The sequence below is a fragment of the Nothoprocta perdicaria genome, unplaced genomic scaffold (assembly GCF_003342845.1).
Source record: "Nothoprocta perdicaria isolate Ctin4 unplaced genomic scaffold, notPer1 scaffold_1, whole genome shotgun sequence".
NCBI classification, from domain to species: domain Eukaryota; kingdom Metazoa; phylum Chordata; class Aves; order Tinamiformes; family Tinamidae; genus Nothoprocta; species Nothoprocta perdicaria.
In genome coordinates, this window is record NW_020454093.1 from 5,534,530 (window position 1) to 5,606,618 (window position 72,089).

Below are 72,089 nucleotides of genomic sequence, written 5' to 3' on the forward strand. Positions count from 1 at the left end.
GACTCACTTTTCTGAAATGAAAGAGCACTGTTGGCTAAAGACCAAACTATTTTGGGGAGGACTATGAAATTGTTTAGCCATTTTTTCCCCTTTGTTTGATGGTACTCCATGCTTTCATACCATTAAAGATACTGAGCTATTTCCACTATTTACTGAATTTAGTGCTCCCCAAATCTTGAGAAAAGCCTCCAAACTAGCAGATTTGCTGGTTTACATTGGTATCAGATATTTGGCATTTTTCTTCAGAACTACAACTTAAATACCTGCAAGAAAGAAAAAGCAGTAACAAGCCCATGAAAGACTTGCTTTTTCCTGCTTCCTTTGCAGACCTTAGGCCTGCTCCGACCTACAGGCACATGCAACAGGTCTAAAGGCTTATTTTACAGAACAAACAAAGGCTGACTGATGCAGAAAGTCTGCCTAAGCAACGTGCTAACACTTGCATCAGTTCTGCATTAGTGCTTAATGCCACCAATTATAAACAGCATTGTGCTCTACAATCAGCCTAACACACAGCTGGGAACTTCCCAAGAGCTTAGAGTTAAGAACTGGAAGAAAAAATAATATTACCTCTTTAGTGAGCTAGGAAAAGTGCTATGGCAAAACCCCCTGACCAGCTTCTCCTAATCTTCATTTACAGCACAAAGTTGCTCTTAGCACATCAGCCTTACAGGGGAGAGAGGAATTGATTGAGGCTCTACAGCCGTTTCAGCGCTGACTCCTTACAAATCCCAGCTCGAGGCATTGTGTCCCTCTTTCCTGTTCTCAGTAAAATGTGTGTCTTCTGCTCCATTTTTAAAAATATATATTTTTTTAATGATTAGAAATCAAGTTGGAGTACTGTTTTTGTTGGGGTGCATGGTAACTAGTTTCCTAGTTAGAGAGCTTTAAGTGCCTGATGCACTTTTAACTTAGTCTTCTCATCTTCCTCTTTCACCTATGGCAGAAGATCACTCTTCAGGGAGTGTTGCAGAACCGGCACACAAGGTAGGTCCCCTTCAGCTGGGAAATGTTGCTCTTTTCCCAGTCTGAAATAAGCCCTAAGGTAAAGGGAAGGGAATGCTTTCCTCAGTATATAACCTGTATTGGTGAATATATTTGAAAAATTACAGTCCTCTGTGTTATCCCTACCAGATAATGCCTTCTCCAGGATAGATATTGCCCTGTAATGAGAGTATGTTACCTTTGCTTGTGCTTCTCCTTTGCATAGGTACAGGAAACTCTCTGGAAATAATGCAGTTAATAAAGACTACCTATCCAGGAACTGGAGGGGAATCAATCTCCTCTAGCATCATGTGCCCCATACTATAGCCTGGCTTGGGGCTGTTGCTGGAGATGGTCTGAACAGGGCTCCTCTGTTTTGCAGGGAAGTGTGTATGCTGACCAAAGGACAACCGGTTTTATTTGTTAATGACCAGGAAAGCTTCATAAATGCGTTTTGAAATATGCTGCATAGAGGGAGAAGAAAGAAGGTATGTTGTCTGAGAAAAATAGAATTTATGTAGACAAAAAGGGAGGTTTTGTAAACTATAGATCTTTTTATGCTGTGGAATAAAGCGGTAGGCAAACCTCATTTCTGCAGTTTTGGGAACAAGAAGAGTGGCGTGGCTGGACTATCTGGAGGAGGCGGCATGGAATTTTCCTAAGATTCAGGCAGCATAACATGCAAAGGGCTCAGAATGACTGGAGGCAAATGATTCATTGTATTAAGTACCATACAGTCAAGAAAACAGATGTCCTAGCTGGACTGGGGACAGAACAACACATTGTGTTTAGTAGATTTATCAATAGGATAATGAATATTTTGTTCAAATTGTTGTAAGGCTTTTTTATATCTTAAAACATAAGTAGATAAAGCATGAAGCCATCCACTAATAGTTACCAAGTTCTTTCTGAAACAGAGCCACTAGCATCTCGAAAAATAAGACTTTAAATCTGAGTATACTGAGATTATTACCCAGCCCTGTGCAACTGATGCATGCCCATACATTGACATTCATATCAGTGGGATTGGATGGATCTGAGTAAATTGTATATATGACCTGATGATTCTGGTAATGATGTAGAAAGCAAGGGGCTATATTTAAAGCTAATAGTGACCAGAGCAAAAACCTCTTTTTTGGTGACATATGTATAAAAGTGCCACTCGAATATGGGAAGACTGTAACATTTGTGCTAATATTTTTACTTCAAACTCTTGTAGTGCTGCCTATGTACATGAATCTAACCTCGTCCATTAAGTTTATAGCCTTACAAAAAGCTATGAGGTGGGTGGCTGCCCTCTGCTAAGCAGACTGTCACACAAATTTCACTTACTTTATGAAGAGGTAGCTGATGGTTTCTTCCTGACTGCAAGGCTGTAGGCTGTAGAGGCAAACAAAGGCATATGGACCTAGCCTGGGACAAGTGCAGGTGACTAGCAAGGACATCTGATTCCCAGTGTGGGCAAGGACAGGGAGAGAAGTCCTTCTTTCCAAAAACCTGTAACCTGTATTACTGCAGGGGCATTTCCTCATTAGAGGTACAAACCTCTCCCGGAGGCTTTTGAAACTGCTAGATATCCCACAGGACAGGGATCAGAGAATTTGATCTTACATGTGAAGTGCTTTTGGAAGGTACTTAACAAAGGGCCCTTTGAAGTAAAAGAATGAGACACAGTGAGTCAAAAACCATCGACCATCATGAGATGGCCAGTGAGATGTGCTCAGGTATGTGTCTACTATTGGTATGCTCACTTCTTCATGACAAAACAAACAAACAAAAAAAACCAAAAAAAAATTCCTCTAGCTTTTTCATAAGAGAAGAAATATCTTTTTTTAATAACAAGCAACCATGAACCTTCCCATTTTGTGAGCATTACTGCTGTCACATGCTCTAATGAGCGCATCTAGTGCAAAAAGTGTGAGCCCGAGGAGCTGCTTTTGGTCTTGAGTAGATAGTTGCTCTAATTGCTTGGCACATTGTGACTCCAGTCCTCTCTGCTCTGCTCACACTGATCCATTACTGTGTAACTGGCAGGTCAGTCTGAACATGGAGATGATGGCTGTGCTCTTTCTCTAGTCAGAAATTGGAGTCAGATCAGTATACTGTTAGCAATCTTAAAATAATGAAAATATAAAAAAAAAAAAAGCAAGTAACCATGGTCTTCTTTTTTTTTTTTTTGTGGACGAGTGAGGTACTGAAGGCTAAAGGAGACACTGCTTTAATCATTCTTTGTAATATCTTACTAGGCCCTTAATTTTAATCATTATGAGCTGAACAATTGCTGCAGGGCGCATTTAACTTTTCACCTCCTATAGAGCAACCTATTCCTGGAGTTAAGGATCTTCCTGTTTATCCTTTCAATGGAAACTAGCTTTGCAGTGAATTGAGCAGAGTTAGCTCTGCTAGAAAAAAAAAAAAAAGGCTCTATTAGTAGCATGAGTTGTTTTTTCCACTTGAAAGGGGATCTTTGCCCCTTTCATGACTCAATGTGTCTTATGAAACCCACTCTCCTGACAGCACTGAGGCTTTCGGCAAAGAGCTGGAACTATTTCATGCTCACCAAACAAGGGCGACTCGTGTAAATGCCTTCTGTCTCGAAGAAGCTTGTTGCTTGTGAGTGCCCAAAGACATGTCAAACTGGGTTAACTCTTGGCTCGTTATTATTCTAAACTGTACTGTCTGATAATCAGACTGGTTGAGATAAACCCGTCTGCTGAACAGGCGAAACACTGGGAAATCCCACTGCAGGACAGATTATAGCAAAGCAGGGCATTGTTTCAAATCAAAGTCTCCAGATGGGACCTTGGCAATGGTGGTGGATCTGACTGACAATACCCAAGATGATGTGATTGTCAGCATCGTGCAGTGTTATTTTTTGCCTGTCACAAGGGTTCCTGAATGTGACACAGAATCCTGCTCCTGACAGACAAGTGGTTGTGATGAGTATTTGAAAGATTAGGAGCTGCCAATGGCAAGCCATGTTAAATCTCTTGCAGACAGAATCAAACCATATAGACTATGCAAAAGCCCAAGTTGTGGGTGCCCAAAATAGCACACAGATTTGAGGGTTGAGTTTATCATCAATCAGACTGTTTGTTCTAGCTAATGTGTTTCGGGGACTGAACATGTATTTATTCTTTTCTATCTCATCTGTATCTGAATTTTCAGAACTGCTTTGCTCCCTTTTGAGACATTTTGATATGACACCAGATTTCTAGGAGAGATCAATCAGGGATAGTATATTGGCTCCTATGTTCCTCTGAAAATGTTTCTGGAAAATGTAGGCCACAAAAAGCAGGCAAGCATGTGTGGAGACTGGCTACTTGAGGTGATTCAGAGTGAAGGACATTGCCAGGACCTAGACCTACTTCTGTCATTCCTGTTTTTAAAAGAAGTTTTTGACAAGATAGGTCATTTCTTCTAAATCAAACAAACTTTCCTCCAGTAGGACCCACCGTATAATTGTGAAAGTACTTTTGTCAGCTGACTGGAGCTCTTTTTCTTCTGGAGCTCTTCTGTTTTCTACACTGAATGGTGAAAAGATGAAAACAGCAGTAGATTCTCTGTGCCAGCTCCTTGCTTGGCTTTGCCCATGCACACATCCTCATATACTGTAGATTAGGCTTAAGGAGATGAAAGAAATTCAAGAAATTCTTCTGCGGAAGATATCTTCCTCCTAGGTGTTTTTTGAGGCCTACCTGAATATGGACTTACAGACCCTTTTATGAAACCCAAATCAAATGCTTAATAATTTTACCAGAGCTCAATAAACTGGCTAGTCCTGAAGCAATGTCTACCATGTCACACCTACTATATGGAGATGGTACACCTGAATTCTGCATGTATAGTGAGTTTCTTACTCATATGCCCTATCCTATACATGATGTGCCTGGAGTAGGTTGTGCAGATGACGGAGAACTGTTCTGTACACCCTCATTGGCCCTGTTCTTCACAGCCACTCAGAAATCCAGGATGTTTGAAACATCTGAGTTGGCCAATCTATGCTATCATCCCCATCATTACAGGGCTTGGTTTTCTGAGGTGGCTGTTGCTCTCAGTGTCCTGTGAGGCCCCACCCAGCCTGGCATCCCTGTATCTCAGTTACACAGAGTGGTTATCCTGCTGTTGGTCACGAAGACTCAAACTTGCCTCCTGTGGTCCATCAAACTTTGGTTGCTAAATGACCTCGGAACTGACTATCAACAATAAAATCTTCTGTAAGTAGGCAAGGCCATCTTGCCATGTCAGACATTTCTATAGAAGATTAAATTCCTACTTACTCTGTTAAGCTAGAGGATTCCAGCTCTGTATAATTCTGGAGCATTTCAGGGCACGAAATCCGCTGGACTGGAATGTTAGTGCTACTCACTGGCACTAGTGTTTTGACATGGAATGAGTTCAGATCTAAGCCTCCAGGGAAGAGGGGATTTTCCTTCAGTGTCTTTATTTAGAAAGAAGTACAGAAAAAAAAAATGAAAAAGATACATACGGTGATAAACCACGCAGTAAAAAAAAGAGGAAGGACGGGAGAAGGGCCTGCTTGGCTAGAAAGTTAAAACACTCAGAAGCAAGTAAGCTGGTAGTGTGGTTCTTTGTGTACGTGCTGTTTGTGCATGTGTAATTCTCCACTTTCTCCCCATGCTATCATCATAAATCAGAGTTTTCACTTGTGGAGCTTGAAGACATTGTGCCAGCTGTTTCATTGCCATCTATCTGGTCTGAGCTGCTGTGCTGTAATGTAATTTAATTTGGTTTATCTAGGTTTGTTTTCCTTAGAGTGTATGGCCAATATTCTGTGCCATAAGGTACCCCTGCTGCCAGTGTGGTACAGGATAGGCAGCTGCTGTGCCTGAAATTGGAAGAATTATTTGTCTCCATAGTATAAAAACATAAAGGTGTTAAAAACACTAAGAAAAGTTTAAGGCTGGGTCTTTTGTGATTGGGTCATATAATAGAGCTGCCTTTGGACAGTGTAGACACTTCTTATAGAAGTGACTTGGACCATTCATCACCAGACTGCAGATCTGGGAAGATCTGCAGTGTTCCCAGTAACATCCCAGCGTAGGAATGCACCAGAGCAAAATTCAGACAACACCTCGCAAGCATGAAAAAGGTCCACATTAAATGGAGCAACTCTTGTCTGCTAGAAGGACCCCAAGAATATGCTTCTCAGGAAATCCCAAACGGCCCTAAAAGTTTTCACTATGTCACTGCTGTAACTTCCATATGTCCAATAGTACCTCAAAGCTCAGAAAATTTTTATACTTAAATATGCTTCAAATCTGAAAACCAGGACTATGTGAAGGGCTAAAGATTCAGAATTTGGGATTGCTTTGCTCAGTGTGATGCTTGAGTGCGCTTGGCCCAATACAATGGGCTCAAAGCTCACATCTCTGAGAGAAGGTTTTGGACTGTGGTCTCCTCTGCTTCTCGGTCCATCTGTAATAGCTCATTGGAACAACTTTGAAATATTATGAAAGCTTCAGCCCTCCAAAGGAGTGAATTCAACAAGCAATTGTCCAGAGGCTGTGGAAATGCCATATCATTTAGTTAGAAAAATAGAAATGTTTCTAGAATGGGATCATCCATAACCAATTTGTTCCTGGGGAAAAAAAAAAGGCCATTCAAAGGAGGAAACCAAAAAGAAGAGAACATCAGATAATGGGAAGCCATCTCCATGCTCCAGCCAATATGTATTAGTCTGCAAGAGCTGCTGTTCCCTAGCCATGGGAGAGTATGAGTTCCCTAACTAGGATAAACAGTAGTAAATATGTGAGGCTTTTTTCCTCTCCCTCTTCTTCCAATCCTTCTCTCTACTCCTGAAGTAAGGCTGATAAATAAGCCTCAGGACCTACAGCAGAGGAAGAGAGGAAACCCTTCACTTCTTCCTACTGAATATTGTGCTGGCAAAGGTAATCGAAAACCACAGTCAAACAGAAAAAAAAACAAATAAGTTCATGGTTAGGCATTTTGCTCCCAGGTAGGCTATTCATGTGCTTAGAAATACATAGGTGTGAGGTAATCAGAGGCAGCAAAATTGAACCACTGAGCAGAAGGCAAATACAAGCAGATGAGAACGATAAAGTGCAAAGGGGTGATTGTTCCTGATGTTGCATAAAGAGAGAGAGATAATTTTCAAACTGTTTTAGACAATCTCTGTTCTCTCTCCAGATCCCAGCTGCTGGGTTTCAAACAACTTGCTCTATTGTACCCGGTGCTACGTGCACAGCACGAGATATGTGATGTGACGTGTCTTCCCCATTTAGATCAGGCCATGTTTGAAGTGTTTTTCTTTTTCCGAAAGGCTCCCGGGGTATGCAATGAAGGAGATTCCCAAATTTGTTAAGGAAACTTTTGTTGACTTGAAAGTGCCTGCAAAAAGAGCAAACTACAAAGACTCAAAATCTGTAAGGCAAAAATCCTAATTTGTTACAAGAATTTCCACATCAGTCTCACGATTCTGACTCATGAGGTCTAGATACTTGGGGCTAGCGCTGTGGAAGCTTTTTGCTAGACCCTCTACCTTTAGCTTTATATTCCATCTCTGGCCTCAGCACAGCAGCTGCATCAGGAATCTACCACCTACCAATCTACCACTTGGGCTCTCTGTTGTTACTGTAATCACAAAGAGCTGATTTTGAGGGGGTGTAATGGTCTGGGTACGCATTTCCACGGCTATTTTTAAGCTATATGAATTGCCAATAAGCTAATAGCTGCTAATTTCTGAGTTGCTGATTTGTCTGCATGTTCATAAACAGGAATGCGAAGTGGCTCCATCTTTCCAATTGAATTTTGCATGCTCTTATCCTCTGATGTGGACTAGGGGCCCTACTATAATTCAGTTTAATTTGAAACAGCCAGTCTCTCAGGGGTGGAAAGCTGAGTACTGAGTCACTTATTTTCAGAACATTTTAAAATGCTGCTCCATCCTGGTACTAACCTCAGGATGGCTTCATGCCACTCGCTGGCAAGATGCAGCAGGCAGTGCGAGTAAATACAATGAGCTTTTTTTCAACATGAGATGTGTTCCTTTGGGGAATATAGGTCAATTTCTGACATTAGCAGAATCTGGTCTACCTCCCTAGATTTTAACGGTGTCATTCTAAAATTGTATGTGTCCGGTGGAACAAGAAATGGATTTTTGGAGGGAGAGTTAAGGCTTTAAAAGGGATGAGACTCCACAGAAGATGAGGCTCACTCCAGTGCAGGAAGCCTGTGCTATGGTTCTGTGAGGTATTGCTCAGGAGGAACACGAGCCAGGAACACAAGGCAAATTCAACGAAAGATGAGTTGTAAAAATAACTACGAAAATATTTCTTAAGCTGTCAAAACTTCAAGCCATGTTATGTGACCATATTTTAACTTAGTTAGCCAAGTCTTTGATGCTTCTAAGAATGATCTGTAATGCATATTTCTAGTTTAAATTTTTGTACCTCATGAAAAGATTAAAAAAAAAAAATGAAACCACCATAAAACACCTAAATTCAACAGTAGAGAAGTTCTTTTTCATGAAGCCCATAACTAAAGTGCAGAACTCATTGCCACGGGATGTTTTATAGCCTAGATATATCAAAGTCAAAAGAAGACAACTAAATAAGGCAGAAGAAAGTTCTGTGAAGAACTATTGCACATGATGGTGTGGACATGACCTCTGACTCTGAAAATCACCAGGCCTCTCCTGGCTGGACTGCATACCAAACCCAGCAAGGAACCCCTTTTCCTTGGCAGGTGCCAATAGTGACTGTCAGAGGCAGGTGGGAAGATGGACTTCTCTTATATGTAGGGATGCTTCATATTCTTATAGGAATAAAGTGAAGACTCTGATGTAAGTATAATCTTCCTCTGCTTATAGTGGACTTTAACAGCACCAGATGAAGTTCATTAGTCTTTATATTGTTACACTTATTTTTGTATATTTTAATGACATTTCAGACACCAAATTTTCTGCATTTTAAAAAATTATATAAAACTTCATCTTGCTGTGTGGCTTGAAAATGTAGGAGCACATTCATGGAGACATTTTTAAGTAGTTTGGATCCCTTTTTTTTTTCCTGTGGAAGGATACATGTTAAATTGGGGGGGGAGGGGGGAGGAAGAGGAAAACTTTTCCTGCTCTCTTCTTTTCTTTTTTTTTTCCCTTTTCCACAGAATTTTCAGCCTGGGGTTACATTTACTGAGATGAAGAAAGGTTATCAAAGTGTCTTTGGCATAAGTTATTGTTAGGAATCAAAGAGGAGAATGGAAGAATAATGGAAATAAGTTTCAGTACAGCAAAAAGAAGGTTAAATATTAGTGGGAGATAGTGATGAGGGATGAGAGACAACATCATTCAAAGGTCTGGGAAGAGGGAGGACAGCCAGAAAATCTAGCTACTGGAGCCAGTCTGTCACTAGCAGCCTCACACCAGTCACCTTGGGCACATCAGTCCTATAGACAACAAGGCTGTGAGACCCATCAAAAATATGACATGTGCTTTGGTAGCACAAACATCCTTAGATATATAGAACATGCTCAAGCCTGTATCACGGACAGAAAAGCCACTAAGTACTCAAACAATCTCACTCCATAGTTAGGCCATGACAGCTTTGGAAACTGCTCTTGCAGGTGAATGTCGAGATAGGTGTTAGCTTGTGTCACCCTGAGTAGTGTCGTAAGTAGCAATGTTCCTTCTCCATGTCTCTAATGTGCGATCTAGGTAAATTTTCCATGGACCAAAAATGATTCTATTCAATTTGTTTTTTATGGGAGTTAGACTCTGTAAATACTTTAAGTTTTAGCTCTTAGGTCTAGGCTCTTTAAACGGCAGAAACGATTTTCCTTACTGGTTTTCTGGACTGTTTTCTGGTCTGATACAATTCCTTCCAAGGGATAGGGAGGATCCCTTTAGGTTTTGGCTTAGTTAAAGCTCCCTTTAGTGCAAATATACAAGAGAGATTTCCAAAGCTAAATGGTAAATTATACCATAGTTTCATTGGCAGATGAATAAAAGAGAGTTAGGTTGGCATCCTTTTGTGTTTTTCAGTAATCTTTGCTGAACTTAATTACCTGTAAATTATACAGCCCCAGGGCAGATTGGACAATAGAGAGGAAACCAAGTTAATATACATATACTTCTCTGTTAGCGATCACAATGGCGATCAAGGTACCTGATTAATTTGGACTTGGCATCAGGCAGCAGCTGGCATTTTAAATTCTCCAGCTTGTTTTCATCATGTCTTTATGACTCAGAGCTGCTGCCTAGCCTTTCCATTCAGCCTTCCACAATAAGGACGGGATAATAGTTCTTGAGAGCCAGAGAGAGCAGAGGACGGGCAACGCTGGGCGCGCTCGAGCCCAGGGCAGGCAGGCGCTGGGGGAAGGACCCTATGGAAACGATGCCGGGACGAGGGCTGTGGTGCCAGTTTCACTGCCGAGGTGGGAAGCAGGGTGCTGCATTGGCCACTAGCTAAAGCTCCAGCTCGTTCTTACTGCCAAAACAGCAGCGGATCCTCCTCATTGCACATGGCACCCCAGACTCCAACACAGGAGTATATCCCCCTGCTTAAGCACTTGCATTTCTCCCTGCATCCATCTCCTGCTGACTCAGCACTTTGGGATTGGCTACAGTATTTCTGCTTGCCCATAAAATGCAAACAAAGTATATTGATCTGATATCCAGGCTTGAAAAAGTCATATACAAGGGAGCATTAAACAGATACAGAAACCCTGAGGTCTGAAAAAACGAGCCCTTTCCCACTGGAGAGCTGGCTGTACATTACTCTCCCCTGATTAATGTAAAGTGTTTAAGTCCTGGATGGGTGTGGGCCCTGGAGTCTCTACACGAATTTACAGGAAACCTGGCTTCTATCACTTTTAGAGATTTTGAATTTCCAAAAGTTCCTCCTCCTTTATGCCTCTGTGTAGAACCCTTTGGTACTGAAGTAGTTTAAATTTGGGGGAACATAAGGGCATACAGGGAATATCCAAGCTGACATATAGCTCTTCTTGGAGGTGTGGCATCAGCACCAGCCATGGTGGTTTGTGATGGCCTGACTGTACTTCTGGTTTTTGTCTGGCCAGAGCAAAGTCACCCAGCTAGTACACACCAATGACTCTTAACGCTCCTGTCTTTCGCTTTCCTCCATGCAGTCTCCCCTACCCAGGGCAAATATCTGGCAGGGTTTGCCAGCCTCAGGACTGTGTTCCTCTAAAAAGTACTTTCAAGACATTTCTGAGTCATGAGTCTTGTTTCATTACAGATAGAAGGCAATGGGGATGGGAGGAGTTGGGAGGGAGAGAGAGACAGAAAAAAAGTCTACTTCTGAGAAAACACTAAGCAGTGGGTGCACGCTTCTGTCACTCAGGAAGTAGATCAGTCCATCTCTTTGCATCTCGAATACTAGGTCCTGCCTCTCCCCTGTGCTCTGTGCCAGTGAAGAAAATGTTGTTAGTCATTTTCTTGGAATTAGCAGGTACTTGAGTGAGTTACCTCCCATTTGTGCCTCTGTGCTCAGCATAGGATATCTCTGTTTTTTAACATCACAAAGCACCCCAGTACTAGTATTAACCTCCTGCCTTTCTGCAAGTTTCTCTCCAAATCTGTCGTCCAGGTACTTCAGTAGAGTTTGTGCAGGTAAAAGCAGAGGCAAGAGGCAACCGCTTGAGTTGCTCTTGGCCGTGCAGCACGGTCTGAACCCGTGCAGCCTGTAGACAGAAGTGGGATGGTGGGGAGCTAACTGGTAGCAGCTCCACTGACCCCCAGCGACACATCCGACAGCTGCATCGGATTCCAGCATGTTCATCTGCTGTCCACCCACCTCGCTCTGCCTCTCCTCTTTCTGGGGGTGTCACGTACACCAGCAACAAGCTGGCACTGTCCTTGCTCGCAGAGGTAGCCAGGCCTGAGTGCAGTGCGAGCCTCAGTGGGCTCCCCCTGCACCTGCAGCGCAGCAGGCAGGTGGCTGCCCTTGGCTGGGAGAAGTGGCATTCTCAAATATCTGGTTTCCTCTCGGGGTGGGCCCCTTTCCATTGACATGAGGGCACTGTGCCCTTGACAAACATTTATTCTAAAATGCATTTAAACAAACCGGCCCTGCAAAGTTCTCCATGGCTGGCTAGCACCTGGCTTGCTGCCAGCAGTACGAGGGGACGAAAGCGGTGTTGACGGCCTTCTTCCTTTGTGTCCTTAAAGATCTTGTCCCTTTGACAAATGAACTCCTTGCAGCAGATGGCAGGGAAAGGGACTGCGATATGCTGCAGGGAAGGGTGGAGTGAATAGCCAGAGATGGAAACACAAGTCTCAGAGAAGAATACATGTGCACTATCGAAATAGAGATCAGACTGTTTATGGAAAAGAGCTATGGAAACCCAGCATGAATGTAGAGAACCAGATGCTCAGCCTGCCGTTACTTCACGCCAGTCTGGGAATATATGACAGCTGGAGAGCCAGTGTTGCTGGGAAGCCCCTTCTGATCCTAGGGCTGATGCATGCACACGCTGCACAAAGCATCTCCATTCTCTGGTTTCATTGATCATGGTTGGTCTGAGCCGAAGATCGAATGTCCTGTACTACTGCAGAGAGCACCGCCTTGCCACTTATGTCTTTATCCTTACGGTTTACAGTGGATGACACCTCCCCATCCTAGTAAGTTTAGGCCAAGTGGAATTCAGGGGTCTAATCTTTTGCAGGAACATAGGTGTTGGCGTGGGCAGAATTGCTTCTAATTGGGAAGTGATGTTAGTGAAGTTGGTGATGTTAGTGAAGTTAGTCTGTTGTCTTTGATGAATGAGCTATTTCAAGATATGAGAGGCAAACAGTTTGTCTTATTTTTCAGCATGTTTCTGTTTTACCGGGATTTCTTTTCTTCAGTTCTACCTCATCTATAAGCATGACTGTCCTAAGCAGTCATAAACATGATTAAGAGATGACAAAATCGTGCAGTTTACTTTAAAATTACTAGAGTAAAAAAAAAATTGGTATTCTTTTTTTTGCTTTTAAAAACTGTGTGTTTTTAAGATTTCGGGAATATTGATGGCACATTTGAAAGCTTTTTATTTTTCTCTTTTCCCATGTTTCTTTTTGAGGAAAAATAGAGATATGCAGGTATCTTTATTTTTAACTCCAGATTCTGATGCTTTTCTTGGTATATCAAAACACCATAGCAATTTGTGGTAGGATTGTGAGACACAGCAACCCTGAATTTATCTTTATCTGCAATACTTAGAGGACTATCTCAAGATAAGGATGCCTTGTCCATCCAGAACTCAAGTGGAAAGCATGACCTTATGTACAGCTAGAGGCCAATATCTGAAGCATGCTGAAACCTACTCTGAGGAAGAGTGCATGTCAGAGAGCATCTCAGGTATTATTCCACCTCAGCATGCCATTAGGGAGGCTTGTACCCTCACTGCCGAGATGGGATCTACAAACCACGCATGAGGTTGTCAGGTGAGCAAGAGGAAGGCTGGCTAGGGCAGACTGTTTCCCTTTGGGTATTAGGAAGAGTGTGGATATACTCATTTGATCTCATTAGAGCAGTATCTCAAAGCCATGAAGGTCAGTTAGGTTGAAAAATCCAATAGAGAGGTGATGGGGTGGGAGATTAGGTGCTGTGTCTGGAATAAGATTTATTTCTACAGCAAATATTTTCTACTCTCTCTCTCAGATGGATGTGAGAGAATATGCCATAAGAGGGCTTTGCAGTGAGTGTATCTGGCTTTCCAGTGATTCCAGTACAGGAAAAATAACAGGTAAGATGGGCTCTTTCAAAATATGCTTTTTCCTTGCTTGAGTTTAGGCACAACGACCTTAACAGACACTCTGGAGAAATGGTGGTGGTGTGGGATGACATGGTAAGAATCCTTTCCTGGAAGTGGGTTTGAGGACAGCTATAAACTATATGCTGTAATATGTCGATTTAAAATAAACTCAGACAGTGTGTGTAAAGTTACAGGGAGGTGTTGAAAAGCAATAACCAACATCTGTGGCCTAAAGAAACTGTTGCCTGGCGGTAGGGACCTTGCAAACTATCCTCTTGTGTCTGACTGCTGAGCCCGGACCTGTGGTGCGATGCAAGATGATACACATGTGTAAAATAAAAGAAGTCATCTCTCAGTGCCTCTGTTATCCTAGAGCCCTGCAGCTGACAGGCTGTGTTCCCAGGCAGAGTAGTCACTCTAAAAAGGAGCTGTTGTGACTGTGCACCACTTAAATATCCCCCTTTCCGCAAGCAGTACAGCAGGGACCCTCAGTGCTGGCCTGTGCCAGCCAGGAGCCTTGCATCTGAGCATGCCAAGTCCCGGCTTCCCCCTCGCAAAGCTCAGAGCTTGCTGTAGCCACCAGCACTTGAAGCCTCGGGACAAAAGCAGCTAGGATGAGTGGGCCTGTGAAGGCTCATCCTCAAAGTGTAGTGGTCCTGCCTGCTTCAGGCTTAATGCCATTGTTTCCTCTCCTCCACACTGAGCCCTTCTTGAGCAAATTTTGCAGCTTCAGCACTTTCATTTTTCTTTTTCGCTTTCTGATGACAATTTCATCTAAACTAGTCCCATTTTTTTTTTGCATGGAAGAATGGTGGATCCCATATTAGCAACAAAAAAGCCGTAGTGAAGAACCTAAGGCAGCAATTTAACATGAAGTGCATGTTTGTATAGTCCTACTGAAATCAAGTAAAATTTTATTATTAAATGCATTTCTGAAGCACAGCCAGCTGATTGCCTAGGAATACTGTGCAGAGACCATGGCAATTATTCACATGCTTAGAATTATCAATGTTCTTTGTCCTTTGATGGATTAGGGCCTATGGGCTGTATTTACAAAAATGTAGTTTCAAAAAATAGTTTTTACAAATGTTCTCTGCCAGGTGCTTTTACTTATGTGCACCGTCTGGATAACTGCATAGGCGGATGTTTGGGCCTTGCACATACATCACAGATAAGAGGAATTTTATCTGAGTACCAGCTTAAGATGGGTCTTTAGATGGATTTATTTCCAATGTCCTAAAACCTGTTTTACTCATGTGGTTAGCCTAGGTCCTTATTTTTAAAACAACAGTTAATGCCACAGCATGATGCATAATGCACAGTAGCACACTGAAAAACACTTAGTACTGAGTTTAAAAGTGTAGTTATGAAACAGGTGAGATATGCCTGAATAGCAGTGAATGCATACGTGGATTATTTTCTTTTTTTCCTAGCACATATACAAAAATGAATATATATTTTTCATGATTTCTTTCTTTCAATCAATTTTGCCAGTCCCTTGCAAATCCCATAGGGCGCAGAGGTCCTCACAAGGTGTTTTCTGACCAAGGACCATCCTTGGCTGCCTGAATGTCAGCTCAGACCTTCCTGGGTAGCTGCACTCCTGATGATAAATAAGTCTTGAAACACCGTTAAATATCATAAGCCATTGACAGATATTTGGCAAATCAGAGAAAATGGAGTGAATATGATTTGAACTCCCATTTAGTACATATTCTGGAAAAAAAAAAAGGGATGTCTGGAGGAGTTGTAAGGCAGAAAGCAGCCTGGCCATGAGTTAACGCTTTCTGAAAGGTTCGGTAAGGGCACAGGGAGTAGTGGTAAGAGGCAAAACCTCCTGATAAGGGACCCACAAGGAGAGAAATAGAGGCATGCTACATTATGAGAAAAAGGTATTTCTATCCTGCCTTTCTTTTGATATTCTTGCAGCGCATGTTATGAGGGGCCTTTTCCTTTTTCTTTTCCACTTTTTTTTATGTAAAATGCAGGCCTGACTGCAACTCACACAACACAGCAATGTGAGTGATAGCTGCGCGTGGTGCTGCGGCCTTCAGGGCCGGCCATGTTGCCTGAGGCCCTCGGCAGCTCCCGCCTCTGTGCAAGGGGGACTCCTGGCCGCGGCAGCCCGGCCCCTCTGCGCATCTGTCTGGTGGGGATTTCTGAAGCTGCGGCTTCTTTGGCTGTTTGCGGGGAAAGGGCTGTTGTCTCCTCAGACGACAGGAGGGGATGGGGTTAACTTGTGAGAGGTTTCACCCGCAGCCTAAGCTCACGTGTGTGGTGGCGGATGCCGGGCGTCTGCCGCGCGTTCCGCTCCGTGGTCTGAGCCGGGGACCGGGTCCTTCCTCCACAGAGACGCAGCTGGAAAGGAGGCAAAAATAAATAAAAGACAAAAAAGAAGTGGCGACATGGCCATATCCAAACAGCGAGTTTGAATCTCACATCCCTCTCTGCTTTCTTCTTCCATTGATGTGAGAGCAAAGCACCACTAGCACTATGGCTGCATCAAATCTTTTTCTTTTAAAAACAGAAATGTAAATAGTGAGCTCTTCTTTCTCTTGGAGCAGTAGACTACGTTATAGGAGTTTTCATTGCAAATATTTGTTATCCCTGGCTAATGGGTCTTGGGTCAGCAAAGGGAATGTGGAAGGTGGTGTGCAGTGAACAGGGAGGACTTCACACAGAGGAGGAAGACACTAGAAATGAACACGCTTTTGATGCCTAGGTCTTGACGAGGGCTCAGGGCAACAAAGACTGCTAAAACAAATCATCTTAGTGCCCTGGCACTGAGTTCAGTTGTAATACTTTCGGGATTTTCAGCCTGATAGTTATCCTAAGGGTCTACCTATATTCTTCTTGCTTCACAGCTGACCTCTGCTCTTTATAAAAACGAGCAAAAGGGGATGTTTCAATGCCTTACAGAGCAAGAGAAAACTAGACTGCTGGTCTGTTTCTATAGAGCTGTGAAATGCTCCAGATGCCACCCCATGATAGTCGGGAGTTACTGAAAGGAGGACCTTCTATGCTGAGAGGGAGATCTTATAATCCACAAGGATTCCTTTTTATAGGAAGAGAGAGAAGTTCTCTGGTTGTTCTCTTATCATCTAGACAGTGAAATGAGCTGTTCCATGTAGCAGTTTCTTAGCCATCACCCACTGTCCTCCTCACTTTTTCTGACCCCAGGAAAGTCCAAGTCATCTTCTTTGCAAAGTACTTTTTGTTGTTGTTGCTGTTGTTTTTCCACAGCTTCCTCAGTTTTGTGGACTGCAACTAGTCCAGAAGTAAAGCTTCTATTACAGGAGAAATTTCAGAACCATAATCCTACCATGTTCAACATCAAAACCTAAAATATTGATGTTTAGGACAAAACAAAGTTTTAGAGGTATTTAGTTTTAGAAATGTCAAGAATATGTTTAAATAAAATGTTGTATTTGGAAAAGGTCCATAAGTCTTATTTTGATTAGGGTAGGATATTTTCTCTAAGTTTTCTCTTTTTTTTTGACTTTTAGATAAACACATAACAACATAAATCACACAGGTCTATCAAATAAAAAGCATTACTACTTTTAAAATGAAAACTGTGACCAGCAACCAAGTCATGTCTCCATTAACTTTTTCTGAGATCAGTGTTTTCTGAAGGAACAATTTAATCTGGAAAACTTCTAACCAGTGTAACTAAAACAAAGTTCCTACTGCCATGTTCATCTCCTTAAGGGTCAGCAGGCTGATTATTTATCTGAAGGGATGTGTGACAGTGAATATCCCCACATATAAGCCAACAATTTTAGCTATTTCCAATGGAGTAAAGTTTATTTAGCACAGATAGGAAATCCAAAGCTAACAGAAGTTAAACAGAATATAACCTTGCACAGTATTTGATGACTATGATAAATATCACTAGCCTGGCTTGCCTACAAAGCTTACTATAAAAGATGTGTTAACCAGGAAGAGCCTTAAGCAGAGGCCTCCCTTAATGGGGTAGGGCTTTTCTGGGAGTGTGTCTGGAAGTAAGGGAACGCCCAAAGACATCCAGGATTAATGTGCTGCAAATGCCCTATTGGAGTCTTTTCAGAGCTCTCACTATTGCAAGATGAGACACAGCTTATATTCACTCTCTTGCTTTGTGCTGAAGTGTCAACACTCTTCCCTAGCCTCAGGTCTCAATGCACAGGGTGGTAGATAACCAAACTGTCCCATATGAATTAATTATGTGGTTTAGCTACCCATGTCGAGGAACCCTTGTATGAGTACCAAGAGCCCATTGCTGTTGACTCTTCTGGTTTAAACTGAAATGTATCTGTAACTGCAAAATATCTGCTAAAACTGCATTTTAGTCAATATAAATTAAGATGTACAAGTATCAGGAAAAAAGGATTTGCATTATGGTTTCAACATGAGAGCAAGAAGACTAGCAGAAATGTTCACTTAGTGAAAGACAGCATATCTGCTGCTATCCCTGTCAGTCATCTCCAAATACACTGTGATATTGTGTAGCCATGCAAATCTCCCTCAAAGTTAGGCCAGTGCTGATAGCCCCTCAAGGCTCTTAACCACAGGATTAGACAGCCTTGCAGCCACTGGCCTATGGTGAACTTTATTAACTCAAAAATACCTCACAGGGTTGTTTTGATTGAAACCTAGTGGAGGCTGTGACTCTGTAGTTGCTATTGCCAGGTCTGTGCCCTACCAAATCACCTGGCAACACAAATCTCATGCAGATAAAGTGTGAGAAAGGAAAGCACATTTCCATGCAACTGTCCAAGGTGTGCAGCACAGTGGTAATGCCTCATGCTGGCTGCACAACAGACCTGGCATCAAGCTTGCAAGGGCAAGTTATTCTTTCACTGTTTCTTAATAAACCTGAATGGGCAAAACAAGTTTATACCTGTTCGGAGCTTTTCACGGCCCTGTGAAGGTGATTGATCTGGAAGTAAGAGCCCAGCAAAACAGGGTTACCACCTCCAACTCGAGGGCCAGGGACTGCTAGTTGTTCCTAGACATATACAACCATGAATACTTTTTTTGGGACCTCAGCACTTGTAATTATCTGTTTGCGTGTTTCCTAACAGGCCAAAAGATAATGAAGGCAAGTTGCTTGTTAGTAAGGACTGAAATCCCTTTATCTAGGAGGAATCAGCCTTTTGCTTGATTATACACCAGTATTTTAGTTTTACTGGCTGAGAGAAAAACAATTTTTCTTTTGAACTCAGAAGAAAACTGGGCCATGCTGTGTGCTGAGAAATGACTGAAAGATGATGAGAAGAGCAAGAATGCTTTTGTATGCTAATGTGTCAGAGTTGTGCTGACAGCTTTATATCCATGCCTGATGTCCCACTTGTTTGCTTGGGACTGTGTGGTCTTTCCCTTGCTATTTGCAAGTTTGGTTCATGCCTGAAGGATGGAAACCCTCCTCCTAAATCAGCGCCCAGACAATTGTGGTGTGGCAGTAAATACTCCCAGCACATCAGTCCCTAAAATATGTCTGAATAGTTGTGTAAATGTTTGCAGGGTATTTAGGGGCCCTGTTCATGTTGCTGGACTCAGTACCCTACTTCAGTAACTTTCTTGCTGCATCCCCCATCTACTTTGCTCCCATATCCCTGTACAAGCTTCAGGGGCAAAATAGAGTATTCTTATTAAATCAGATTAGAGGTCAAACTTTTCATTACAAGACTAGAAATAAATACAGGAAAGGTCACAGAACCCTCACTTAGCTGGTACCTCTATAGTTTTCTTGCACCCAGCCTCTGCTATCCAAGAACCTCCAAGTGTGAAGCTTGAGGACTGAGGTGCAACAGATGCTGAATATTATCTTCAGTTTCTGAAGTAAATCTAATTGAGTTCCCTTTGCCAAGCTTTTTCTGTCTATGGCATGTATTAACTTCAAGGGCCATTGACCTTTGTTTTGAGAACTCAGATTCCCTATGTACTCTCTCATCTCTCCTCTTCTTAATTCTGGAAGTACTTTCCTACTTCACTGTAAAATTTTACCTCTTTCCCCTCCCCTGGCAAAGTGTAGAGATTTTAGGTAAATACACAAATGTCTGGTAGGGACTGTTTAATGCCTGTTGCATCTGGTATGTTGTACATTAAATAGTACCAATAGAATAAAAGAGGCTGGTTATCACAGAATAGTTGAGGTTGGGAAGGACCCCTGGAGATCATCTAGTCCATTATACATGTGTGTTTTGTGAAGTTTGTAATCTGTGGTTTGTTACCAGCCTCACAGAGAGACCACAAAAGCTGCATGAACAACCGATCACAAACTTGTTCTGTCCGGCTCACGACCATCCCCACAGCTGTTATCACTTTGGCCAACTTGAGTTTCACAGCTGGTCAAAAAAGTTCAGTGTGAACAATCTTCCACTAAAAATTTGCACTATAATATATTTAAATGAAATATGAAGCAAAAATGGGTGAAATATGCTTATTTCAATAAGCTTGTATTTAGAAAAAAATGAAAATAATTATTTAAATTCATTTTTGATCTTACCACAACAGAACATTTTCATATTTCATTTTAGATGACTTAGTTTTGAATTAATTTATTACAAATTATAAAAGTTTCTTACTTAATCATATTTTCATGGAATTCAGGTCTTGTCAAAGAGAAAAAAAACAGTCTTGTCTGACATAATTAGGGGTCTGGTTGACATAGGTAACTATATTGATACAGTAGTTGACATTGTCAAGGCATCTTTCTTGACAGCTTGATTAAAACACTTGAATTATGTAATTTACAGCCATTGTGTTAGATGGATTAAAAATTAACTCACTGACACATTTCAAAACTCATTTGTTACGGAGGGGGTACCAAAGAGCATGCGTAGAGCTGATTCTAGTAAGGTTTCTCATACATCTGTTCATTGTCATAAAATGTTTTATAATCCATATACAGATATAATCTTGTCATGGAGTCATCATCAAATTATGAAGATCAACAAATGGTCCAGGTATTGGCATTATGAGGAACATGTTGGGATGTTTAACTGCACACATAGATCATTATTCTTGAAGGATGAATTAATCTTTTGAATTGAGGCTGGTATGACTTCATGTTTTCATGCCTTTTATTTTTTAATAAATACTTGCGTGAGTCTGCATCTAAAGCTACTGACAAGAAGCTCGTACAAGCAGCAATATGATTTTCAATATAGTAGCCATGGAATTTGGCTCTGTCTTACCCTCAAATCCTGAAAAAAAATAGAAATCTGGCCCATGTTTGAGCAAAAACATACAGATAGGGGCCAAAGAAGGGGTTTCAGTAAAAATTTATATGTCATTTAATTATTTGTCCATTATTCAAATCAGAAACTGCATGAAAATTCAGCATGGCATTTCTCTGAGGAAAAAAAATTCATGTTCTTTCTCCAGGGAAAAGCTAGTAACTCCCTGAGAAAAAGCTGGCAGAAATCTCTGGGATTTGGTGTTATTTGCCACTAGGTTTAAGGTTTTAAGGAGTTTTCTTAATGAAGAAGAGAATTTACAAGTATTTCTGAATTTCATTGTTCTTCTTTTCAATTCCAAGAAAGCTCAGTTCTCAGCACTTCCAGAAGCCACTCATTCAAAAAAGAGACAGAGTCATCTGTGTCTTGGGAAGAAACTGCACCACTGTGGAAACAGCTAAGCTGTGTGAGAAGGACGGGGACCTGCAAAGGAAGCTTTATCATCAGCTTGATCAAACCACTTCCAGCACCAATGGTTTCCAGCACATATTTGTAGATACAGATCAAAGGTCATCTCAAAATCATATCAGTCTTAGTATGGCCTGCAAATTTTGGCAGTTTTCACCTTTATTTTTTTTTTAACACAAAAAAAAAAAAGAAGAAAAGGAAAAAGAAAAAGAAAAAAAGAACAAGCATTATTCTACTGTTCCACTGTATGTTATTTTGCTAAATATTGTATCGATTACAGTAAATGCTGCCTCTGACATTAACATGATTACATCTGTATCTCATCAAGGGGCTTGGAATAAAGTTCCAGTCCCTGTTTCCATGAGGGCAGCAATCCAGGACCCTCATCAAGTTTAGTCCTATGATGAGAGTAATCGTGATGACCTACTTCTAACTGGGATAGAGTCATCACTGCAATTCCTAGTGGCATTTTAATTTAATTAACTCATTTGCACTTGTTGCTTCTAAATCTCCAATTGCTTGCCTTCATATTTATGTATGGAAAATATGTCATGCAAAAGAAGTGCTCCCTACTCTCTGAAGAACAGCTCTTCTATAATTTCCAGAAGAACAATGTAAGGAATAGCGAATATTCAAACAGGAAACCTAAAACTTGTCACTTCATCTTTCTTCAGAGATTCCTCTCTCATCTTGGATGTGCAAGAGGATGAACAATATCTCACACTGAACTGTGTCACAGAAATACATATAGGAGCTTTGTATAACAAACACACAAGCGTTTCAACTGCATGACCAAACTTTGTCTGACTTTTCATTTGTACAATACCATGTCCTGTCTTTAGATATCTACTCATGTTTTCTGCTTTCTCTGTTAAAATTCATGGATATGAATCTGCCTCATAAACTAATTTCCCCCAAATCACCAACTCATTTGCAATGCTTTTAAAGTCTCCTTTGAGATACCCAGACACTAAACAGCAACATTAACATCACTATTGGTATTTTGTCTTCTTTTACCTTGCTTCTGTCATAAAATCATAGAATCATTATGGTAGGAAGAGAGCTTCAAGATCAAGCCCAACCATAAACCCAACACTACTATGCCTGCTAAACCTTGTCCCTGAGTGCATCATCTATACGTTTGTTGAATGCTGCCAGGAACAGTGACTCCACCACTTCCCTAGGCAGCCTGTTCCAATGCTTTACCACTCTGTGTAGAAATTTTTCCTAATATCCAGCCTGAACTTCTCCTGGCACAACTTGTGGCCATTTTCTCTTCAACTGTTGGTAGTTATTTTGGAGAAATATTGTCACCATGGAGTTTACCTAGATTCTTAGTTGCTGTTGTTTTTGTGGGAGATTAGTAGCCCAAGTGATTAGGTGTTCTGGAGATATGGAAATGGAGAATATTTGCTCAAGGTGATGTAGACACCAGATGAAACAAAGCTACTTTGCTGAAGAAGATAGGGTTTGGCCTCAATCATCTTTGGTCTGTGCATGCCTTTGGCAATGACAAAAAAACAAGATGGACCTCAAGCTATACTTGGTTTGAACTGATCTCCTCAGTTCATGTGATAGGAGCCGAAAAAGTACTTTCTGCTGAAACAAAGTTATCTTCTTGCTTTTCTATGAAAACTTCCATCCAAGGATTGATTGACATGAGATGATTATAAGGGCTTGGTCCATAACTGGAATATGATGACAGTCCTTAGAAAATTCACTGTGCAGGTGAATCTCATCTTGGAGGTCTCAGTTCTCGCTGATTTACCAAAGCTTTCCACTCACAGCATAATGTGGTAGAAGTTCTGAACTGCTTTGTCTCTCAATATAAGGTGTTAACTAGCAAGAAAAAAATGTATAGCCAGTAGATTCATAAGTCTCACACATGCATTCTTTGGTGAAGTATCACAGTAGCCATATCCTTTTAAAATTTATCACCTTTGGAAACTTAAAAGAGAAGTTATGTGCATTTCTCCAAAAAAGATTTGTCCAGGATGATACAGTTTTGGATAATCTTCAAACATCTTAAAGAGTCCTGAGACTCAGAAGAAGAGAGATGGGAACTTAGGAATGAGCTCTGCACTATGTTTAATCCACAGATCTAAAGTCAAGAGTACAACAAGAAAAGGTCAGGTAGAAATTAACACAATGTAGGAGTTTCAGAAATTGCAGTTTGTGGCTTACCCTTCAAGTCCTTCCCTGAGGTTTTCTTGCAGTATATGCTGGGCCAACTCCCACATAGAACTTGCTATTGTAGTCTTCAGAGATGTAAACATTCTGAAAAACATAAAATGAACCTTTCCTTTGTGAGAAGAAATGCTTCTGGTGTTAAATCACATCAACACATGTGCTTATCTATTTTAGTCTAAGTTGTATGATGGGTTGGATTTGTCTTCATAAGGAACACTGGCACATAGAATTAGCAAAAATTATGTGTTCAGGGTAAGCACAAGAGCCAAGAAGAGAGCGGTACCTAGAGCTCCCACGCAGCCCCTTGTACTGAATGCTGTCACTTCCCTCTGGTTGCACAGCTCCTGCACAAGAGGAAACCCATTAAAGCTTCGTCTGAAGTAGTTAGGCAGCACTTTGAGGTTTCACACTAACCGCTCAGGAGTCAGGCATAGGTGTCAGTCCTTTGGACGAGCAAGTTCATGTGCGTCAGCTGAGCCACAATTACAAACTGTTTTCTCTCAGTTATGTAGTATTTTAAGCAGCAGTGTAAAAGGTCTGATTCTGTGTGTTTTAGGCTAGGAGACTATACGTCAGCTGATGCAAAAGGACTTGTCAAGCACAGGAGTTCAGGTCTACCTTAGGCCTCTGAGAGAGGCCTCTTCCAGCTGATAGGTTACCTATAGCAGCAGCAGCAGCAATCAAAAAAAAAGTATTAAATGAAGGACTGAATTAAAAAAATACCACTCTCATGGTACTGCATCCCCATGTGGAGGGAGGTACATGTGCTGCACAACTGAGAAAGCGGAGGGAGAAATTAAGTTAAATTTTAGAGGCACTTTGTGGGGCTGTGGTAGGAAAGAGGCTCTGTATATATTGGTCCAGAGAAATCATTTCTCTGGTGCTGTGTGCCACAGACATCTATCAGCAGGCTGACATGGTCTTTAAGGCCTTCTTCTACCCCAGTGCCCTCTCTTCTTTGGGGCAAAAAGGAAAGTCACAGAGGAACTTGATTATCCTAGATTTTGTGAAACTGCTAGTTGTTGCATGCTAGACATGTATACAAGACCCAAGGCAGTTCAACTAGAAGGGAAAAGCAGCTTTAGTGTCCACTCATAAAAATGTTTTTGTGTTTAAGAGCTCCCAGTTTATTGTAACAGTTGTTTCACTTGATATAAGTACTTGTTACTGGTGACTGTATTGGAAAACAGTAAAAAAAGGAATTTCAGAGAACACCTCTTGTCTTCTCAAGATATGCTGCTACATACAAGAGTGTAGACAGGATCTTATGCGGTAATTTTATTCTTGTCCCTTTTCTTCCTTTTTTTGGGGGGAGGGGAGTGGAAGGGGAGGAGGAATGCAGAATTTTGAGTTTTTGATTTGTTTTACTGTAGCATTGGGTCCCAGAATAATATTCTCAACATCATTCCTTCAATACAGTCCTTCAACAAGAAGGACGCTAAAATGCATGTTATGTATGACCTTCAGAACCCACAAAGAAGAAACACATGCACATGCATACGGAGTGGGGGGTCAGTCCACCTGACACAGGCATAGCTTAGATTCCCTACTTTTAAACGTGAAAATGGAACAGCCCTCTCTGCTCATCTAGAAATAGAAATGAGTAAGTGCCTTTAAGGTTGTGCAGGGATGCCTTAGGTAGACCTGTTGGCCTTCTGAAGGTCCTTTAGACATCAGATATGTTTGTTCTGACCTAATATTATGTTTCTCTCTGGATTGTCCCTAAAGAATGATGTTGGCTCAAGAATAGAACTGTTTATTACCTCTGACTCTGCCGGGAGGGGTCATGATATTTAGGGAGGAACATTGCCATCAGAATGATCTTCTTGTTTGTCCCATCCTGTTTATGCGGTATTGTCTGCTCTGTAACCCTGCTGAGCTACCTCAGCCCTGCCTGAGGTGTCAAGTCCTGTGCCGGCCGAGCAGGATGTGGGCCTTTCTTCAGAATATAGAGTGGGTGGAAAACTACTAGAAAATAAAAATAAATTCTTTTATTCTCACTTTACAAAACTAGGATACAAACTGTGATTTTTTTTACCCACATGAAGTTGCACAAGCAAGCAGCGTTTTGATCAGCAGAGGTTATTTTTTATGCCAAGAGAGTTAATGAGTAATAGTCCCTATAACTTTCTCCCTCGGGGGATTTACCTGGTTCTTTTCTTTCAGATGTCATTCTTTTATTTTGGATCAAGGCTTATGTTTGGGAACCTATTGTTTGGCCTTGTTTTAATTTTTTTTTTTTTCCTTTTGCCAGACTATTCTTTTCAGCTACTCATCAGTTGTTTGTTAACCAATTTTCTTGAAAATCCCTGAATTCATCATACTACCTGCTTTCTGCAAAAGCTGTTCTCATCAAGCAAACAACATTCTTGTGGAGAACAGTGAGTTGCATTGCTGCAGATAATCCTTAAATGTGATTCTAGTCGTTCAATCTAATATTTTTTCTGAATGTCCTCACTGTGATTTCTTCTTACATCACACAGTGAAGAGAAAATTTAACTCTTGACAGGATTTAATCACTGATGCTACATATAGTATAAAGTCCAGTTATGTGAAAGTACATTTATACAGAGATCTTATAACTGTTAAAACTTTGGGTAACTTTTCATGGAGACCAAGGCTTAAAGCCTGTGGTTGCAGATGAAATGTTTCTCACCACGGCTTTGAATTTTTTTCAGCCTCTTCTGTTATTTTCTCTTTGGATTGATACAAAGTAGTAGGAGTCTGTTTGGACACACACGAACTGCACCTGATCTTGCTTGCTTTTCTTCTAAGTTCAGTTTTAACCCTATCCTGAATTTTCTCACTTCCATGTTTTGCAGGAAGCAAATTTGAACATCCTTATGATTTATTCTATTTTATTTGTAATAATCTCAATATCTAATGAAGCTTGACTTTAAGCTTTTAGCTATGGAATTGCAAGCATTGCAGAAAAGCAGCAGTAGTGTGGCAAGTTGGCACTTACTTACATTATGTATCAGGTCTGCACCTGGAGAACTGTTGTGCACCCACAGGTATTTGGGTGCAGCTGGACAATCAGCAGGTTGTTCCCTCATAGCGGCCATCCTGGTAGCTTGGTGCTGGCAGGCTGGCAAACAAAACTGACCATTCATTTGTTATTCATTTCTAATGAACGCTTAAACTTTATAACTGGCGCTTGTTTTATTTTAGAGGTTGAAGTTTAGCTTTATTCTCTAGACACAATCTATAATTATCTTTCAAAAGTTAACTGCAGAAGAGAATACAATATAGGCAAGGACCACAAAATAAACTGGGCCAGAGAGGAAGAATATTTTAAAAAAATCACAGTGCTACCAGTCAGGGTTAGGAAATACTGCATTATATTCTAGACCCTTAATTGAGGGAGCATTTATTATGAGGTGTATATTGCATTTCACCGCTCCTTGCCATACCCGATGGGGCCTTCCCCAATATTTAAAGACCTTTTATCCGATGGAAAGAGAAGAAATTAACAGGCTAGTTCATAATTTTTTCATGTGTTGTCTTGTTATTGCCTCCTGGTTTTTGTCTTTGAGGTTGGGCCTATGTGCAAGGAAGAAGAATGAGTGGGTCTGTTTGCCGTGCATGAGATTGTTATGGGGGGATGAAACTTCTGAAATGGGTAGTTCTGGGACCATTTGTAGCTCCAGTTGGAGAAATTTCCATAGCATGATTTAGCGTTACGTGGATTTCCACATTGGTTTAGGCGAGTGTTACTTCTGCAACGTGTCTGTTTGTTTGCAGTTTGGAAATGCATACTGTAAAAACACAGCGTGATTGATGCCTGCATCCTCCTCCCCGATGAGGCTCGCTGGGGGCCGGCCTCACCCTGCACCTCGGGCGCGCTGCGGGCAGAGCCGCGGAGCTGCAGCCGGAGCTTCCCTGCTGCCAGGCGCGCTCCGGGTGCCCAGGGTGCCGGCCGAGCTGCCTTTTCCCATCGCATGCTCTTGACCAAGGTGAGGAAGCCCAAAGACACTGCTCGGTGCTGAGGCAGACCATGGAGCATCTGGTGGGTCCCTGAGCCCTGGTCTGGCAGCGGGAAGGGCTGCGTTTCACAAGCCACAGAGAGCAACCTAAGGGACATCACATAGCATTTTAAGCCAGACTGCTTCCCAACCCAAATGCTGTATTGCAAATGTTATAGCACAACTGCACAAGATGGTAAGTGAGAAATGAAAGGTAAAGCAAGAAATTCTACTATGAGGGCTACATCTTCTGGGAAAGAGTCCTTTTCTCTTACACACAGGTTGCCCCATTATAGCCAGCAGTTTGCACACCCTGAGCAAGTGAGGTCACTTGCACTTTGTGTTAGATCTGTTTCCCCACACACACGGTTATTAACACTTAAAAGGTCTGAGAATTGGCACTGCTTGGTGTAATGAGGTGTAATGAAATAGATAGCTAGTACTGGTATACATGAAAAAAATACTTGCAATTGCTTTCATCTGTTTTGTCCAGAGAGAAGTTGACAGAATAATATAGTGCTGCAAAAGCATTTACACTGAAACATCAAAAATAGCTTATACACAATGGTCCAGGAGAGATGATTTAGAGCAGCAAAGAACAGATTGTTCAAGTTGTGAGCATTGTATTTCAATTAAAACATTCTTCTCTCTGCAGTGGTTATAATGTACTGGGGCTTCAGCTGGAGGGGAGAGAGAGAAAGACTTTTCAGATCTTTCCTTCCCACAAGTAGCTTAGAGATTATAGTAGCCTGGTGAATTCTTTGCAAGGATGAATTGCAGCAGCAAAGTCAGGTGCTAATGCGCAGCTGCCAAACCTTCCTTTCTCCAGTCTTTGTCCTCAGTCAGGGCACCCGCTTAGCTCCTTCCAGCCAGCTACTTGTCCCAGTCCCATGAACCTGCACGTGGGGCACGAGCAGCTGCCTGTTCAAAACCACGTCCCACTGCAGAGGAAACCTTCCCCAGTCTTGGCACAGCTTTGCACATGAATTTCCTATTTGCAAGTACCCGAATTCTGAAATGTCTAGCAGTTCTACCTGATATTTATAACATTTACAGGGAAGTGAGTGATTCTTAAGGCGAAGTTTTTCAACCTTCCTCTGAAATGCAAATCCTAATAGAATATTCTTATTATGATAATTATTTATTTTAAATTGCATGTCTCTTATGTTTATTTGCATATTGACTTTATTACCTAGCATTAGGTACCTCTACTAACTTGCCAAGAAAAAGGAAATAAAACAATAAAAATATATAAATCTTCAGTAAATCAGATAATTGCACTCCAAATAAATTTTATCTTGTTATTTGGAAGATGGTCAAAATTTTGTTTTGAAGTGTTTTCCCCTTGCACAATTTTGTTTAACAGTCTAGCCATCTCATGGAAAAAGAAGGCAATTTCAGTTGAAAAAATATTTTAGATAAACAGCCTCTGATCTGTTGTTACCTAATAACCAGATATAGTTGTAGATATAGAACCAGATATAGAACCAGACAGATATAACCATGGAGGTCTTTCCTAATGATTATGATCATCATATGATTGTAGGATAATTTAGTTTGGATTTCACATGTGGTCCTGCTCCCATAATGTCTAATGACGTATTTATCTTCCTTTCTACTTAGAGATCCACTGGTATTTAGTATGAGAGTTCTACATTATATATATATATATATGTATTATTAAAACACTCTGGATTGTTGTCAACAAGGCAGTGGCTTTTAGATGACAACACAAATTACATTCAAAATCTTGCATTTTAAGCACATTGTGGCTGTGAATTCTAGTGAAAGAAAACTTTATTTTTTGAATGTGGGCAGCCCCTTATGACACCCAATTTGCACTGGCACTGGCTGAACAAGTGTAGCCCTTCAAACACACTTACAAATATTCTTCATCTACCAGATCCATACTTGGATTTCTAAATTCTTATTTAACTATTTAACATTATATTATCGATATTCTTTTAAATAGCTTTCATCTTTCAAAAGTTAGAGAAGCTTGTCTGGATGCTTAGGTGAATTTTGTTGTCATTTGTCCATAATTTAAACGGTAGAGCAAGATTTTGGTTCCAAACTAAGCCTCGGGAAATGCTACCAAAGTCAGAGAGCTAGGAGTGCCAGAAGTATCTATGGTCTCCTATACCTTACAGTTGTATTGTGTGCAGTTGTATTGTAGTACATGTACAGTTGTAGAGTTGCATTGCTCTGATTTCCAACGAGTTATAATTCAACCATTAGAAGTAAAACAGTTATGAATATCACAGTTCTATGTGACATCATTTAACCTGTTCTCTTTTTTTTTTTTTTTCTCTAACAAAATTGCTCATTGTGAAAAAATTCACAAAATGTGTATGCTGCAGCTTTCATGGTTGAGTATTTTGGGTTGTTTCCTTTGTTCTTTTTTTCTGTTTTTTTTTAGGCGCACAATAGCATGACTTGCATGCTTTTGAAATAAGAGGTTATTAAGTGATGATAACATGTCTCTTGTCTGCATAGTTAATCTAGAATTTTCTCTACCACATTCCTAGCAAAATAAGCTCTTTTAACGAAATAATGTCCACAGTAAACTCAAGTGTATCCCCTCATCTCTGAAGCAAACTGCAGAATTCTTAGTGAAAAATGAAGGACTCCTAAAAGTTACTCTTCAGTGAGATTTGGTATGCTAAGCATTACATGGCAATCATTTTATAAGATATTCCATCCAGCAAGAATAACTGTATAGATATGAATGAAATTATTTTTCTTGTCTCTTAATAATCATGAAATAATAGTTTAAAAATTCTTAAGACTTGATCATGATCTTAATTATTTTTAAGCCCAAAGCCAGTTTAATGTGTTATTCCCAGTCCAAACTAAGCAAAGAAAGTGAGAGTGGAGGGCTTTACTTAATATTATTGAATTCTGTCCATTTCTGTCAAAGGATTATCTAGAAAGCTTTTTTTTTCAATAATAGAATATTACATATTCTATAATAAATATAATAATATGCAGTTAAGTTTTTCCAGCTTTTCACATTAAGAATTATAGTTTTGGAAAGGAATTAGATTCATTTCTTTGTGTTCTGTACTGATATAGCCATACAAGTTTTCCTCACTTCAAAAACCCTGGCTACTTTCCAATCCCTGGCATCTCAATGTGAAGGAATTCCAGTAAGGTGAAGCTCAAAGCTTGGAAGGAACAAGCAGGAGCAGAGCAGATAGAAAATTGCAGAAGTGGTACAGTTCCTAAAGTTGTCTTTTGTAACAAACAAACAAAAAGCCCTGCTCCTCCACTAAAACTGGCAAACCTGCTGTTATCTTAGTGAAGAGAGGTATCCAGAGTGCAGCCTGTGCACCTTTTTAGAGCTCCTTGCCAATGTAGCATCTCTTCTCAGCTCAGGAAACAAAACGGGACCGTTGTTCTCAGGAGGAAAGTCCCTCCCTGCAAGAGGGTCTCCCCAGATTTAAATGGAATTGGATTTTCTAGTTAAAAGTTCTGAAGATGACAGATAAAGATAAGGGGTTAGGAAAGAATTCAGTAGCAAATAGTCCGTTCATGAGGCTGCAAAGCTGTAAGTGGAACAAGTTTTCTGATACCACACTTCCTTAATTACGAAATGCACAAGTACAATAAAGAGCACAATTTGAGTCTTAGCCCACATGGCACAAAGTGCTTAAGATGATGCTGTATTTGCAAACAGGACATTAGGTAGATTAGCACGATACAGAGCAATTCAATTAGAGACAGAGTGACCTTTTACTGCTTATGCTTAGAAGCAGCAGAAGGAATCTGCCTATAATGAACATTTAGTTATCTCTACTTCATTGCTGTTTTCAAGCATTACCTAAATGAATGTGTCTTTTTGATCTTGCAGAGGAATTTAGATGTCTGTAGCCTTGCAGCAGGGGGATTTCCCTTTCTCAACTCAATATTCTGAGTATTGTCAAGAAGGTCATACGTATGTTCTCAGTAATAAAACGGTAACTTCAGTTTAACTATTGAAATATTGATTTCACCCCTGGGAAACTACCAAGCTGGGTGTCATTAAAATAACATTTGCCACTTTGCAGTAATTGCAATAATGTAGTATCTCCTCTGGAGGACCACAGAACAACAACACTGGAGGACCACAGTCCCTCACTTGCTGCCCTTCCCACAGTGACAGTTGTGCCAGAAATGGTGCCTGCTGCAGGTAACATGTATTGCATGCATTACCTTGCCTTATTTCCTTTAAAGTCAGAATTACAACTTAGGTTAAGGTTTGGTTTCTTCAAGAAGCAAAGGCAAAGTCATTTAAAAAAATCTACTGAGTTCACCTAAGAAAAATAGTATCATTTATATATCAAAACTAATGAGTACCAGGTGATTGATGTGATTGAGACTTTGGTTTTATCTCTCTTCTATATGATAGAGTGTTATGACCCCTTCACATCATGCTGGTAAATTGGCTCAATAACGACTCAGAAAATGCCACCTGCATTCCCTACCCAGCATCTGTCTTTTACTACAAGTCCTTTAATTGGAAATATTTTTTCCAGCTATTTTTTTAAGAGAAAAGAATATTGTTCTTGCATTTGAATACCTTGTACCTCCTTTGTTTTAAAAAGTAATGCTTAGCACATACAGCATGTGGTTCTGAATAATATCCACCAAAATAACAAATACAGCAAAGTGTATAGTGTCAGAAAATGGTTTGTTGAGGGCTGGTTTTAGTTAAGAGAGGAGAAAGGCACCTGGCAGTGATGTCTTGGACAACCCTCAGGTACAGCTGCTTGACTCCAGAGGAGCTCTCCTTGCTGCAAGTGAAACAAGGAGAAGAAATTAGATGGGGAATTGGATTGTAGGAATGTAAACAGTAAAGGATAGGAAATGGCCCAGGGGAGAGGCTATGGTTTGTGGTATGTTCAGTTATGTGAAGCTAACCATCTGGATTTCTGGGAATTTAATCAAGTGCCAGAAAGTCCAGACAGATAATTAGCTAAGGTGTATGTCTGTAACGCTGACCCCGCCAAAGCCAGGAGTGCTGAACGGGTTAATGAAAGCCACAGGTTCCAGCTGGGAAGCTCACAGGAGTGTGACTGAGTCAAGGGGGGAAACCATGAACTCACTGTGTGGACTCATCAGATAAACTGAAAGGAAAACTCTCTATCCTCATGGAAATCCCCAGCTAAACTCTGAGTAGGGAGTGGGGAGCAGCACTTCTGGTAGCTTTCCAGGACAAGGAGACCATATATGTACATCATCTCAGGGTCATTGTTAAAAGGAATATTTCCATCCCACTCCTTGCACATATATTTTCAAAGCAAGAATGACTAAAGCTTTTACCAATTAAGGCATTGCTAGCTCATGAGGGACTTGAGACTCTAGTTTTTCAAGGGAGAAGAGAGTGCTAAAGAAAACACTTCTGTCATGGGTTGCCCCAGACCTTGATTCCTCCAAAGCTGCTGTAACAACTGCAGAGCATATATGCTAGTTTGCTCCTGAGCTTCTTTTTGGAACGAACCAACTATTTCCTCCCAAGAAGAAACCCAGATGTGGCCGCTTTGGTTCCAGGACATTCTCCATGAAACTTGTAAGGATGTTGGCTGTGCAAGGGCACATCTCTCAGTCCACCAGTTTTTTGGCATTACCTCCCTAAGCCATGTGCTCACCTACATCCCATACAAGCATGACACATCACTGCTTTCTGATAGGAAAATGCTGTGCTTGCGGGTTGTCAAGACTCACTCTCTAGCTGTATATTCTTTATCCCCATCTGGGAAACTGAAAACAACTGGCACATTGTAGAGACACAGAGGAGCAAGCTGGGACCCTGAGGAGACCAAAGCTGTAGGGATCAGGCAGCTTCTGGCAGGTGCCTTGGCACTTTGGCACAGACAGCTATAGCTGGTGTGCTGAGCAATGCCAGCTTGCATTTCAAGAACTGCAGCCAGCCTTTGTGAAGCCTAGAGATGCCACTAGAAGGCCTGGTGCAACCCCACATAAATGTGCACGCTATGCCAATAGCATCAGGTCTTTGGTGACAAGACTTTTACTGGACTTCTCCTTCCAACGACTGTATTCCAGTGTCCCCTTCCAATAGCGACTGTATTTAGGTCGCTCTGGTCTGGTGCTGGGACTGGGTCTCCAGCTTGGGAGCCCAGCTGCCACCTTTATCGCTTTAACTCCTGGAGAAAGGACCACCTCGCTGTTGGATCCTTATATGCTACAATTCCTCAGGAGAAGGTGCTCCAGAAGGACACCAAGCTTCTGGAAGCAGGAAGGAGCTAACCTTGGGTGAGTCAGACTCAGAGGATGATTGTTGCTAGAGCAGTGAGCACAGCTACACATGTGCTTGGGTAATGATAGGTGCTTGTCTCCTATTCAATGACACAGGCTCATGGATGGTCAGGGATGTGGAGCTGCTGGAGAGAGTCCAGCGCAGGGCTACGAGGATGATCAGGGGCCTGGAACATCTGCCCTATGAGCAAAGGCTGAGGGAGCTGGGCCTGTTCAGTGTCTATAAATACCTCAAGGGAGGCAGTGAGGAGGAGGGGACTGACCCCTTTTCAGTGGTGGCCAGCGATAGGACTAGAGGAAACGGCCACAAGCTGAGGCACCAAAAGCTCCACAGGAATCTAAGGAAAACATTCTTAACAGTGAGGGTGCCAGAGCACTGGAACAGGCTGCCCAGAGAGGTTGTGGAGTCTCCTTCTCTGGAGATCTTCCAAACCCGCTTGGACGCAGCCCTGTGCCACGTGCTCTAGGTGACCCTGTGGGTACAGGGGGCCTGGACTAGATGATCTCTAGAGGTCCCTCTCAACCTTATGCATTCTATGATTCTCTGATTCTCTGATATGAGGGAAGGACTGTCATGGGTTGCAAACATCAGCCAGGTTGTTAGAAAGTAAGTGAGGTGTGTTGAGCTAAAATAAGACCTAGGCCAGGCTTGCTACATGCTTGGTGCCACCTCTTATCAAAGCCTTCTTTGTCCCCATCCCAGCCAGGCCCCAGAGGCTGACTTCACCCCAGTGAAGGACTTCTGCTGTCATATGTTGAGAAGCAGAGAGTGCAAGTGTAAGTGGAGCAGGAACAGGAGTGGGGGGCAGCCTCCAAAATGAATAATAAGCAAAGTGGGGTGTCTTTTTGGAGTCCTCCGTTGTGGTATTGGGTGGAGCTCAGCACAGAGGATGGTGAATGACATGTTCGTGTCAAGCTACACCTGGAGCATGTTGGTGAATTAGTGTGAAGAGGTTGTAGAATTAGGACAATACAAGATTCGTTTTACGTTTTGCTGGTCTGCTCCAGGGAGGCTAATCATGAAGAGTGTGGGCATGAGTCATCCTTCATCAGATGATCCGAGGCCCCAGATACCTTGCACATTTCACAAAAGCAATAGCCTAAATGTCTCTGTAAGCACCAAAACTCAGCACTTAGCTTAAGCACCACTGTTATTCACTGCTTCTCATCTGACAGGGTAAGTTCTTCAGAGTCTGTTCTTTTTTCTTTTTTTTTTTTTCCCCTGCTCGTGGGTAGACATCCAAATGATAGTGCTGTAGAGGGAGAAACTCATGACTAAGTCTTGCTGGAGTTCACAAAATTTATGTCCTCCTACTGGAATTCACAGAATTTACATCCTCCTACCTACCTCACTTTGCAGCTTATTGTCACACACATATTCTGAGCCTACCAAATTAAAAAAAAAAAAAAAAAAAAAAGAAAAGAAAAAGAAAGAAAGAATGTGTGGAAAGGAAGAAAAGAGCCTGGTCACAATAGCATCTCTGGCAGCATCCTGAGAAATTGCCCTTTCCAAGCCATAGCACCCCAGAGCCCTGCCTTCTGCATTCATCAGCCTTGAAAGTCTCCAGTCTGTTGCTGCCCAGATATATCAGACATATGTGGTGGGCACCAGGCTCTCTGAAAGGAGGACTCAACATCTTGAGTTGCAACTTGGAAGACAGGAATGACTCTCTTTCTCCAAACTAGTTGTTTCAAAGAGAAGTTTAAACAGATAGACACAAGAGAGGGTTCATAAGTCAATATGCCATAAATTATCCTCAAAATCCTTTAATAAAAACAAAAAGGAGCCTGTCCACCAATTATATGAATTATATGAGATCAGTATCAGATCAATATTGTAGAATAATCCCTCTAAATCTGTTTCTCTATTAAACGTGGCAAAATGGGCATAGTCAGTTCCCATTTTATAAGAAAAAATGCATGCCGAAACTGCTGTAAATTGCATTTGTTTGGTTTATATTGGTGTGACTTTCCAAATAAATCTGTTGGGAAGGGCCCTGTTTTATAGCACTGTTTCTTGCAAGTGGAGGGGGAGGAGGGGCGGGATAAGATTCTGCACCTTTGCCACATGAAGAATACTGGAAATGGCATTTTGGTCTTCTAGTTGAGGCACAAGGGAAGACTTGAGAAATATTTAGTGGTTTGAATGAAAAGGAATGAAAGTTGACATTTTAAAAAGTGGAAAGTGGACCTTTTAGCAAAAGCTTTCTTATTTTGCCTATTAATTAATAATTGATGTTACCTAGGTGTTAATAAAAGCAAACGAAAGACAAAGAGCTTTGAATAAGCCACCCTGAAATCTTTTCACTCCCACCTGTTCATATTGATAGGCTTTGATAGGGGCTTTTTTTGCCCTTCATAATCACTGTCTCGTTAGTTCTTTGCTCAGCCTGCTCTTCGTAGTGTATCAGGTCTTCTAGCCTGCAATGCCTTCTAGCATGCATTTCCAATGCAAAAGACAAAGAAATTCCTAGGAGAAGGGATGTCCTGGGATCCCAATCCGATAGCAGAGCCTGTTGCTCCCATGCTGGTGACAAGCTTGGTGAGGGCCACAGGAGCCATCCTTGACCTGGTGATGGGACCCCAGGGTTCCCAGGCTCTCCGTGTGCTGCCGTGCATCACTGCCGCTTCTGCAGAGCTGCACAGGCTCAGGGGAGATCACCATGAAATCAGCTCCCTCCCTGTTTCTCTGCACAGCTGCATATGTGCAGAAGAGCCACCGCTTATCAGAAGCCTAAATATTATATTTTATTCATATTTTATAGCCCTGGGTCTCAACATCTGCCTCACAAAGCCCCAGAGGAGGACTCACATTTAGGGGCTTCATAAAAACACCACTGTATTATAAAACAGAGGAAATCTTGCTCTTCTCACTCCCACTCATTCACACTGTGCAAAAACAGGCCTGCTAGCATGCAAGGTCAAAAATAAATGACACATATATGCTTGTTAATTATTCCTTTATTTACTCTTATTGGAAATGCTCTTATAGAACTTTTTTTAATCTCAGAAAGATTTGATACCACATCTGATCAGTACTAATGGCATGGCTTACTCCAGTAGCTTATCCTTTTTCAGAAAATAACATTAATATTTCCTGTCTTTATTGCAACAGAACATACTGTATTTACATTTTTAGAAAACATAAATGACCTTTCCAGTTTATCTCAAAGATCTCTTTTAGAAACAAACTGATAGCTTTTCCTTTAACTTTCCATCTAAACCTGTGTTTGATGCTAGCTCTTTCCTTCTCATAGTGAGCATCATGAGGTCCTTCCCTTTCCAGGTAAATTCCACACTGAGTTTTTTTGATCTCCACACTATAAATAAATAAAGAAAGAAAGAAGCTGAATAAATAAAAATGTAAATGTCGCAGATGGGTCACATCCCCAGCCCTTCAACAGTTAAGTAATGGTAGTTCTTCATTCGTGCTGACTTCATCCCTTTGGGGTTTTTCCATCCCCTCAGACATGTGATACACTCTGTCTTTCCTTTTTCTGATGCAATGCAGCCTACATTATTGAAACACTCCATTGCTGATTTACTAATTAGCCTTTATTACCAGAATTGGTCTGACCTTATCTACCTTCAGTACTGTTCTTCCTGGCTCTGTTCCCTCCGGAGCATTCTCATCTATTCCCATGTACAATGCACATTCAGGAGCTTGTTTGGGTTATGACTCAGAAGATAAGCCTGTCTCCTAGTCTGCAGCTGTAGCTGGAAGGCTCCTGAGGTTTCACTGTAATCTCCAATATTCTTTACAGTAATTGTTATATTCTTTACAGGATAGATTGAAGGATCAATATCTGAAAGCTGTAGAAACATTATTAGAATTTGCTGCATCTGTAATCCAGACTATAACCGCTGAGAGCAAATTTCACAGGCATAAAGCTGCACGCATGCTTTGCATGCCCCAGCAGTTCTTCTCGTTGTTATGGAAGAGGGTAGAGAGCCTCTGGTGTGAGGGAAATAGTCTCTGAAGGCAGAGGGCCATTCCACTGCTTAATTCCTTGCTCTGATGGGAATTGGAGGTCGGTGGGGAGCAGTCGCCCCATCTCTCCTTTTCTTCTCCTTTCTGAGCAGTTGTGGGGCCCATGTCATGACATAAATAATCAAAATAACACTAGCTGAAACCAAACACAAGCCAAAGCACAAAACCTTTTGGCTGGAGTAGGCGGCCGTGCTCTGCAGTCTCCCACAGCCGTGCTTATCTGCTCGCCAGTCTTAGGCGGCGTGTAGGAAGCCTGCCCAATGGGGCTGATTCACCAGCAACCAGCAAGATCACAGAGATTGCGGTCATATTTAGCTGAGAGACTGGGGGGTTGTGAGGAGAAGCTCAAGAGTTCAGCTCAGAAAGGAAAACATGTTTTGGGATCCCTAAATCAGCTGCCTTCAGTGCAGCAAATCTACCCTACAGCAGTTCGTGGTTTAGGCACTAGGAATTACATAATGTTGAATACGGATTCATCCTCGCTATTTTAGGTAAATCACAGTATCCAAACAGGGCATTCTGGTAATCCTAACATTTTGTTACCCAGCTGAAATGTAGGAGGAATTCCCTGCGTTACATTTTGAATGTGACTACATCACTCTAATCACACATAATTTATCACAGAGATTTGGAAAAGAATTTCCGTACAGCATATCTTTGCCCTTGAAATGGAAAAATTTCTACAAAGTTTGAAGCATTCCTTATGGAGGGCCTTTCTTTTCGTTTCCCTCCCTATCAGGTAAAAACTCTTCAGGCTGTTTTATTGTTATGCTTAGCATATTTCTAAGCACAATGCATAACACTTGAAGGAGAATACTGCCTGTAAATCTTCCATGTAATGTTGTCTCCCTCATTCATAATCCAGACTATACAAATGGTTTATACATGGGATATACTGTAGGCAGAGGAGCAAAATCTTTGCATGGAAGAGAGGAACTGCTCAATTATTGACAGCTTATAACTGCCCAGTCATGGTAAGATTGGAACATATTGTAGTGCTTGGAATAACACCTGTAATTTTCTCCCTAGATTTTGAGAAAATCTTAAGATAGTGGAATCATTATTCACTCTCTTAGTAAAGTTACAGAAGTTTGGCACTTAGTCCACTTCAGGGAGAAGTTGGTTGTGGTCTTTAGACCATTTTCCAAGAAAATACACCTGACAATGGCAGACCATTTTCCAACAGAGTATACAATTCAGGGACTGAGAAAAAACTAGGAAAACTCCAAAGTTTCTCCAGCAGTCCAAATCACCCTCCTCAAGAAAGGAGTTTTTGCAATACTGACTAATTTCCTAATCCCAGGTAGCTCTTGAAAGGGGACAAACTTACCATTTCTTCTGCTAAAACTCTCTTCTTTTGATTGTGCTGGGGCAACTAGGAAATTGCAAGGGGCTGACTGAAAAGCAAAAGCAAAATAAGAACAGCATAAGAGTGTGACGGGAAAAGCCATCACCTGCTTCAGCAGCATCCAACAGTGGCAGACTGGGTGGCTCCATGCAGAATCCTAGAAAAAGCATATTGTACTCCCCAGAGACATGAAATAATCATCTGTCTTCTCAGCAGGAGTACTCACAGTGAGAGAAAGCAAGAGACTGATCAAATGACAAGGCATGCAAAAGGATCAGCTCTTAAAAGGTGAAGCAGTTTGGGTTAAATTCTTAATCATGATAAAAGGTGATGACATTCAAAGGAAAATGACTCAAAAGACCCTCTAACTCCACTGAGAGCTATAGCCTGCAGCAAGGCTAATGGACAAACTTCCATTGCAATGGAGTGAAGGAGGGATAGGCAAAGGGGCTGTTTGCCAAGGCGCAGAAGAATAGCATGAAGCTATGCCAGAAAATGGGGTGGCATAAATATGCCCAAAATAAAGAGGAGACACGCTACAAATAAAGCCTCTGAATAGGGTGGCAAAAATGCTTACACACAAGGGAAACAAAGGAACCAAGCTGCAGAAGCGAGCAGGCGTTCCAGGGGTGAGTTTTTGTACATATATGAACTTGGTGCAGTGCAAAACAACAAAGGAAACCACCAACCACAAAGCACACAAGTGAACACATGATGTCTGTAAAGCTCCTTGGAGAACGAGATGCAAGAAAAGGACAGAAACCACAAATGAAACAGAAGCCAAAAGCCAGAGACACTGGAACAGGGCTCAGTGAGTTATGGCACAGAGCTACCTTAAAGGCACCTTAAGCCTTTTGCAAGAAAAGAAAGTGAAATTACAGCAAAGCAAAGCCAAGTTAAAATCATATGATGCTCACAAGACTAGAGAAAGAATGCAGCCTCCCACAGAATAGTGAAGGGAATAAGACAGGCTGGAATTTCAGGTAGTATGATGAGGACAAAAGCCACTGCTTTTGCAAAAGAGTAGGACTGTAACAAGCTTTAAAGTCAAAGGAAATGCTTCTCTTAGGCAAACAGCAAACTGAAAGTGTGTGAGGAGGAACTAAATCTTCTAGGCAGCAAGATGCTAGTAAATTACCATGATGTCATTTTTTTGATGGACTGGGATGTCCTCCAGCCTTGTTACATGTGATAACAGATAAAACAGTTTGTCCATTACTGTTACTGGCCTCCCAGAAAAACAATTCTATTACAGAAGCTAAACCTAGCAATGGGAGCTGCAAGGGGAGTGGGAAAGTAGATAGCATTGCCACAGAAATCAGGAGCTGGGAGAACAGCACGAGGTTGCTGAGAAACCTGGCAAACTATTTGACAGAGGCCTGCTCACTTCAAACTAAGCACTAAAAAGAGTTCAGCATCACAGGCTCTCGAATGAAGAGATATAAACTGGCTACACATTAGCAAAACATGCTGGTGACTAGTGCCAACTGGGAATATTAATAAATGTCATTGGAGCTACTTCACCATATTTGGGATGTCATCAGGTTGATAGAAATGGCAAAGAATGATATTTGGGGTAAGAACTGAGGGCAGTGTTTCAGTGTTACCAGAAAGATGTACAAACAAGGTTCTTAAGGAGTCACATCACAGTGGATGATGTTCTGGTGACACAGATACAGCAGTATCGTGGTGAAGGCTGCTGTGAATGACAGCAAACATCTTAACTGTGTGCTGGGAACGTCCAGGAAAGCAGAACTGTACCTTAGTGTGGTATTACGTACACAAGTGCACTGACCGCTCTAGGTCTGTCACCTGACTTTTGGAAGGCAGAAGTAATAAAATAATGGATTCAGTCAGTTTAGAGACCATTAGCCTTTGCAAATGTTACTTTTTTTCTCACCTCGAGAACCTTTAAGTGTAGTAAACCCCCGTAATTACTGTTACATAAACAGACAGCAGGTATACGGTTACCTTGACATGACAGAGCTATCACATACCTCCAAGACTGCCTACCCATCCCAAAATACTGGGTTGTGGGAATAAAGATATCAGAGAGGCTGCTGAAGTGATAGGAAGTAGCTTTGGTATTGAAAGCTCAAATTGAAATAGTGGCTTGCAGGACTGTGTACACATGAAAAGAACGTGAAAAGTACACCCAGCATGTGCAAGGGTGGGAAAATTTCAAGAAGACAGTGACCATGAATAAGTGGGTAGCTTTTCTAAAAGTTGTTAGTAGCAGCCTCTGAAAGCTTTCAGCATCTTACTGATATTGCAAAGCTACCATTTCCTTATACCTTCAAGGGACGAAGATGTACCTAACTGGCTCCTTTTCCAAAGGAACCTTCAGACATGAAGCATGGCAGCTGATGAAAAATACGAGATCAACTTAAAAGAAATACAGGCAACACAGAAAACATCATTCAAGGTAGCTGAGGCAATTTCAAAACAGAAGTTAGAAGGAGCCTAAGAACAACCTATACAGAATAAATTTCAAGTACTTGTGTCAGTCATTCCATTGGGAAGGTGAACATTCAGGACAAGGTATAGACCGTGCTGAGGAGGTAGTGAGATAGATGGAGTGGACTATGATAACATCACAGCTGAAAACAATTATATTGGAGTACTCAGGTTATAGATTTTTTTCCCCCTTAAGGACTCTTTCAAACCAATCTAGAATAAAAGTTGGGAAAGCAGAGAGGCCATGGCCAGCTAGCCATGAGGCTTTGGTCAGCTCTGATATGTGTGGGAAGATTCAAAGGCAATTAAATCAAACCACTTTCCCAACAGACCTGGGAGCATTGAAGAGTGGAATTTTTCATTGCTGTCATCCAGTGTGTATCTAATAAAAATTGCTAGGCAAACTTCTAGGGAGCAAAACATGGGCAACAGAACAATGCCGACCAACCCAGGAACCAACCCACAAGGAAGATTCAGTTAGCCCGCACCTCACTGTGTAATTTCACAGCCTGGCAAATCCAGATTACCCTATGCTTTATGCAGATTACCTATGTCTAGGAATTCAGTTGTACCAGATCACTACCTACAGAAGTGGGCTACGGATGTTTTTTTCCTCTTCAATAGAAATTTTTGTCATTTCCACAATTTGCTCCATCAGTGGCAAAATTTGCCAAAGACATTTCACATTTATTGTGAAAAACATGTGAGAAGAACACATGTGTGAGAGAGAACATTCATATTTGAAAGATGGGGCTCCTATTTTCAACTGTGGTAGATCCAGGTTTCACTTTCTTTATCCAATGATGAGAAAGAATTTTGCCTGCATCTTCCATATTACAGAAAAATATACTTATCAGAAATACATTCTGAGCTGAGATGATTTGACTGGATTATTCTGGAATTAGAAAAAAAATCTGGCAAGGATGCTTCTATAACATGAAAAGGTTATTTTTCAAAGCAAATTGACATTTTTAGATGAAGAAGCATGTCTTCTGTAGGATCCTGATCAGTTCACAAGCTGCCAAACGAAGTTCTAGTTGCTAAAGCTCAATTAAAGAACAAAAAAAAATTCAAAAATTCAAAAATCCCCCCAAACAGCTGGACAACTCTTTTTGAATGATTATGAAACTTGATGCTACCAGTTTCAGTACTGGACACAGTGATGTGAGTGGGGCCCATACAAAGAATAACAAAGACCTACACACAACAGGGACAGCTGAGTTAAGAATTTCTGAGGGCTGTACGTATGAAAGCCTCCAATACGTGGGGATGAAGCTTCACCTGGGCTAGCTCATCACCAGGGCCCTCTTCCTGATTCCTTGTCCTGCTGCATCTCCATGAAGAGCACTATGAAGCAGCTCCAAGAGGTTACTGGAGGCCCTCAGAGAGCAGTGACTATTGCTGGAGTCCTCTGCTCAGGGTCTCCATTTGTCCATCTGACTCTAAATCTTTAGTCCTGTGACCCTCACCATTTCCCTTCTTATTTATCTGAAATCACCTAACTTTCTCCCTAGTTTCTTTCTTTTGCCTTCCTTCCCCTTCTTGGGTTGGCATCATAGGGGAAGTAAGACAGGAAACAAAACATTCATTTTGCAAGGCATAGGCTGGAGAAGATCAATGGGAAGAGTGTCCATAAGGAATGTCCGGGAAGAGCAAGAACAGGGCAGGCCTATATGATATTTCCCCAAATATCCTCCCAGTTGGGATTAATTCAACTCAGAGGATAGCCTGAATCAGATGTACCTCAATCTATTTTTTTTTCCAGGCGCTTGTCCAGTTTCCCCTTGAGCCCCTATAAACTTTCAGTAGTTCCTGCTTTGCAAGCTCTTGTTTTATGCACTGAGCACAGACAGCTGCCTTAAGCTTCTGCTGGATTCTTCCACACAGTGAGTTGTAAAACAACCTTGTCAGTAGAGGAAATCCTTGAAATGGCACAAGGTTCACAGTCTGTAGCTACATTAATTTAAAGCAAAGTCCTTGATGAGGACAACAAAAATAAAACACTCTAGATTTTTCATTCTATCAGATTATTATACCAGTGGTATTGCTTAGATTTAGATTCAGTTCCCCGTAATAATAGTTATAAAACTTTACTTGCTGAATGGAAAGTTATGTTCAATGGGATGTATAAATGGCATTAATAGCAACCTCATGAATTTCCTCAGTGCCTCTGGACACGAGTCCAGTCTAGTTCGTGTGCTATCATAGCAGAGGTCTGCTGCCAGTCCTGCCTTATCTCCCTAGGAAAAGTTGGGGCAAAGACTGTGACCAGAAGGAGCAGAGGCCTGTAAGGGTTTGAGGGTTAACATGCCAGAATTGCCTGGCATCACAGACAAGTGGTATTGATCTCAGTTCATGACACAGAAATATTAACTACACAGGAGCAGTTTATTATTTTTTTTCTCAATCAATGGGAATCTTTAAGCTTTCACAATTTTTCTGTATCTCAAATCCAGGCAAAAAGTTAAGTACTGGAAGCCAAGCCAGCCAACTCTATCCCCTTCTCACAGTTTTGGATCATGTTGTTCAAAATACTTTATTTCATTTTTGAAGATGTTTTCCCTTTTTTCTCTCTTTTTTTTTCAGAGACTTTGAAACAAAACATCCTTCGATATTTCACCCCAGCACTGCTACCCACTCTGCTTAGGCTCTCTCTGGCTTTCTGTTTGCATTAAATCTTCGTTCCTTGGGGCCAAGTCTTTTCAGTGTCCCTATGAATAGTGAGGCTCTGTTCTTCTAACTGTTCCTCTAGTACCTCCCAGGCATCATATAGTACATAGTTAATTTTTTTAACTCAAGAAAACACTTAAATGAGATGTTTAATTGATGTAAAAATGCCTTTCCACGTGTTAAGATGTTCTTCAAGTGGATCTATTGTCATAGACGTTAAGTTTGGACAAAGCTTCATCTTAAAGAATGATGTCCTCTAGGATGAAACATAATGGTGTGTCAGGTCCTATATTTGTAAATGAGAAGCAGAAGTTCAGGTTTTACACCCTACAGAACAGGAAATGCTAAAGGGTACTGGAATCATTTTCCAGTGCTGGTTAATCCAGTATGTCCAGATGAGACGCTGCACTTTTGAAAGTCAAATCATGCTATTCAGGGAGCATGGACCTTGACTTTAATTTCAACCACAAATTTTTGTGCCCCATGTTTCCTTAGGACACAGTAAAGCACATCACTTACTTACAGAATTGTGCCAGCCTACATAAAGGCAGCAATGGGTGTGGCTAGACTATGATTCATTTTCCTCAGGTTATGACTATGTTAACTTTGAAGGTAAGAGTTGTACAGAAACTGTTCAGCTCTAAACTACTTTTAAGAGCATTTTTTGAATTTTAATGGGATCTACTATGTCTCATCTCTTTATGTATCTGCTTGCTTGATTTTCTTTGGTATTCCTCACATTAACTTTCTTGAAATGGAATCAATTCCATTCAATTTCTTAATAGTCTGTCTCTAAAGCAGAAAAAGAGGGCAAAATCACTACTTTTTATCTTGCTTACAGCACCAAACTAGTGAATGTAGGTAAGTCTGTGGTGGGCTTATGCTTACTCTAGAAAAGCAAGATATTGTGTCTTATACAATGAGAAAAAGCAATTTTCCTCAAAAATGTGTTAAGTTTGACAACTCTTGACATATATTCTCTTTGCTGGTATCTTTAATGCCACAGGGTTTATATATCTCCAGCAAATAAAATACCTGGTACCAAAAAGATGTCTCACACCATCCAGTCACAGGTGTATGCAATTCAGCTGTGATCAAATGCCATCCACCTTAATGTGCTGCCTTCCTCTCACTGCTCTCTCTTGTTTGTTAAAGTCATTTACATCTGAAGTAGATTGTAAGAAGGGAAAAAGGTATCTTCCTCTTGAAAAGTGCTTTTGAGTATAGTAACCACTATTTTGTCTTTATATTGCCATGGCATCTAGAAACTCTTTCCAGGGTTCAAGATACACTTGTTCCTGAGGCAGATGAGCATATTAATTCCACAGAATCATGTCTTATTTTTCGCTCTCATTATATATTTATTAAGGCCAGGCCACAGTGGGCCAGGCCATTCAATCTAGCTGAGGTCCCTAAGTTGCTGCTTTTGTTGCCCCAGCAGTAGCAACAGCATCAGTGGGTTCGTGGTATTGCCATAGCTGGCAGTCTTTACTGCACACTGGGAGGCGTGATGCCAAGCAGGGGCAACCACAGCATGCAAAGACAAGCAGGGGACAACCACAGCATGCAAAGACAGTTCCTGCTCCGAGGAGCTACAGCGTAACAGAAACAGGAGAGTACAGGCAGATGGGAAGGCACCAGGAAGCGACAGGAGGGCACTGGCCAGCATGACAGAGTATTCACGCTCACAGCAGCACGCCGGTACGCCACTGCTGGCAGGTCACCTGTGGACAACGCTGCAGAAACAGGAGCAGAATCACCTTGTGCTTCTCACAGCCATGAAGCAAGCGCACAAAAATCAACTGGCAGATAAGGTGGGGAAAAAAAAATCTGCTTAAAGACATTCTTAGGAATGCAGAGACTGGAGCACCAAGCAGGGTAGGGGCCTGAGGACTTGCTGGTCTTCTTGCAGCTCCAGGTTTTTCAACATGATGAAGAACCACACTCAAAGCATATCTCAGAAAGTATCACCACTATCCTAAAAAATCTTCTGTCCCCCAAACACTCAGTTACCAGGGATGACTTCTGCCCTGAAATTCTTTAGAGGTGACACCAGTAGAAGCAGTTTAATATGGGAACTGATTCATTGACATTTCTTAATGCTGATGTAGTTTTGATTAAATGAACAGAGATGGATTCAGGCTACTTCCACGTCAGGTAAAATAGTATTTCCACTTCCCATGCACACAGAACAGGACAGTTAAACATTTTCATTCTTTTTCCACCCTAGAGTTAACAGTTTTCTTTCTTTTTCCACCCTGTCAGTGGATCTAGCTTCAAGAAGAGGTTTTTGTGAAATAGCATGAATGGATTTCCAAGCCAGCCCCATTTTCTGCAGGAATCCCGAAAGGCTGTGAAACGGCACAGTGAGATAAGCAAAGGGGATGACAGTAAAATAAAACCAGTAGTAACTACAGAGTCAGTAAAAACCTCATAGAAGCAAAATGGTTTGATGCAGTGTTTCTGATGCTTAGGTTTAGTGCTGTGACTTAACAGTCAGAATGGGAAAGAGTTTGGCCCTACATCCCTGTCTCCGGCCCAGATCAGCTCCTGACATGAAGAAATCCCTGGAAAAAGCTTCAATGAGGAATGCTGGTGAGGGAGCACTCTCTGTTACACCTCTGGCCAGAGCCTGACTTGGCAATGGGGTCGCCTTGCCAGACCCTGCTCTTGTGGCAGGTGCCCACAACACTCCTCAGGTGCACAACACACATACGCCATCACTCAAGCTGCAGGCCAGGAGAGATGGCAGTCTGACACTTCAGCATCATTCTGGCCTTTTCCAGTCCTCCCACTGTCTTGAAGATGAATTGGGAATGCCTGGAGCTTGAGCATTCGGAGTTTGGGTGCTGCAGAGATGAGCTGTTGTTGCTTCAAACATGAAAAGCAAAGATGATGTTTTGTATGCAAGGCTGATAAGGCCAACAGCAGCAGCGTGCGCTCTCATCTCTGAACTTAGTCTTAAGCAGGATTTTAATTTGTTTGCTCAAAACTATTTATCAACCAATTTTAAGCTGCACACACAAGGTTGAAATGGGTCTTAACCCCTTTTACATCTCCCCAATGTTTAAAGAAGAGATATTTCAATACATTATTGAACAGAGAAAACAGATAGAACTGAAAAACAGACAAACTAAAGCTAAAGAAAATATACCTGGCAGTGTAGCTGTAAAACTCTTTCTTGTCTTGAAAAGGCCCACTTGAAATAGGCCCTGTGATATCCAACCTGTGCTGCGTAACGTTTAGAAATTAGAACCTAAGGAAGATCTTTGGCAATGTTTTGTCAGCAGATAAGTTGGCTAAACATTAACCTCTTTTTTGCAATCCCTAATCAGAGGTTTCCATTCATACATCTGCTCTGTACTCTGAACCTTGAGTTAATGAGTCTCCGTTTTACAGGAAACCTTTGCTCACAGAGCTTTTGGGTCCTGCGGCCTTTACAATGTCACCTCCTGCTATGAGCTCAGTATGGAACACAGTACACAAGCTAACAAGTTCACCTCAGATACCATGTTTAGCTTGTTAAATACATCCTGTGGTTTCCAAATAAAGCAGATCATCCAGTAGCATGTTACAGACTGAGAGGAACCACCATTATTTTGAAATTCATGTTAGGTGGACAAAAATAAGTTCAAATCCCCATTCAAGAATGAAGCAAGGTGAAACATATGGCTAGCCTGGGAAAACAATAGAGCACCTACAAATCTCTAAGCTCTTCAAGATTTCTTTTCTGTCAAAAAATCAAATGGAAAACTGGAATTATGTAACACAGAGTTTCTAGATAATACATTAATGTCGTCTATTTTTTAATATAAATAAGAGATAGATATTAGTTCTGCATTCTTGTTCATCATTACTGTATAATAAAAAGAAATAGAGATGAGACATTATATCAACTGAAGTGTTAGATTTGCATTTGTAATTTAGGAAGACTTTGTTATCTCTCTGTAACTCAGAGCTGATGCAGTTAAACTGGTTGCTGGGCAGTGGCAGGGTCGCAGGGTAAAGATGCTTTTGCAGAGCAAATCAATGATTCCCTGGGAGGATCCAAAGACTGAAAAATATCCAGTGATATTCTTTGTCTTTTCCAGTGTGGTTCTCCAAGACTGCTGTGAGGGCAGTGTGGTCCCAGGACACCCCCCACAACGAAGTGACCATCCTTTCATTACCTTCCAAATTCTGTGGCTCAGTGACTTCCTGAACTGCAGCAGTAACTTGTGGGCAGTAGCCCTGCTTTCAGTGCAAGGTGCCTTTAGCCTTTGCAGGCTTAGCTTCTCTCTTCCGTGTTCTGGGAACCTGCTTCTGAAATGCTTCTCTTCTGTTCCTGCTTAGATATTTTATTTCCCAGACAAGAAAAATAGCTAGGTCACAATTTGGTAAGCCATCCCCATTGCACACACCACTTCAGAACATACTTAACTATAACTTTAGCACTGACCTGCAGGGGATGTGAGCACTTACCCAACTTGCTGTCCCTGGTAAATTATTCTCCTGAGCAAGGACTGGCAGAAGAGTCAGTCCTAAGCTAAACTGGGGCCTTGCCAGCTTTTATTTCTTAGAGCTCAGCTACTTTTTGCAGTTGTTTAGACTTAAAAAAGAAAAAACAGATTTTTTTTTCTACTGCCCCATAACTCAATAACTACTGAAGAGATAAAACTCACTAAAAATCACTCATTTCTGTCCAAAAAGCACAGATGAACAATTTTGACTCAAAAAGTGAAAGTTTTGAAACTTAGAGAGGTTGAGAACTCAGGGTGATAACTGAAACTGTCTGGTGGTCTTACTGCAGGTTCTGCAGGCAGCCTTCATGCAGATGCTGGAGGGTAAATGAGTTTTTCTCACATACAGGCTAAGACAGTAAACTTTTTAGGACAAGTCCCTGCAGTACGGCAAAGCAATCTTGTGAACATAGCAGCACCAGAACAAGGATTAATTTTATTTTTTCCAGTTTGTGCAGCTCCAAGCACAACCCTGACACTTAACAAGTAAGGGATAGTAGCAGAGTTCAGGGTCACATTCATCTCCACATTAGAGACACTGCACTGGTGATTGAATTAGGACTCACATGAAGAGACTCTTTTCTAGTTGCTTCATTATTATGACCATGACAGACTCTCATCAGCTTTCTGCAACCACTGTTCTTGCAGGACGATGTGAATTTTAGCCTCTGTAAAGAAGAGACAAAACACAGAAGTATCTCCTCTCTTTTCACATCCTTTCTGTGTGTGCCACGCTGCTGAAATATATGTACAATATTCACAACAAGATGTTTGAAAGGATGCAGATCCTTAGAGCCTTACGTGATGGCTGTACTGAAGGTTATCCTCCCTGCATCCTTCCCTTCCTTCTGGACCTCTAGAAGACCTTCTGATAGCATGTGTCATGTAGCCAAGGTCAGTCTACTTCTTCCTGGGGTCTTTCCTTGCTTAGTTTTGAGAGTGGGAGAATAATTTCCTTCCAAGAAGTTTGCAGCTTTGCTTTCAATTCTCCTGTGACTCACTCCCCTCATGAGCAGATTTCTTGTACCATTTTTGATGTCAGATACAATCTAAATTATATTTACATGTGTCCTAGGCTTCTGCTATGTAAAGGATTTCCAGCATATTGAAGCAAAGCCTGATAACCGCTTAGGACTAAGCAGTATTATCTGATTTTTTTTTTAGTGTCTCAAGAATAGTAATCATACAGTACTCTGTAGTAAAGCCATTATATAACAATCCATCTGTGGAAGAAGAATTGCTGTGAACCTATGGGCAGAGAGACAACATATTTCAGCTGCCTCTCACTTCCACGTTAAAGCACAAGAGCACTGCTGTGTCACCCAGAATTTCCTCCCAGGGATCACTGCCGAGAAGGAGAAGCCAGTGGATGGAGACAGATTTGCTTGGACAATGCTTGGTGGATAAACTGCATCATTATAAGTATCTATATTTAGTTTTAACTCTGTGTCACTGAGGGATATCACAACCATATAGTTTCAGGTGCAATTACAGACTCCATGAGAGACACATATGGGAAACCCTCATAGAAGACATTATAGACTTCTCCATCTGTACTGAAGGCAATGCAGATTTCATTAAACATCTTCTACCCAAAACTAAGCATTTTATATAAATGAACAGTAAACTGCAAAGTAAAAAAGTCTTCTATTCAAATTAGTAAAAACTTCAACTGAAGTAATAAGCATAAAAGGTCAGACTGCGATGTCCTTGTTGGCAAAGGATGACACCACACGTAGCTCTGCGGAAGGGAATAGTGAATGCAAGAGAGCCAAGGGGTTATTCACTATCAGTGAAGCATAACAGTCAGAGGAAATCATGAGGGAAAGAAAGAGGAAAAGAAGAGAAAGAAGTGAAGGTAACGAGTTTGGCATGGCAGGATTTTATGAAAACTATTTTTTTTTTCTGCAGATGTATGAGAGATACTTTCTCAGCTATTCAGTGGTTGATACACTGACACCCCTTCTTACATCAGACTTTCACAAAGTTTCTCATTTCAGATGAACCCGTCTGAAGTAAAAGTCAAAGCCACTACCTCTTGCACTGCCTCATGATATAACAAAATACAGCCTCTTTTTGTATGAAACTTCATGTCTACTCAAACTGAACACCATAGTCACAAAATGATAATCAAACTGTCAGAGAATGTTTCTTTGTCACAGTTTCCTCCCCACTTATTTCATTTTCTTTTATAGTTAATATCAAAGTTTTTGCAAGATAAGTAGCAATTTTTTTTCCCTCTTGTTTTGCACTGAGAGTTCATTGAGTCTGTGAGGTAGGTGCAAGCTTGTGGTCAGCAACAGTAACCAAAAGCCTCCTACAAGCCTGGCTATATATAGCCAGCAACTCAAGAGAAAAAACTATTCTCATCAACAGATCTTCCTCCACCAAAACCTGAGGTTGACTTGTCCATGAAGCTGAATCTTCCCCCTCCTCTAGGTGTTGTATAGAGCCTAGAGATCTGAGGGTTATAGTGAAAAGTGCAGCTGACCAGCTTGTTCTGTAGTAGCCCACACATTGATGTATAATATGCTACAGAGCATAGTTACATGCAATTATAGGGTATTTGTTGTATGCATATATACTATTAGATATTTTCTATAGCATATACGCGGTAAGTTACCTGCTATAGAGTGGCTAGAATAATCTGCATGAAAATACAGTGACTCTTCACAACTTCCAACAAAGTGGGTACACTATTAAATGCAGCAGATTCCTTCCTGAGCCTGAAGAGCATGAAGGATGGATGCACCTTCTCAAGAACTAAGTGGGGCTCCACATTGGCTCTGTAACTCTTGTTTTCTTTGCTGTTATCTGACTTTCATCGAATTGACTTGCCACTTATTTGTACTTCTTGCGAGGTAGCTGTTGCTGGTGATGCAAAGAACTCCCCCACCTGCTCTGTGTCGTGCTCTTTGAGTTGGCTGTACTCAAAGGTGATCATAGGATTTTGGCTTGTTTGTTTTGGGAGGGTTTTTTTGTTTTGCAACTTCCATCTCTTGGCTTGGAGGTATGATTTATAGCTTGCTTTGTTTTTGTGCAAGAGCAATCATTCATTTCCTTTCTGCATGAAAACTCTCATCTCCTTTTTTTTTTTTTTTTTTTTTTTTGTAGCTGCTTTCCTCTTCAAGTTTGCAGCTCCAAGCCCAAGAAGACCTAACAATAAGAGTTAAAATAGTTACAGCAATTGCTGACCAGCAATTAGAAATTACAGAGCAGTAGGGCTAGATGCAGGCTGCAGTGCTGACCAGAGAAAAGCAGATAGATTACAATGCCAGTGATTCCCTACACTGTGTTATGTGTGCCAGATGATAAACACATGCAGAGCAGGGAGGGCTGTCTGGTCCATCTGTCCCCGGATGTGTATCTTCCCATGGAGAAGCCTTAGGGTTATCATTTGCAGGACTTGATAACTGTTGATCTGTTTGAGGAGCTATTCTCTTTACCCAGGAGAAAGAGGTTAAGGCAGGCCCTCAGTACATAAATAATGGGTGATGCTAATCCCACCTTTGTTAATTTTGCACCAAACTAATTGCCTTCACTTGGTGTGTGAAACACAGATTGCTCCTTTCCTCTCCAGCTTGGTGTGCACCACTGAAAACTATGAGCATTGCCCCTGAAGGTGACCCAGTTCATTGAGAAGTCTGTCGAAAGGCAGTCCCACAAGTTCTCTCTTTTGCCACAGAGTATATACTTTGATTTATCTTCGTGTCCATGCACAACTGCAAATATAATTGCCTGTGACAAAAATAACCTTCTCACATCCAGCCCCAGCTTAAGCTCTGTAGCCACTTCTGAAGTGTGAGCCAGGAATATTTATAGTTCTGCTGTTGAAAGGTGGGTTTTGGAGATCAGTGTGTCCTCCTGGATTACAGAATACACAGCCCAAGAGAAATGAACATTTTACCCTTCCCTAAAGCAAAATCCCCAAATGAAAGAGAGCCAGAAAAGGACCTAAGAAGACATAGATCTGGGACACACAACTAAGGGTGAGTTTGTCTCTGATAGCTCCACTAGAATGCCTCTGACTCAGCAGCCTATGGGAAGGGTTTATGCATGCCAAAGGCTTGCAGTCACAGACTGCTAATTTAGTAATACGGTACCAAAAATGATGCAAAATGAGTCTTTGCATTGATACAATACAGCTCCTCTTCTTCCTGTTCATAAAGCACTTTGCAAAACTTGCATCTTCATTGTCTCTCCGTGTGAGCAGTAACTCTCCCATTTCCACAGAGGAGGAAATCAAATCAGAGAGGTTGAATGATTTCCCCCGAGTTATGCGAAGTTAGAAACAGACCTCAGAAATATCTGATTCATCTTCCAGGCTCGAACCATTAGATGGCAGTTCCTTGGGACTTTGAAAAAACACAGCTTTTTCAAAAGTAGGTCATTATTCTTCCACTGCAGGGAAGCAAGACTGTTATTAAGCAGTGTTGGTAAACTATTAAGAATCCCATTTTAAGAGGTTAATAAAATGTGAACCATCATTATGAAATGATTGCTCTGGTCTCTCTTAGTTCTGGCATTATCACTGTGGGCCATCATCTTCTCCCAGTCTCTAAGGACTTCTTTCCAGACTCTGCAGAAAAGTTTGATATTTTACATTAATGGTTTTATGAGGGTTCTTAAGGAATAAATGCAGTGATCAAGTACAGCTCTCTATTCATATACCTCAGAGCACCTACAGAACCTGTCATAAGTCAGCACAACAGAGCACAAGACAAAGGCCAAGATTTGACTAACCAAGTTGTTTGCTAGGCTTGGAGAGTGCTTGCACAGAGTTTGGTGTCATCTTTCTTTCCCTAAATGCACAATTTAATGCAGATTTAAAACAAAAAAGGGAGGAGGGGCAAAAAAAATCCCCAACCCATGACCTAAATACAGAAATAAAGATAAATGAGTTGAGCAGGGAATGTTTTTAATAATGCAGTGATCCAGTTCTTGAAGTAGAAAGAACCTTAATCGATTTTTAAATATTTAAACTAGGAAATCTACTGTAGGAAACATTGCAGATAATTCATTTCTTAAAAAAAAAAAAAAAAAAAAAAGTACCAGAGATGGCATGCAAAGGAAAGACTGATCTTCAGCCAGGCCAGTGAGGGATTCATGATATACTCCAGCTTACTTTTTGGGCTAATGATTCCGAATGTGTCTTGGATCCAATTCTTTTCCAGTTCTTTTGTCAGCTGCAATATAAGCCCAACAGGTGACAATGTTTGTGTCGAGGGGGCTGCAGAGGTGACAGTGGTGGCTGTAGGTGCACTGTGTCGCAGCAGGGGACCACAGTGCTCTCTGAGTGCCACCTCCCAAGCAGAAAGGAGACAGGGCATGCAGCAGTGACTTTGCGCACTCGATAAGCTAGTCAGAACTGTGCTAAGAGCTCCTCGTCCTGGCACTGATAACCATGTAATTTTCACAGAAAGAAGCCTTTGGGCCCTGTAGGCTGTCTCCTTTCCTTGTATTCGGCCTGGTTTAATTCCCCTTATCCACTATTTCCTAGAGCAATGGCATTTGGGGTTCAGAAACTCCAGCCTTTGAAAGTCACAGTAGCTCCTCTGGACTTGAACAAGATCAGGATGTGATGTTGTCCTCAGTGGGAGCAGATCGTGCAAGCAGGAGGTGCAGCAGGAGGGCAGCAGTTTCTAGCTCTGTATTAGCCGCCCTAAGGATAGACTCACCTTGTAGAAAAGGCTGAAAGGAGAGTCATTATTTCAGCTAAGAAAGGTCATTCTCTGAGGGTCCTCTGGGACACACAGCAGTAGTGATGGTCCTTCTATATGCGGCAAGATCTCGTCTTCTTTTGCTTTTGCATATTAAGAAGGGAAAACTGGACATAGCTGGATTGCAAATAATGCCTTTTATTCACACGTAACACACTTTTTCTCTGAGAGGATTATGGTGATTTGCACAGTATATGAAAAAAACGAGTCAGTAGAGTCAGTCATGAATTCCAAACAAACAAAGGAGAACAAGCCTATATATTTGTAAAGCTGGAATAATCAGGGAAAACCACAGCAGGAAAGTATGAGTTTGAGTAAGAATTTTGGAAGCTTTTGGACTATAAGAAAGATGACTTTGAAGAAGCACAAAAGACATACAATTTCATTTACATTGTATTTTATGTACCCAGGGGCCTTCTTTGCTTGCTAAAATTTTCTGCTAGGTTTATTTATTTGTGGGGTTGGAGAGGAGAACTATCAGGCAAAGGCAAAATGGTGGAATCATCTACATTTCCCTGAATCATTTGCTTTGCTACCTTGTGGCACATCTACTGCATGGTAAAACAGTGAAAAACTTCTTGCAAAAATGGAAAAAAAAGAGAAAAGTCTAATGATCACTGCAGTAGGAATTTTTCTGTTTGCACAGGAGACTCACTTTCTGCTGTCTGCTTACAAATGTGGAGTGCTGTACAGACTCTGGAGAGTCCTTTGAAGCTTCCAGTGCTACCAGCTCCTTGTCTGAATCTAATCACTGCTCAGGCAAATCTGTCCAAGGAATCCAGACACACTGTTGAACTGCAAGCAATTCCAACACTGCAGGAGCCAAAACCTCGTATGAACAGACAGGTGGCAACTCTGTTTGCTCTTCTGGGTGTTTGTTACTGAAGTATGTTCTATTATTTCCATTTGGTCTTTGTTTAGAGTTCACCCAGCGCCTGCTCTTTTAGTGCTAATGTGAACTAAGATATTCCAACTGCTTGCACAACTTCTGAACTGGCCTGAGTGCCAAATCCCACAAGCAAGCATTGACTTCTAGACTATAGGCAGATTACAACCCGTAAGCATTGCTGGAAGTGTTGCAATAGTATAGGCTAGTTTCAAGGACTTGCTTGGTGGTCTAAAGGTTTTAAAAAAAGCATTTTTTCATAGAGATTTTTTTCATTTCTTTGGTTGGTAACTTCAGACTTCAAAAGTACTTTGGAGTTCTGCATAATTTATGAGACCTGTCAGGTGCAAAATGTGTCCCAGGGGGATGCCAAGCTATGGTTTAAGAGAACTAGGGAGCCTTCTTCTTCATGGTGGTGTTGACAAACTCTGTCAGTCATGGTGCTTGGAAGTATTTTTCACCAGCTGTGGCTGGAATGGCTTTGATTTACATCGGGTGACTCTGATTTCTTTCAGCACATCTTTGATTCCTGGCTCTGCTAATGTGCTGAAATGTGGGAGAAGGGGAAACACAACCTCCTGTGTGCTTTCTGCATGGTTCTGCATGCAGTGTCAGGATGTGGACACTTCTCAGTCCCTCACATCTTGCAAAGCTGATTCCTGGGGAGACCAGGAATTGGGGAGGGCTGACCAGTGGTCTGGAGCGTGGGAAGGAATCTACCTGCTGCAAAGGCAGAGCTGAGAGATCTTCCTTCCTCCGCCATATCCATGACTTTGGGAATATTTTGAGGCTATCTGAATTTGATAATCTTTTCAATAATTTCTATTCTATTTTCCTTTTTCATAATTTAACCTGATTTTTTTTTTCTTCTGTAGGAATGTTTTGGGGACAGCTTGTGCTTAAGTGATAGCATATTCAACTATGATTTCTTGTCAGCTTTTCAGTGTCATGGTTTTACATCCCTTCCTTTCATTCTCCCTTTAGTATCTGCTGCCCTAAACAAGTCTCTGTGCTTCTCTTCTTGATGGTAAATATACAGAGAACAGCAGCAAAGGATTAGAGGGCCGTAGTGCACTAAACTCATAACAGAAAAATAAACAAGAAGAAATGATAAAATAGCACTTTAGGATTGTTCTCCGATCAAATAAATCAAACAAACTCTTCAGTATGATGCTCTGATGTGTGGGTTTCTTAGCTTATCTGCTGTTAAGAACTTTTATGCTGCCTGGATGACGATTATGAATGCCAGTCCTTCGTGAACACCAAGAGGAAGGTTGGTTATCCGTTTGGTCAATAGTGTTTATAAACATCAAACTTTTGGGTTTGGCTGAACACTTGAAGTGTTTCAGCTTATATATCTGTAGCCTGAAAAAGCCATACATAAAACAAGAAAACAAAGTGGGAGTGGGGGGAATATACCATAAGTGAAATTTGGATCTTAGTTTTGAGAGTATCCAAACAGAAAGGCTGGACAAGGACACTGATTGCAGCTCAAGAGCTTGTGTTTCTTGTTGTACACAAGATTGAATACTCATTTACTGAAGAGTTGTTCAAACTCTTGAATGCCATCCATCCTGCAGTCGCCATCCTGAACCTCTGACACAACCAAGGCTCTAGTCAGCTCTTGCAATGCAATAAATCACAGCTCTCCTCTCCTGGGCCTGATCACCTGATCAAGCCTTCAATACATGTAGGAAAATCTCCAAAACACAGTTTTTGCATTCTGCTTGGCCCAAATACACTCGTTTGCCATGCAATAAGAAAGGTGAGGTCAGTCTTCCTTTAGAAGGAAGTCCTTCCTTTAGGACTTTGGTTATGTTCCACCTATATCCTCTCTCCCTACAACAACATTTTACTTTGTGCAATATAGATAAGGTCTAATGTCTCTATGACCCTGAATATCTTTCTCCGTGTAGTCAGTAACTACAAATAGGATGATGCATGTGGAATATATGCCACTGCATATGAACAATGAATGTTTTGTTCTGTTCAATATCATTTATTTTAGACAGAAGGATATATTTAAAATGAACTAATTAAAATGCAATATTTCCATTCTGAGTTTCCATTCAGAAACAGCAGTGTTCTTAGGAGACGTGTGGACTCTAAAGAAAGTGGGACAGTAACAAAGAAAAAAGCCCAAAATCTTTGATTGCAAAGAGGATGAGTGATCATAGGGTTCAGTGAAAAGATGGAGTAGCCTGAATGTTATCAGACAGGCAGATTCAAAGATGAAATATCCATAACTGTGAGTAGGATATTGGAGACTCGTCTTGTTATTAGTGTGTTTCACTGTTTAGTAGAAGGCACAGCTGGATCAGGAACTTCCAATAAAAATAAACTGAAAGGAAAATCTCTCTAAAGAACTGCAAGATGACTTGGACAGAAAAGTGATGATTTCACATACCCTGGAAAGAGGGAAAAGATGGCTCTTTCACTCTATTTGAGTGCTCCATTTGAGCAGTACTGAGGAGAGGAATGAATGAAATGGTAAAGAAGCTAATAAAGAAATGTTCCATAGAGTGCTTTAAGCATGAGATTCAGGGAGTAAATTGAAAGGAATATGAAGACAGGAAATCCAGGCTCTTTACTCTTGGAAGTAAATTCCAAGCAGGAGCAAAGGAAGTGTTAGCATCATTAAGAGCCCTGTATCTGTTACACACTGATACAGAAAGAAACAAGTGAATGGAAAGGATCTGTGCAAAGAAGTCTAAATACAGTCCATTTTTGGCTTTGCCATTACCTTGTGTGTGACCACAGCCAAGTCATTTTACCATCCCTGGGATTTCCATTTTTAACTTCCTACTATGGAAACATCTCTGGTTCCAAGTTTGCAGGGATCCTAGCACAGGAGGTCCTCAGGTTTTGGGGGCCTTCAGATGCCGTGGTAACAAACTAAATATTGCCCATCTATAACAGAAACCATAAAAATGGGGCTAGGTTCAAGTACAGACATAGGCTGCTTTGTGAAAGGTCTGGAAAAATGATGGTAATAATGCAGAGGAAAACACAAAATGTCTGTACCCTTACTAGGGAGGAGGAGCACTCATCTGCTTTGAAATCTCTGCTCCTTCCTTTTGTCCGTTCCATCCTTCTTGCCGTTCCTCTTACATTGTGCCCTGATTTTTATAGCTAGCAGCTGACATCCAGCAGCTCCCATCTACGTGTGTCATTCCCAACTATAGCTTACACGTTGCTACAAACTGCCTTTCTGGTCCTGTTTCCATGGCAATGCAATGGAAATGGCAATGGAGAATAAAATAAGGGAAAAGCATCAAAAGAGAACAATCTAATACCTTCAACTTATTTTGGCTTAGTAGAGGTACCAAGGCAAATGCTTTCTATCTAGAATGCTTTCAATGGTGGATCTCAAAGGGCTCTCCGAAGATCCACTGCAGCTAAACTCAAACCATCCCTGAGATAAACATTATTCTATTTATAGCGGGGGAACAGAATTTTTTGATTGGAAGCTCTTTTCTCAGGTATACAGAGTCCTTGTTTCAGACCTGACCTTATAGATACTGCAGAGTATTGAGGTACATTATGCAACAGGACCATGATAGCATGTTCAGGGATTGACTCATCCCTTTCTTTCAGGGATAATCTTTCTAGATGGAGGAAGGACCTCCAGTGTTACAGATTTTGATTAAATATCACCAATAATAACAAAAATTCAATGTCTAGCTTTCGCTCCCTCTTCCACTCAGAAAAATCACATCAGGGAAAAACAAAGCCTTTCAAGTACCTTGAGAAACAATTGCCTATATCGTATGTCTGACCTTCTCACTCCTATTTCCATGGAAACAGATCAGAAAAAAAATGCAGTAGAGTGGGAACAGGTAGGCCAGTATAAGTCCTAGTTCTTGCTAATAGACTCTGACTCCAGGTTGGATGCATTTTAAGCAAGGAAATTAAAAAGATGCTGTATATCTGAAGGTGGATCTCTCCTAAGTAGGCATCTTCACCAAACAGTTGGAGTTCTCTTTTCATGGTGTTGATATTACAGTAAGCTTCATGGCATTGCAAGATCTCTTCAGCTATGTCTTTGATCACAACAAACTTTGCCTAGTAGTCCTGTGGTAAAATGTAGTGGAACAGGTACATATGAAAAACAAAATCTTAAAAGTATCATCACACACATGATGAAAATAGACCTATCTGTCCGCCTGTGCATCATCTCTGGATATGGATTTCCACTGCGACAAACATAGCACTAATTTAATATATCAGTTGCAATACTGTTTTCTTTGCTTTTTGGGGTGAGACAAGCATGGTATTGAAACATTATTAATATCATTAATCCTGAATAGTAACACAGCAGGGAACACAAGAGCATTTTCCCCTATGGGTATTTGCTTTACCTAAGCTTCCTTGCCCTCGGTTAAAATTTGTATGCGCATCAACAAGTCCATGGGAGGCAGCAGACCACAGAACTGGGATAGAGGTTCATGGAGTAGGAGGAGGCTCCCAGCTTCCTCTCATCCCTGACAGAACCAAGAGGGAATGAATTAGAGGAAGCAGCACTGATGGCTCCTGCATGGTTGTTTATTTAGTGTCAAAGACAAGAGCGATGACAGAAAATTCCAGAACAGCCTGCAACACACTGCTGGGATATTTTACATGGGTCACAGTGACATTTAGCAAAAGGAAAGGAAGAGGTTTCTGGGGCTTTTTGCTGTCTTCCTGGTACAGAAGTGATCCTGCAAAGCTGGGTGCATGAAAGAACACTTTTGCATAGACTGAAGGTTGTTGTGATCAGCCTGGGATGCAAAGTTTGCCTGTGGCATCATTTTGCTGGGTAAATGGTCCTCCCACGATGCCCTCCCAGATAAGGTGTCTGCTCTGCACACGAGCTCTTGGCTGTGGTCGCTGTCACGCTTCGCCAGGCAAACCGTGCTTACTCTCGGGAGCAAGATCCCATGCAACCTTAAAAGAAAAAAGCTCTAAGACAGTGTAATTCTTCATTGCAGCCACTTCTGAGCTACTTCAGACTATCATCTGTCTGCACTATGGATCATACAGTTAGAAAATGCAAAAACAAGTAGCTTGCTGTCCTTTGAAATAGCCCGAGGTGCTTGGAAAGGGAGGCTGAGGGATTTTTGTGTGTAAAGGAGAGTCACTGAGGGACAGGAAGCAGGAAAACACTCTGGAAAACACACGGGTAGGAAAAGAGGGGCCGTCTGAAGCAGTCCTGCTGGCAGGGCGAGCCAGGGGGGAGCGCAGGTCAGAGGGTAAAATCAAGTCTTGCAACAGGCTTATTGGGAAAAAGCAAATAAAGAGTAAGCAAGGGGGTCGTGATCTGCTTACTGGGTATTCAGGAAGCAGGAAAATCATCGGACTTGCAGCTAAAGATATTAGCTGTAAATTATTCATTTCACCTGGATAACTAGTCAGCCTGTTCAGTCTTGTAGCCCACTTTGCATTTCTTTATAGATGTTGCAGGTAAATGCAGACTGGTTACTTAGGTAAGCCCTTCTGATAAAGGCACAAGGTAAACTAGTCAACTTGCTTACAATGGCTTCCTGCCCAAGGGCACTTGACATAGATTACATTGCACAAAGAAATAATTCAGATGTGACTCTGCAACAACCACATGACTTGCACTGAGCCTTTATTAGAAACTTTGTTAATTGTTTACATATGCAATTAAAAAGCATACACTTCATTTTGGCATGAATAGAGCCACTATATTCCCCTTGAACTTTACTCAAAAAAAACCCTGAATTTAGTGAAAGTAAAGTAGACATACCTTTATCCACAGATCCAAATGTTTGGGTTTGTGTCAATCTGTACTGCAGAGAACTGCTTAGTGACAGAGTCCTTCCACTCCAGCAAAGGAAAGCAGGAATTGCCTTATGCACTGGCTTATCTATTACCTTAAGATATTACTTGTAAAGAGAATTTGCAGCCCTTGGAGAACTCTTTCCAGAGCTAGGGAACAGTCAGGACAAGCCTGTTCAGAAAAAAAAGAGGCAGCACTAAAATTCAGCTCTACTTTGAACAATTTTGAAAATCTATGTCTTCTGAATTAAATGAGATTCCAGGAAGCCTGACAGACTTCATGCCTTGTTGGATGGAAGCAGAGCCTGTAAGCTGGGACAATCAGAACAGTCGGCTTGCTACTTTGGAGTAACAGAAAACAAAACTGATTTCTTGTAAGGAGCCTCATTTCCATGGGCTTCTGTCCTGGGCTCTCAGGAACTTGCACACATCTCTAAGCATGGGCTCCCACAGGTCGCAGTTCACCCAAAGCTCTTCCCTTGCAGGCCAATGTTTGCTCGTACCGACATGCTCTTGTAGCCTGTGTAGCTTGTGTCAGCCCTCCCCTAGACAGAAAATGTGGATGTTTCTGTCACACCCACAGTCAATGTCCTGTGAGGGGTCAGTGTCCTACGGTGGTTCCTGTTCTCCAAAACACCACAAAGTCACCCCCTCCTCACACTTTTTATGTGTTTTGGGAGCCAGGGGCAGGTCCCTTTCTCAGCAGATTCTCAGATCTACACTCTGACTTTATTCCATGGCCTATTAAAATTAAAAGGGTAAAGGCGGCATACAGTGGAGTGAGGTAGGGTAAATCTGGAAAGGATTTTCACTTAAATCATCTTTTGGAAGAAATTTTGCTTGTTTACTGGAAACCCTTCAGGTCTTCTGAGGAGAGAACCAACCTTTGTACAGGGGCAGTCCAGCTCATTCTTGATTTGCAGGAGTTGCATTAGACGTGTCTAAGAGGAGTCGTGTGTCTCACACAGTGGAGCTCAGCCTTGGTCTACTTCAGTGGCTTCAGCATTTCCTGAAGGGTGAGAGTGTTCAGCTGACAGATACCAATAGGGAGTCTCTGACTATTTGCAGATTGTAGCTGCCACGTGCAGGTTGTAGCTAAGGGACACCAGGGAGAATAGGATTGTGGAACCATCCATGTATGTAAAACTTGCATTGCCTTTCCTGCTGATCTGGTTGAGACTGTAACCTTAACCGTGCTTGAATTTTGCAAATACAAACTTTCCCTTCCAAACATCCTTTAAGAATCTTATCAGCAATGCTGAACTGTTTTTGCATCAAGCTAAATTGCCAAAATAGCTATTTAGATGGGTTGTGACTCAGAAGATCTGGCTTCTGTTCCAAGCCCTATTGCTTTCTTCTGTAGCCTTGAGCACATCCCTTCTTCTGTCAAATAGGTGAATTAATAGGGATGTGGTGGGATTTAATTAGCTAATGTTTCACTTACTTGGATGCAGAAATTATCATGGACACGAAGCACCTTGAGAAGAAAGGGAGCCTGTGGAAAATACCAGTTAGGTCTATACTGCATCATCATAGCACCCAAGAATGAAGAAAAGGAAGAAATAACCTTCTAGAAAATTCAGGACAGTCCTGGAGATATCTGGAGTCTCTGGAAATACTTTCACATTTATCAGATCAGAGCCTTTCAGATTTTATTATGTAGTTAATTAACAAGTTTATTCAAATATGAATGTTTATATTTCTCTATATCTGTAGAATTATATGCTGATATGGTTATACAGTTCTATAGCTTTACAGTTGTAGTTATAAATGTAGGTTATAGAGACAGTTTATACTTTTTAGATGTAACTCTGTACCTAACGATAAAATTACACTCGTACACGTATATACACCTCTCTCAATCTACATGTATTTTTCTGCTTTAAAGAAGCAGTGAAGACTGCTTCCAGCATAACAAGAACCTCTCCTGATAAAATAACAACATCATCTCAAGTCTTATCTGCACTTCTAAGTGTGGTAGAAATCAACCATCTATTCAAAAGTTATTGGGAAGACAAGTAGGCAAACAAAATAACATTCGTTGCCTTAGAAAAATGGGCCAAAAATCAAGCTTCGTACCTGGAATGATTTCTATACCACTAACACAGTGCCACTTGAACAAGCGGAATTAATTCTTTTCAACTGTCCTTACAGAAAATATGCTCTATCCAGTTATTTACCTTTTTGCACTCTAATTTCACTGGGTTATTTACTGTGTCTTTCAGACTCACATTCCCTTTGCTGTCCTATTCCTTCTTCTTGTTGAATACAACTTGTAAAACAGCAGGCAAAACTGTGCACACCTGGGCTACTCATACCGTGGGTCAGTTCCTCCCTATTTAGCAATTTCGTCTTCATCTGCAAATACCTCTTATATTAGGCCTGTCCAACTGACAGGCCAGGGACTGTACCTATCTTGTGAAATGCTTCTATGCAGACCCGAACAGCCTCACATACCTGAACCCCGAGTCTCTGGGCTGCTGTTGCATTCAACTCACTGGCCCACAGCTTTGTCCCAAAACTGATATCCCAGGTTTGGAAAGAGTGGAAAGCCTTGCATGAACCTCCTCTCTCCCCCTTCAGTGCAAACACACAAAGGCCTCTGTTGCTTTCCTCCCATTGCCTAGAAGGTCCCGCAGAGTACCGAGCTGAGACACACACAAAAGCATCAAGAGAGAGCAAAAAAGAAAGTGAGGAAAAAAGCAATGGTTTATAGCATCCACTACTTTGTTTTGTGTTTCTTTCTTCTTCTTAATACAATTTATGAAGTATTTTTGCGTCTACACAAAGAAGAAAGGTAGCTCTTTCTGAAGCAGAATGTGGGCATGTTGGTGGTCATCAGCAAGCGAGAGCTGTGAGAGGTGCTGACGTACAGAGGGCATTTTTAATACAGATTTGAAACACATTCATGGCGTGAAAGCCATTAATGTGCCCTTCTCTGCTTCCTCCTCCAAAGTCCTGTCCAGACTCTGAAAAAGGAACCAGAGCTGTTTTCAGAAGCCTGCAGTCTCAGGCTACTGACAGATCCTGTTCCACCAGCAGTGGCCACAGAGCTCAAGACAATCTCAAGGAATGCTCCCAGTAAAGGCATTTCCAGCAGCGTCAATTTTCCACTCAAAACATTGTATGGGTAGGACTCCCACATATTGCCAGAGAGGGCCAACCTACAAACAATTGCTTGTGGTCTTAAGAAACTAATGAGCATTCCTGTCTGACCCCAGTAATATCACAGAATATTGAAGAAATTCAGTACCATATATAAGGGATTCCCTTCCCTCCCTTTCTCCATCCCATCTTCATGACCTCCCACTATCAAACACAGTATAAGCTTCCAAAACTTCTTACTCAGCAGCCCGATCTCCAAGAACAGGAGAAATCTCTAGGTCTCCTGTCATCCCCATTTACAAAGCTCTGGGTGCTTAAGCTACTTATCATCTAGGAGGGCAGTGCAGGTACTGGTGTTTGGTCCCATCTATCTTTTGTTGTAACAGCTTTTCTGCTCTTCATCGTGTCTGATTCCCTGTTCTCCTGCTCTTCCATTACCCTGCCACAGCTCCAGTGAGAAGTGTTTAATGCTCTAAAATGTAGCAGCTGTAAATATTTACACAAAACCACAATACATTGTGGAGCTAACACTGTGTGGCTATTGGAAAGCCTGAGTACATTACTTACTTTCCCTCCTTGATGCTTCTATAGTTTTTGTTATTTTCTGTATTTTTTTAAGCTCACAAGGGCCAGGGTTGCTTTTTCCATTTGTTTTTGCATTATGTTGGTCATGGTGGACTCTCTTCAACAGTAAGAATGATGATCAACAGGAAGATGGACATGGTTTTGAACAGAGCATGACATGAGGAAGCTAAGCCATGCCAGTCTGAATAAGCATCATAATTTTTGAAGCTTACTGGTAGTCTCTTATTCCAGGCATTAATTTATTAGAACCACCAGAATAAATGAATTATCAGATTTTGTGCACTTTTCAGTGCTTCAGTAGATATCCTGTCAACTGCAGAAAATCAGTTTTTGCCTGAAGGTTTTCGGTTGCATAAATAACCTATTAACCCAGCAGGATGCAGCTTGAGCTAGCGCAAAACATCCATGTTACACTTCATTTTTGAGAGCATGTCTTTCTCCTGTCCCTTTTGGCTGTACTACTAGTCCTGGATCCGACAACATGCTTTCATCCGGTCACAAGGGGGAAGGAAAGCAAGAAGGTTTTTTCATGTCTTCAGTGAAATGCTGTGAAACATTTCACTATAATCCCATTTCTCCTACGAACAAGACACCAGCTGCTGAGATTCTGCTTCAGAGCACACAAGGCATTAGGGAAAAATGGTGATCTCCCGACTGCGCTCTGGCCTGTCAGACCTCCCCATTCCTGCATTTGCTATTGATTTTCATGTTCTAACAGGGTTAGAGAAATACACGGCCTCCTTCTCTAACGAGGTGGCAAATGAGAGAAGGATCACAAAAAATAGATATTTTTGCAACTCTTCCTGCTATTAGATGAATTTAGGTCCATAGTGTTTCATAAAATTAAGAGTACTAGATCAGACAATATTGATGGAGTATGAGGAAGGGCATGTGAGCATGTTTTAAGACAGTGAAACATCTTGAAAGATCTCCACTGAGTGGAATAAAATTCAATAGACTCCATGTGCTGTTGAAGGTTATTTTTTGCAGCACAACTTTTGCCTAAATGCACCCTCCCTGCTGCTGTAATCTGTATTAGTTGGCCACAGATTCTTCAAAGAAGATGAAACACTGTTCTCTCCTGAATTTCACGTTTATTAAAAGATTTCATCTTCTCCTGTGTAATGTTTGCATCACAACACAAATCATCAGCTTGCTTTGACCCTGACACCGTTTTATAGGCTTAATAATAATAAATCTATGTCCTGAAATAGTTTCTGCAGATTATAGCAATCAATCAAAATTCAGGGAGCCTTAAACCATTAATGTCATCGGCAATGATCCAGCACCCTGGGAATCCATCTAAATCAGCCATTATTACTGAAAATGCTCCTTAAGAGCCTTAAGATAAAGGTAGTATTTGGGAGCATAAATTGCAGTTCTGTTTTTATCAGCCATTGAGGGATGATTTTCATAGTGATTTTTGTATCTGTTTTGAGCAAGACAAAGCCAGAACAATTCTTCCTTTTGCCTCATGCAGCTGTTTTGGTTATTGTAATAGAAAAATAGAAGCCAATACATGGAAGATTGCTTTACTAGTATGAGACTAAATTATTTGTTATATAAAGAAGTTGCTGCATTTTTGAAAGAAAAGAATTGTCATCACAAGTCTTCAGTGCACTTTATATGGCAGCATTTCAAGTTCAAGGCCACACTCCTAAGGGAAGCTGTGCTCAGTTTACTGGATTACAGATATCTGCAGGTTTTGGTAATTTCATACTCTGCAGTTTTGTGATGTGGAGAAACATTGCAAGAGTTCAGGATAAAGCAATTCTTTCAAACGGTGATACATGTACAGCTCTTTGTCTTGGGATTTTCAGTGGCCATCCACTAACAGAGTACCTGAAATCCTATCAGGTAAAATCAATGGCTGTCGTGAAAAGGTGCAAAATCCTTTTCTTTTTTTTTCTGAGTAATACTCTATTTTGATGGTTGCGTGTAGATATTTTTAATTATTTTCTCTTTATCCTAATACTATATGAATGAGGAATTTTGCGGGAGAAGGTGGTGGAGAGGCACAGCATGTAGCTGGTTGGGTTGAAAACCACTAGTGAAACAGAGGAACTATATACTTGGGGCTAGGGTCTTTGAAAAGTGTCTAAGCTTGTCCTACAGATTGCCATGCCTGGCAGATTATTTCCAAAGAACTTGAGTATGCAACTTTCAAACATACCAGCATAGGTTTAGTGATCAGCTTTGCTGTGAGAATAGCCAGTATGTCATAAAAATCAGGGTTTCTTATTTAGTAGTAATGGATTCAAGATGCCAGGGAAATCTAGACAGACAGACCACCTAATCAGACTGTTCCTATCACAAGGTGTCTTTGATCCAAGAACAACTATATTTTTAAATGCCCTAATCGTTCCACAGGTGCAGCTACTATTGTTTTGTTCCTGTCAAGATTTTTCCTACAAAAAAAGTAAACATGAGCTTACTGGATACATGACTTTGCGTCTTAATCCATACAAAGGACGCAAAGAAAAGAAAAGAACACAAAGCCCTGCATCAGAAGGCACATTGTAGGAGACTCACTGAAAAGCAGTTTGCATTTTGAGCTAATTAAAAGGAAAAATATCAGGAAATATATACAGACAGGTTTTCAGCCTTCCATTTCATATTGAAAAGTGGAATATACATGAAAATAATCTTCTGGCTCCCTACTTGAATGAAACACTCCAGTCTCACCTGGTGGCTCCCTGTTTTTGCAACTGCTATAATTCCCCCATTAGAGATTTGCTGCTGCCCCGCACTTGAAATATGACATTGGCATTGTTCTCTGATGATGGCTGAAACTTCAGGTATCCGGGGAAAAAGATTTCCACAGCTGCTTCATTCCCAGTGAGAAAGGGCTGAGCTTTGCTCCCCATCCCCACACCGATCTATAAAAATCCACTCCCAGCAGTGGGGTGGGTTATAGGTCTGCAGAGACTATGCAGTAGGGAGAGCCGGCTGTAAGGTGAAAAGTAGGTGTACCCCTTGCTCATCTGTTCTGCAAATTAATACAAGAATAATCTATGAAAATCATAATCTAAGGAGCAGGGAGCTAAATCATCTCCTCTTATTCTTTCCTTATCCCCGTATTTCCTAAAATGATACACTTGACCTTTCACGTCTTTTAAATTTGATAGCAATATCTTTCAAAAACAGACAGGCAGTTGTGACCTCGACAATGTCAAACAATTTTATCTACCATTAGATGCCAGCCCTTCTCATTTAACTGATTTGCATTCGGGACTACAGCTCTCCCTTAGCTAGGTGGTTGTTAATGGGGCCTGCTGCTGTGGCTGGTGATGCAATGAGCTATAAATGCAACCTTTTATTTTAGCTTTTACTATGCAAGCAACACCAGTTACTGTAAAAGCTGTTTGGAAATAGGGGTGACGAAACCCTTCAATTGAACAATGTAGCTTAATCTATGGCTGAAGCTGTGCTACAGGAATTGCAGTTAAAGCTGGAGGGTAGGAGCCAAAAAAAAAAAAAAAAAAAAAAAAAAAAAANAAAAAAAAAAAAAAAAAAAAAAACCCAAAAAGCCTCAAGGCCAAGATTTTGGAGGTGGATAACTACTTCTTTAATGGAATACAAGCAAACAAGCAAACAAGCAAACAAGCAAACAAGTTTTAATTTTAAGAGCCAAGGAAATTTTCCCAGATATACCGAGCAAACCACTGGGCTAAAGAGAGAAAGCACAGGGAGAAGGGAGAAGGGATCCTGCCATTTCTTGATGATGAAATTCCCCAGTGTCAGGATTTTGAGGCCAGTTCTAGTCCTCATCTAGCTGCTTCCACCCATAAGATAGACAGGATGGATGTGGGCTTCTTGGCTTCCTTCTCCTGCGCACTCAAGTGCACACCACGTCTATCAGACTGCACGCGATCCCTTCAGGGTGTTTTGTATGGCTCTAACAAATGGTTTTGAGATCTTTATGTGAACGTCTTATGGCATAGAACTGATCTCTGGACAGCGATGAAAAACATGGATCTGGGCAGTAACAGAATTCAGGGATGTGCCAGATAGTGACCTAATGTTCCAATGAGGATAAGATGAGCTTTTTTCCAAATTGCATTTTATCTTCAGCAGAACAAGTACAGGTTAATGAAATACCCACATTCTCCAAAATGGTTTGGAGAGATTTAAATCCCTGGAAGCTCTTGGGAAGAACATTTGGACTCTGAACATCTAACTCTCGACACAGTATCCCTGTGGGATGTTATCTTATCTGAAAGAACTGCTAATTTGCACTGAGTTGTATTGCCATGCAGTCTAAACAGGAAGAGAATATGTCAGAACTAGGACGTCTGGTGTGTGTGGACTCCTTGTACTTACGAACATTTAGTATTTTGCTTAGCTTTTGACCTTCCAGTTGTGACTGTCTGGTTCTGCAAATCTGAGTCTTTTGGTCTGTGAACTAATCTAATCTTTCACCTAACCTGCACATTGAGACACTGATATCAGCATAGTGAAGGAGAAAAGACCAGCAAGACCATCTGCATGCAGAGTGCTATATGGCATGGACAGTCCTTCTGGCAAATGCCTCCAGCTCAATGTCTCCTGATTCTTTTGAGGAGCAGCCCAGTTTCTGTCATGTTTCACCCTAGTGAAAAATACATAAAGGAGATTTGTTATATCAGTGACATGTGTACACTACTGTGCGTAAATTAGAACATAATCTTGCAAACCTACATCTGATCTTTACAAATTCCTAAATGTACCAAAAAAAGAGGAGTTCATTGCATTTAGTTAACCGAATGCTTAAAAAGTCTCTAAGATCAGAACCTTATTAACTGAATGTATTTAGTCTTGTTTCCCATTCCACCTGATTTATACCATAAAGAAGACCTAAGTGAAAAGCTTGTAATAATGTGACCTTCCTGGAGTCTAATGAAGCCAGATGAGTATGGAAAGACCTGGTTTATAATCATACATGCCCTACTAAATAAATCAAATTGGATCATAGAATCACTGTGGTTGGAAAAGTCCTTCAAGATCATCAAGTCCAACCGTAAACCCATCATCACTATGTTTCTGAGTTAGGATGAATTTAATCTCAGTGGATTTCCAAACTACAGACCTGAAGGTTCAAAATCTTTTTGATGATTTAAGCAGCTCTGTTAGTCCCAGCTCCATTGTGCAGCTTTGCATAAGACACTCCATCCCTCTATCTACTGAAGGTTAACAGGCTTCTCAAGAACATCAAATACCCTCTATAGGAGTTGCTAGAGATGTGAGGTCCTGAGTGACTTTGAGATAAAGAACATGGTTCAGAAATGGCACTGGGCAAAAAGTTGAGCTTGGTCATACAGAACTCTACATAGACAAATTCATCAAAACACCTGTAAGCACTTCTGCTCCTAATCTGAAAACCTCGCACTTTTTCTTCAGTGAACTGGTGCTCCCAATACCTGGCACAATCCCTCTGACTATTTCTGACTCTACTGAAGAAGAATAAAAGAGAAACAGCAGTAGGTGAAGGCAGGGTGGCGACCCGAGAGAAAGCAACGCTTACAATATTTGTTTAATGGGAGTTTAAAGTCTCTTACTGCTTACGAGACTACTTATAAAACTAGAGGAAGGCAGGGATTTCTCTTGTGGATTTTCATTGTGCTGCTTTTCCTCTGAGAGGGACATTTAACAGACTCCAAACTCTTCATGAGAAAGCGCTGGTCTTCCGCATATTTTCAGAAAATTAAGCAGGCTATCTGACATCTGATGTTGTTCCACAGACTGCAGAAGGGGAATTAAGTATAGTTAGGAATAGTAGGATTCAAATTCTTTTCTTCCAGAAAATATAAATCGGACCTTGCATTAACAATTGTTAGAAGTATCTTCCAATCTTTCCTCTCTGTATAAACACAAGCTGTCATTGCCACAGGCTTTAGGTGGAGGTTGCATGGGAGAGGAGAAAGCTGAGAGCACAAACTGGTGTTGTCTTTATAGCTGTAGAGTAATGATCAATAGATGGAAAATACTTCAAGGATCAGGATTTGGTATTGTGGTGAGGGTAAGTGTGCCCAAGAAATAAAGAGACCTATAGAAAAGATTGGGCATCTTTATATAATAGACATGCAGCTTTCTTCATCTCTTTTTTTAACCACATTATTCCAGGTGTAATATGAAGCAACCTGAAGAAGTTACTGCTCTGAAGAGTCTAATAAGATTTCTTAGTCATGTAATTTAAAATATGGAGTTTTTCATTCTTCAGGATGAAATGTCAAGTGAAGTGTTGTCTTTATTGTGGATGATGAATTCTGAGTGCAGCGAGGAAGCAGAGAGCTAACAATTGTGCATGAGAGAGTTTCTAAAAACTAGCTCTGGTTGTGACTCATTCATTGTACAGCAAACCTATGCTTGAACTGACACTAGACTTTGAATTGGCAAAGATGTAACCATGAAAGTGAATATTTCCCTTCTTAGGGCTTGCCAAGCATGGTGTAATTCCCAGGGGTGAATATTTTTGCATTCCAATGAAGCCAGCAGTATCCCAAGGTGTTCAGCATGTTTGGGAAATGAGTCTACAGGTCGATTGCGAATCAAGTCCCAGGGCAGAATGGGGAGGGAACTACCTGCTAGTATCTGCTATTGAGTTGGAAGATCTATAACTCCATGCTTAGCACTGGACCATCCAGGGTGGTCCTTTAAATGTTAACTACAAAACATAACACTTTTTTTGTGCTTTTTCATGCCTTTTAGATTGCCTGCCTACCCAAAACACTAGAGCACTATAATGGATATTGTATGGAGGGCTGTCTGGGATGTGACTGAGTACAGGGCTAGAAACCTCAGCAGAAAACTGCACAGAAAAAGTAGCATATGCACCATTTTCCTACCACAGAAATGATAAAATTAATGTCTGTTCAAGAGTTTACTTTGTTAATTTTGGGGGGCAGAAAAAACAATCTTAGGCATTAAACTTAACCTTTCATTCTGAACTCCGTTTCTGCTTCCTAAGAGAGCCTGTCTCAGTAGGCTGAGAAGCACAATTTTTCAGTCACGTTAGATCAAGCAATGCAATTCATGCAGCTCAAAAACTATGTTAAGCTGCAGGCTAATATGCTCAGAAAACTTGCTAGTTGCCTATATTTAGCCCAGGAGGGAGTCTAAGCTACAACACATTGAGCGATACACCTTCAAACTTTGCTTTGTTCTTAACATAATGTAAATAATATCAGGAAAAAATACAGATATAATGGGAGTCCGAAGGGATGCATCCATTATTGATATGTATGAAGATAAATACACATATAGCTTCACTATCTAGCTTCTCTAGCAGGTTTCTAGTGACAT

The 72,089-nt window shown here is 41.2% G+C and overlaps 3 long non-coding RNA genes across 3 annotated transcripts; all 3 read right to left on the reverse strand.

Moving 5' to 3' along the window:
- Positions 1–23,025: 23,025 nt before the first annotated feature.
- Positions 23,026–32,278, reverse strand: LOC112946757. Its single transcript, XR_003249291.1, has 3 exons — positions 32,221–32,278; positions 23,538–23,630; positions 23,026–23,454 (listed from the first exon to the last, which is right to left on the reverse strand). It is a non-coding gene; the product is annotated as an uncharacterized LOC112946757 (long non-coding RNA).
- A 4,601-nt stretch (positions 32,279–36,879) lies between these two features.
- On the reverse strand, positions 36,880–47,448 carry LOC112946763. Its single transcript, XR_003249295.1, has 3 exons — positions 47,387–47,448; positions 39,088–39,154; positions 36,880–37,086 (listed from the first exon to the last, which is right to left on the reverse strand). It is a non-coding gene; the product is annotated as an uncharacterized LOC112946763 (long non-coding RNA).
- Positions 47,449–60,222: 12,774 nt separating this feature from the next.
- On the reverse strand, positions 60,223–61,526 carry LOC112946799. Its single transcript, XR_003249299.1, has 2 exons — positions 61,087–61,526; positions 60,223–60,263 (listed from the first exon to the last, which is right to left on the reverse strand). It is a non-coding gene; the product is annotated as an uncharacterized LOC112946799 (long non-coding RNA).
- Between the last annotated feature and the right edge of the window lie 10,563 nt (positions 61,527–72,089).